This window comes from Microcaecilia unicolor, chromosome 1 (assembly GCF_901765095.1).
Source record: "Microcaecilia unicolor chromosome 1, aMicUni1.1, whole genome shotgun sequence".
Taxonomy (NCBI): Eukaryota; Metazoa; Chordata; class Amphibia; order Gymnophiona; family Siphonopidae; genus Microcaecilia; species Microcaecilia unicolor.
This window is the reverse complement of record NC_044031.1, coordinates 636780654-636852742: the sequence shown is the minus strand read 5'-3', so window position 1 is coordinate 636852742 and position 72089 is coordinate 636780654. Positions and strand designations below refer to the sequence as shown.

The window sequence follows — 72089 nt, the reverse complement described above, 5'->3', positions numbered from 1 at the left end:
GAGGAACTGAGTTTGATTCCCGTCACAGGCAGCTCCTTGTGACTCTGGGCAAGTCACTTAACCCTCCATTGCCTGCCGCATTGAGCCTGCCATGAGTGGGAAAGCGCGGGGTACAAATGTAACAAAAATAAAATAAATAAAAATAAATATATTGCAAACCATAACACCAGTTCCAATAACAGTACCTTTAAAAAGGCAGCAGTGAATATACACAACAGCAATATACATCCCATTGGAGAACCCAGACAAGTCAGACTCGTAGATCTCCATACAAACCACATTCTGCAGAGCAGAAACTCTCACCTGCTCTTTCACGTGCAGACCACAGACCCTCATCAATTACAGAATAAAGGACCAAAAATTAGAAATTTATTGATTTATTTTCTAAATTTTTATGCCACACTATCTCTGCAATTCTAAACAGATCACAATTCAACACACATTAATTGTAAAACATATTACAAAAACATAAAACATAAAGACCTTCCTTACCCTACCCCTACATCCCAGCGGCCTGGCATCAGATTTTCTGATCCATACTCCCCACCCATCCCCGTAGCTCAGCATCAGCCCTTCCCTTCTCTACCTTACCCCCATCCATCCCATAGCTAAGCATCAGCCCTATCCTACCACCCCACTCCTCCCTGTAGCCTAGCATCAGCCCTGTCCTGCTCCCTACCCACCCCATATGGAATTAAGTATAAAATACTTTTTTTTCATGCCCTGGGCAACAATGCAGAGCCCACCTCTGCACGCACCAGTCCACCCAGAGAAAACCGCCTACACTTTTTTTTTAACTTTAACCTAGGCATTGCAGAGACCATCTCCACCCAAAAACCCCGATAGAAAGACAACTTTTTAAAAATTAAGCTGGGCACTATTAAAATGTATTGTTGGGGCATTTCTGGGTGGGGATATGCTCCTCAATGCCTAAGGCAAAAGAGATATATTTAATGACTAAATACCCCTACCCCCAGAAGCCCACCACCAGACCAGACTCAAACCATCATTTTCATTACAAGAGTAATCAAAACGCTGGCTGATGTAAAAAAAAAAGTATTTCAAATTTTATTACCTGCAGTGCTGGGCAACTGCTTGCAGTAAAGTTGCAACTGCCACGTGGTGCAGAACACCCTGGCCCTTGTAGCTGACTCAGGCAGAATGTGTTGTGGCCCACCGTGGGGCACTACTGGGACGCTGGGGAATGCTACAGCACTAAGGCACAATGTAAGAGAGCTAAGAAGCTGCGCCTGCTGCTACACACCCAGGCAGCATCAGCCTTTCCATCTGGCAGTGACACTGTGGCCCAGGCCCGGGGGAGGGGAGGAAGAGCAGACAGTGCCGTATGGTCCCGACTCCCGACACCTGCAGCTGAGCATGCAGCTATTTTTCAGCCTGTTGAGAAGATGACGAGCCGCGAGAACGAGCCTGAGCGCGCCACGCAGGATGGAACATGAGTCATCAGCACGCAGGGGGCTGAGAAGGAAGAGGACATCACGCATGCTGCAGGTCACCATGAAGTCAAGAGCTGCAACCATGTTTATTCAGTGCCGAGTCGACTCACTGCCGTGCTGAGTCTGCCCAAAAGGTAGATGGGACTGGGTGATCAGCTGAGCGAGCCGTGACTCAACGAAGGTAGAAATGAATTAGTGAAAGGCTGCTGCTTTGGCTTTGCTCTGTGCGCTTTAATTCAACCGCGCTTAAAACTGGGTGGGCGAGCCTGAGCTGAGATTGGATGGCAGGCACGTAGCTATGCCCCTGCACTGACTAGTGGCACTTCATAGCTATTTCCCTAATTGTAGAGATACTAAAACTATAGGGGTTATATTCAACCAAAGGCAGTTAGTGTTTTCTTCAACGCTGATCACCTCTGCTGTTCTACCCCTATATTCATGAAAACAGGTTGTTTGTTGTTTAAATGCATACATGAGACACTGAAATAGTCAAATTTGGTCCCTGTACTCTTTAAATAGGACAGGACTATGAAGTGATGTGATAGGCTCCTCCTAAGCACCTGTCCCTGTTCCATGTTCATTGTGGTACTTTTCTTATTGGTTGGCCCTTGTTCCTGTAGCCCACCCCTTTTCTTTCTTTTAAGGGTTGAGATAGTGTCTGCAACATGGTTTTCTAAGAACTGTAAGCTGCCTTTGCTGTACCTGTTGCATACTTCCCTTTCAAGCTACTGTAAAATAACCCAGTTTCTACCAGTTTAAAAGTATTCACAGCATTTACTCTCTCAGCTTGGTGCTGAGATCTCCTGGTTCTGCTGGTATACAGGATGAGCTGGTAATGAATAGACTTCCAATTCTGAAAGGTAGAGACTCTTGCCCAGCACATCTAACTGTAAGTTATTTCCTTTTGACTGAATTTGCATTAAAGAAGATTTTGGTTCATGAGTTCTGAGCCTTCACATTATAAGTACATACTGGGACAGACCAAAGGTCCATCAAGCCCAGCATCCTGTTTCCAATGGCTTGGGGAAATGAAGAAGTGATATGGATCACTTTGAAAAGAGATGATGGAACCTATGTCCACATTGGTGTTGTCTACAGACATCCGACACAATTGGAGGAGCTCAATAAAGATCTGGTTACAGATATCCAAAAGTGTGTTCTATTTTTACTATATGCAAAGTAGTTTGTTTCGGTTTTTATCTTTTCATGTAGTGTTAAACATGTTTTATGTATTCATTCCTATTGCTTTGCATATACATGCCTTTTTAAACTTTTTTTATGCAATGCTAAACATATTCTATTCATTCATATTGGCTTGCATATATTTGTTATTTATTTCTATTGCTTTTCAGATATATGATATTGTTGCATGTCATGGTTTACATATTTTATATTGTATTATCTTTTAGTTATTATTTTTTGCTTTTCTTTATTTGTATTCTGTTTACTATTTTGTAGCCCCTGATCCAGCCCTTTTGGGCAAACATGGCCTGTGTCAGGCATTTGTTTGAGACTCTACAATAAAGAATATTTTGGACTGTTTACTGATCTGCTTGGTTTATTTCCACATTGAAGTTTGTGGATCATTTGCCTTGTTGCTTTCTGGGACCTAAAAGTCCATAAGCCATTATTAAGATTGACTCGGGAAAATCCACTGCTTATTTCTTGGATAAGCAGCATAAAATCTATTTTACTGTTCTGGGATCTTGCCAGGTACTTGTAATCTGGATTGGCCACTGTTGGAAACAGGATACTGGGCTTGATGGACATTTGGTCGGTCCCAGTATGGCAACACTTATGTTCATATGTTATTGTTGTTACATTTGTACCCCGTGCTTTCCCACTCATGGCAGGCTCAATGCGGCTTACATATTGTATACAGGTACTTATTTGTACCTGGGGCAATGGAGGGTTAAGTGACTTGCCCAGAGTCACAAGAAGCTGCCTGTGCCTGAAGTGGGAATTGAACTCAGTTCCTCAGTTCCCCAAGACCAAAGTCCACCACCCTAACCACTGGGCCACTCAATATGTTTTGTGACCCCCTTTTCTAACCACCCACAACCCAACAACAAAGAACTCATCCCACAACCCACCCTATAATCCCCATAACAATAACCAAGGGTGGGGCATGGTGGGAAACAAATTACCACAGCCCACTACCACACTCCTACCCTCAGTCATGTTATCTGACCACGGTTAAATCCATGGTCCGTCCTTACTCCAGGAACTTCCAACACTACTGCTTGGAACAAAGAGTGAAACATTCTTGCTGAAGAGCAATGCACCAACATGTTTATAAGATAATCTGGTTCCAATCTATGTGTTACCTTGAAGACCCATATGTTAATCTTAAGCAGAATATGAAATGATGCTAAACTGAATACAGTAAAACAAAACAGCATAGAGAGGGTTCAAAGTACAGAACAATGACAAATAACAAAAAGAAGCAACAAGAGCCTTCAAAACTGGGACACAGTTCTTTAATCTTATGACTTGAACATCAATCTTCCATAAATGACCCAACACGGGCCGTGTTTCAGCGCACAGCACCTGCATCAGGGGTCAAATGTGTTGTAACATCTATATGAAGCATAGGAGCTTTCTCCCATGCAAATGCGTTTGGAACAAAGATGGTCTCTTTGCGCTTTAATTAGTGTCCCAATTTTGCTAAACTGAATACAGCAGCCATGTTGCCAGGGGCCTTTTACAGGAAGGGCCAGAGTCAGTAAATGGTACCCAAATTTGGGCGCCAGGAAAAATCCGCACTAAGCACTATTCTATAAAGGATACTCCAGCCTGAGTGACTTTTATAAAATAACAATTTTGCATGGATCTCATGCCTAACTTTGGGGGCAAGGACTTATGCCTGGTGAAACCTGGTGTAAATCTTAGCATGCAAGTTGGGGGCACAACCCTAGTATACTGTAATACTGCACCCATATTTTTTAAAAGCCCTGACCCATCCCTATCTTTCCAATGGCCATTTCTCTTTTTAAAGTTACGCCCAAGATGATTTTGGCGTGTAGTTTTATAGAATAGCACGCAGGCAGATGAACACGCAAACTCTAATGAGTGCAAATTAACATAAATAATTGGCACTAATTGCATTGTTAATTGGGCACTAATTATTTTTCTCACAGATCTGGGATTTGACTCCAAATTTGGACAACTGCTATAGAATCAAAGGGAAAATAATTTTGGACAAAGACTATTGGCCTTTTCATATCAAGAGATCCTCTGTGTCTATCAGATATCTTGATATGAAAAGATGATCTCTTTTTCTGCTCCATTTTTTTTCACAATATACTAGTTAAAACTGAGCGTAAGTTGGAAGAACTTTACTCATCCCTTTGGGTTTTGGTCTCCAGTAGAAACATATCCAGTCCTTCAGTGTTCTCTGACACTTTTAGATGAAAGAAACTCTCAAGAGTCTCACAACATCATTATAAAGCTTAGCATGATCCAAGCAAACGTACAAGGCAAGAACAAAGATATATTTTTCCTTCATGTTTTATACCATAAATTTTCTTTTTATTAAGTACACTAGCAGAAATATTAACAATCTGGATCTAGTGTTAAATGTTTTAAAAAACATTGGAACATTCTGATATCACATCTCCATGGCTGGTGCTTCTCAAGTTGGTGAGTAAAACTTCATATTATTCTCACAAATGCTTGCACAGAGCAGAGGAGGAGTTTAGTACCTGGAGCAGCACAGTGGTAATCAGGGTTCAAATCCCATTTCTCCTCCTGATGTTCCTTGTGATCTTGGGCAACTCATATCACTCTCCATCACTTCAGCTACAAACTTAGATGGTGAACTTGGTGAGGCTACAGAGGAACTACTTTGCTTGAAAGGCAACTTGTGGTGATCTCATGCTTGAGAAAGCATGAAATGAAACCCAAAGTCCTATCTTAGCATACATTCTCTACTCTTAACACTTCTAAAATTACCTGCATTTCATACCATTGGTGCTATATGCTGAGTTAGATTAGAAGTAGAATAGAAAAAAAGAAAACAAATTTCGACACTCTCCACAAAATCTTCTCGGATTTTCAGTTCTGAGTACATACATTTTCAGATATTTGTAATTTAATTTACAGTTTGGCAAAATTGTAGCTTTTATCAAATTGATATCAAGAACTATATAAAAAGAGGGCTGTGTTTGCCCTATGAGTCTGAATTTATTCAAAGTATCTGTAAAGTCTTGAGTTGTGGTATTCTGATTGTAAAAACAGCCTTATGAATACTTCATCTCTTACAAGAAATATTCTTTGAAATACCTAATAGTTTTTTAGCCAAGGTTGAAGATGCAACAGCGATATTTCAATCAGTCAATGTTGTTAGGACCACATTAACCTCTGCAGAAATTCACTATCTCTAAATGTTGTAGAGGGTTTTCAGTTCTGCATGTTTTTCCTTTCCATCCTGGCTAATATTTGATTTAGATGCCAGTTTTTTTTTTTTTTTAAATATCTAGATATTGTGTGTCAGTGTTTGGATACCATTCAGTGCTGAATATCTGGGTATCATCTGACCACTGGTTGTTATATGGGTACTGGTAATATTCAGACTGGTACCTGGATACCAGACTAGAAAGAGATAGGACAGGGTTTATGCTGTCAACTTTATCTGAATGGTTACCCGGTTAACAGATTGAATATTACTGCTACCTGGCTAACATAAACCTCTATACAGACTCCATCCTGGACACCCCCCCCCCCCCCCCCCGAACTACCTGGACAGTGTTGGGGAGACCATAAAAGATTTTCAGTATCATTAAATCAGATAATGATGTTCAAAATCAAGCTATTGCCCCTGTGAACAGGACATCCAGATAGGAATGGCTCTAGAGAATATTATAAGAAATAGGACTGAACAGCCCCTCTAGTCTGTCTATTTTCCTTCCTCTTGCATTACCACAGATTCCTATTTGATATCTGAATTTCCTTCACTTCTTCAAAAGTTGAGATCATTTCACATAATCCCAGAGATCTTGGACCTTCATATTGTTCTGACTTTCATCTCAACTGACTCACATTCACTTTAGGCTGTCCTGTAGCTCAGATCTTTTCAACTGTACTCTACAGAGACATTTATTCTTATTCTGTATTTGTGTATTTGAAAGTCCCTTCCTAAATCAGACCACATTATTCCTTCCAAAATATCATCTTCTCAATTCTGACCATATATGGACACTCTCATTAACCTGCCGCCCAGGAATTCCCGAAGATCAGCCCACTCGTACTTTAATCTCCACTACCCGGCTCCCATATAAGACCATCTATGGTTCCTCTTTCCCTTATCTCAGCACTCAATTGTGGAACGGGCTGCCTCGAGAGGTCAGATTCACTCCAGATCACCCGACCTTTAAGAAACAACTCAAGACCTTCCTTTTTGGCAGAGCAAATGCTGCGAGCCCTTCTGGTGCCACGCTCTTTTAACCCACGGCTTTCTCTGTGATAATTTATCACCGCCCCTTTCTTTCTTTTCCTCTTCAGTTATTTCTTCTCCCTCTTGTGACCTTGTATTTTGTACTATTGTTTGCTTATTAACTATTGTACACCACATTGAGCCTGCCCTTGGGCGGGAATACTGTGGGATATAAATGTCAAAAATAAATAAAATAAAATAACAATTATTTTGAATTCAAATAACATTCCTTAATGTTTTAGCATGTTGTACAATACTATTAATAGAAATCAAGATTATTTCCAATCTCAGGACCCACCCAATTCAAACATATTCCCAAGCTGACAATGAACCATTACTTCCTCCTTCAAAAAAAAAAACTTTTTTGTGCCAGTTATGCATTGTTTCAAGTTAATAGAGTATCATAAGAATGTCAAATCATTAGAGGATTTCAGACACATTTAATGTATTTTATTCACCTTTACCAAAAGTGAATAAAGTGGACTTCCAAATGTACACGCAAATGCAAATTATTTCCTGCCACTCCCAGTTTTTTTAATTGGGTTCTGTTCACTAATAATGAGCATTTTTAGGGCTTCTTTTACAAAGCTGCGCTATGGATTCCTGAATGGCAAATGAGAAGAAGCCTATCGAAATTGAATGGGCTTCCTCTCATTTGCCACACAGGAACCACTAGCATGGCTTTGTAAGAGAAGCCCTTAATGAGTATGGCTGACACTTATATTAGGTCATAATTTTTGAAGTCTAATTTTTTTATTGTTATTTTTTGAAAAAATAAATTGAGTCATCAATATATAATTCAATAGAAATATGCATACATGAGGAATACAGAGTAAAGCATGAGTAAAACTGAGGCACATTATTCATATTACATTATATTTGGGCTTATGTCCCACTACCATATTTCAGTTCTAAGTAGGTTACAGATATCTAGAGGAAAAAAAAAGAGCCAGAATGTTCTGGGAATTACTATGACCACTTTATGGTCAACAGAACCTAAATATAATATATATTTCTTAAATAAGAAAGTTATCTTCTTTCTAAACAAAAGATATGTTTGTGAAAAGGAAAGCATACTAGCAATACCTTTCCATAATCTAGTTGCTTGAATAGCCAAAAATTTATCAGAGCGCTAGTCTCTTTTTACCCTTAACTGAGGGGAAAGTGAAAAATTAGCAGCACCGTGTCTCCTAATTTTAAAGAAAGTTGCAAATCAAAAATGGGTTGAGAAATAACTAGGAATCTGCCCTTGTAATATTTTAAAAAGAAAACAAGTTAGTTTTCCAAAAAAAAAAAGAAAAGAAACCCTCTTGCTTGAAAGGGCAGCCAACAAAATTTAATATAGAAGAGTGAGACCCAATCAAATGTTGATAGCCCAAAAATTAGTCGTATTTCCGTATGTTGTATCGTTGGAAGCCTTTTCAATAAACGTTTTGTGCAACTTTTATAAACCAAATTACAGTAATCAAGGGATGTCAATAGCAATGCATGATCTACCCCTATTCTGCAAGCCTGGGGTTAGAGACTGAAGACAACCAGAGGCAGAGGGTGACTGGGGATCACAGAAAAAGGTATAATTAACTGGAAAATGAAGATAATAATGCCTCTATGCAGGCATTGGTATGTCTTCACCTGCAAAACTTTATACAACTCTAAAGACTATATTTCAGAAGGGAATAGGTATACTAGAGGCCAACTAGATAAAGGAAACTAAAAACAGTGTGGGTCTGCAACACTGAACATATCAGATGAAAATGAAAGACCTGAATAGGTACAAATTAAAGGAGAGGAGAGATGGGGGATCATGATAGAGACATTTAAATATGAATACTATGTTAATGTACTGGAAGCCAACCTCTTGCAACAGAAAAATAATTGTAAGGGTCACATGATGACGTTTCAAGGGGGTTGACCCAGGAACCTTGTTGCAGCAGATGTGGTAGATGCCAGGATTATCCTCCATGGGAAAGTGAGAAACACAAAAATGGTAATGGGATTCAAAAAATGGGATATACACAAAAGATCTATGGCAACAAGGTTATGAAAATGAATGCTGTAGGTACAAGTGATTTCATCACTGTACTTCCAAAAAGCCATCCAATTAATCTGCATATAGTGGCAGTTACAACCCCAAAAACAGCACTGGCACTATGCAGTAATTCTAGGAAGCTTGGAGTTCAGCAGTGGAATAAATATATTATACTTCCAATCTTATTTACAAGATGGGTAAACCCAAAACTTCAACAAGTAAAAGAAAGCTATATTTTAAAATGTCTAGATGTTGACTTAAGTGTCAGTAGCAAAATTAGAGATTGCAAGACTTTTATCTGGGAAGTTATCAATGTGGGCAATCATGAAGAAAGTTTATTTTACCACTAACTCATGCTATTTTAGCACAGGTTTCATTTAATGCAATGAGACCTAGTTACTAATAACCTGGGTTAACAGTAAAATAACATGTCTTAATGGTAGCCAATGTTGATAACTTTCCCCCTTAGCTGCCTACCAGAAAAGTTATGAAGACCATTAGAGAAGTACATATAGGGTGGATATGGCTTTGTAGGTAAGAATATAGAAAGCTGAATAAGAGAGTTATAGAGAGGTTAGGCCACAGATGAGACCTCATTGGTTCATCTATACAAGTGCAGAACTGGGCAGACTGGATGGGCTATTCACCATGTTATTATGTTACTATGTAATGTAATACCAATTATAACATGCGTTACTGTTACATAGGATGAACAGTATATATTTCAAGTAGTATTCCACACCTAAATCTAAGCGTGTTCTATAATAACATACTTACCTTAATTGGCTTAGCAATTCAATCAGCATTGCTAACATCACTTAATAAGCAATAATGAGCACTAATTGGCAATAATTAGAATTTACACACATAAATGGATAAGCATATGCTGTATCTCACTGTGCCTAAATTCTAAAGCCCACATCCAAAAAGGGGTATGGTTATGGGCAGGGAAATGGGCATTTTTGTGGGCATTCCAAAATTTACATGAGTTATAGAATATGGTCCAGTCTGCATAAATCTACACACAGGGATTTACACCATGTTTTCGTTGGTATAAATGGATACATGTAGTTTTAGGAGCTGGGATATCAACTAAGCATATTCTATACACCGTGCCTATATCTTATAGAATTTGCTTAGGTGAAAATGATTTTCACGTGAATCTCCCCCTTAATCTTTAATGTAAAGAAGTGCAGAGGGATGCATTTGGTGTGCAAAATGTAAATGAGTTCTATGACATGTAGCTAAAAGGCGTATGTGCTTATCAGATCTCTGGGTCACAGTTTCTGCTGACTTCAAGGTGGCAAAACAGTGTGATAAGGCAGTGGCTGAAGACAGAAGAATACTGAGCTGCATTGAGAATACTGGGCTTCCACCTTTGAGGCACAAGTGAAATGCAGCATGGAACCTTACAGCCTGTGCATACTCTGGGTTACTAGTTTGCCAGTTCTATCCCCTCTAACACAGAAGATTGATGTTGGGGGTATGAAACTGGCTGATGCTGAGTGCAGGTAACAGCTCTAAAGTCCTGCATTGGCTTTTTCTTTCACAGCTGCAGCAGAAGTGGGAAACATGATGACCATGACAGCAGCAGTGGTGATAGCACAGAAAAGGGAAATGAGAGCAGTGGTGGATTAAAGGGATAGGGAACAGAAGGACAAGTGAAATGGGGGTAGGGGAATGCTAAAGTGATGCTGAACAAGGAGGAGAGAAGATGATGGATGTGAGCAGAGAGGAGGCAAGTGGATTCTGGATATGAAAGATAGAGAGAGAGAGAGAGAGAGAGGGATGCAAAAATGATGGATTAATAAAGAGATGGGGAGATGCTAGTCATGGGTGAAGGCTAAAGGAAGAAAGGGGGAGATTCCAGACAAGAGTGGAGGTTAAGGGAAAAGATTGAGTAGATGCTATACATGCATGAATGAATGGGAAAATAAGGGGAGATGCTGAACACAGATGAGCGGAAAGAAAGGAAGGGATGAGTTATTGGACATAAGTGGAGAGGGAGATGCTAGACAGGGATGAAGGGGAAGGAGAGAGATGAAAGACACTGATCATGGTTAGAGAGGAAAGAAAGAATGGGAGATGGTGGGCATGAGTATAGGGGGAGATGCTGAAAATGAATGGAGAGAAAGAAAAGGGAGAGAAGGGAGATGCTGGGCATGAATCCAGAGAAAGGAAAGACAAAGGGAGAAGATACTAGGTATGAGAGGAGGGGGAAGGAGAGTCCAAGTAATTCAATGTGCATTTTCCCAATAGGTGTACTGATGTTTTAGGGCTCACCACAATATTTACAGTACTTCCATTTCCTAGGTAGGCTCTATTAGTTTTGGATGTTGATGATATTATGGAATGATAGATTTGTTCTGTAGGTCTAGAGTGACTTTTATTGAGTTTTGCATCACTTCACAAAATGCCTGGTACTAGAGAGGGTTTTTGTTGCTGTTATAGAAATGACACAAAATCAGGTGTTTATTTTGTATGAGAGTTCTATGATGAAGTATACTTGTCCTGCTCTGCACTCACAGTTATGCAATGAAAGCAGAGGGAAGTTCAATAAGTCGGTGGCCCAATATAGACATGACAAAAGGGCGTGCTTAGTGCCAATTCTATAACAGCAGTTAGGCATACTGGGCGATTATAGAATACTAGTGTAAAGTCACTTTGGTTTGCTGAAATTTAGGCATGCCCACTTGAGATAGATCAATGGCTGGCATAAGTTGGCACAGCTGATAGTATTTAAGTTGCTTGGTGAGAAACCTATTGACCGGCTCATGCTACGTGATTTAAGAGCACAATGTTTTGTTGAGTATATTCAGCATTTCCAAAGTTTTAATGTTTTGTGTGTTCTGCCAGTGGTAACAGGGGTTGTGACTACTGTAAGGGTGAGGCCATAGGCGCCCCGTATAAGAGGCTTGGGGAGGCTAAGCCTCCCCAGCCCAGCTGTGAACTTCCCCGCGGCCACGCCTACAAGACTCGACGAAATCTTCTGTTGAGTAGCGCAGCGGCAGCCAGGAACGAGACCTGCCGTCACTACTCTCCACCCACAGCCAGCATAACATAAGAAAAAAAGAAGCGCGGGGCCACAGCAGCCTTCAGACATGCGCTGTTGGCTCTGCCAGTCTCTGCCCCGTGACGTCAATTTCCCGTTCCGGGGTCAGAGGACCGGCAGAGCCGACAGCGCATGTCTGAAAGCTGCTGTGGTCCCGCGCTTCTTTTTTTCTTCTGTAAGCGCTGCTGTTAAGAGGCCCAGGCAGGAGGGAGAGAAGAGAATGTGGCCACTGGCTGGAAACGGTAGGAGGAGAGAGAGGGAGAGCCAGGGGGCATGGACAAGAGCAGTGGAGAGCCAGAGAGCGATAGGGAGAGAAAGAGGGGCCGTGGAAAAGAGCAGGGGAGAGCCAGGGACATGGAAAAAAGCAGGGGAGAGCCAGAAAGATATAGGGAGAGAAAGAGGTGCCATGGAAAAGAGCAGGGGAGAGCCAGGGACATGGAAAAAAAGCAGGAGAGAGCCAGAAAGAGATGGGGAGAGAAAGAGGGGCCATGGAAAAGAGCAGAGGAGAGCCAGGGACATGGAAAAAAAGCAGGGGAGAGCCAGAAAGAGATGGGGAGAGAAAGAGGGGCCATGGAAAAGAGCAGAGGAGAGCCAGGGACATGGAAAAAAGCAGGGGAGAGCCAGAAAAAGATGGGGAGAGAAAGAGGGGACATGGGCAGGAGAGAGAGAGAGAAGCTGCTGGGGAGAAACTGGAGGAGACCCTAGCTGTCAGACTAAGAAATGCTGGCTGGATGAAAGGAGGGAGAAAGAGAAAAAATGCTGGAAGGAGGGGGCAGAATGAGGGAAGACGCTGGTAGGGAGGGACAGAGGAAAGACACTGGAAGGATGGGGTGAGAGAGGACATGCTGAATGGAAAAGGGTCAAGAGAGAGAACTGTCTAGAAGGAAGGGGAGATAGAGGGAGACAATGGATGGAAGGATTGGGAGAGGATAATGGGTGGAAGAATGGAGAGACAAAGAGGGATGACACTGGATGGAAGGGTAGGAGAGAAAGAAGGAAGGTGCTGGACAAGGATGGAGGGAAGGGAAGTATATGCACATGGATGGAGGGGAGTGAGGAGAAATGCAGGATATAGATGGAGGGTAAACTGTTGAATTTAAGAGCTGGATCGGGATACTGAAGGATAGGGACAGGGCTACAGATGGTAGACAGGACGCATAAGGACACAGGAGGATGGTGGACGTGGTGAGAGAAAAAATATCAAATAGAAAGAAGACCCTGCATAAAACAGAAGACACTGGGACCAAAGCGAATAGAAAAACTAAATGATCAGACAACAAAGGTAGAAAAAAGTATTTTATTCAGAATTTATTAACTGGAATATGTCAGCTTTTGGAAATGTGCATCTGTGATGTTTTGCATGTAAGTTTCAATTTTTCTAGTATTGCTGCATACTGAGTCTGACTTCTTGAGGTAACTTTCCAGTTCAGTATTTTGCCTTCTTATCTGTTGTGTCATGTGTTTTTCATGTGATCAAGGTGCAGTATTCTGCTAGCGTGTAGTATTTTCAGCCCTTTTTGGTGTTTTTTTTTTGTTTCACTAGGTGGTGCACTGGTGTTTTAGAGCCTGGTGTAATTACAGTGCTGCCTTTCCATGCATAAGGTTGTAGCTTGTCCTGTCCTTGGAATTAGTACTGTTATGGTTTGGTAAGGCTATGAGTGTGTTTTTGCACAAGTTTGTGTATAGTGTTTTGCAGTGGAGAGATTGTGTATTGGCCTTACTGAAGTGGCACCAAATCATCAGAAAGGGTTTTAGAGCCTAAATCATGACACACTACCTCTTGAAGGATCTACATAAAAGGAGCTCATTGTGAACACTTTCCACCCTAAAAGGGTGTTTTGTGGCTCTACATGAGAATTGTGATATTATGATCCCTTGTTTCATATTGTTGATGGTCTGCTTTTTCCGTATGGGTGGTATATTGGTTTATTAGGGTCTGCCCAGTGTTATGGTACAGTAAGGTTTATGAGTGTGTTTTTGCACAAATTTGTGCATAGTGTTTTGCAGTTGAGCAATTGTGGTTAGTACATGCTTTGAGCAACCACTTTATTCTTTGACATATGATACATATTTAATATCTAAATTTAATAAAAGGTATTAATTGTGACTTATTTTTTACTTATTTTTTTCTATGTTGTCAGACAATTATGGATGTAAGCCCCACCCCTGGCCCCACCCCCTAACCCCGCCCCCTTTAGCCTCCCCAAACAGTTGGGTGAGGCTACATTGGGGGGGGGGGGGCAAAGCCATGGATAGTCACCCCTCCCTCTAAGTTTAACCCTTTATGAATACCAGCACCTTTCTTTCTGAGAAAAGAAAAGAAAAAACATTGGTTCTGTTCTGAAGACCAAATCTCAATAAGCATATAAAGAAGCTGAGGTGATCCAGAGAAAAACAACTAAAATGGTATGGGATCTACACTGGAAAAAAAATGAGATGATGCTTTCAGAACTAAATTGATATATCCTGGAGGAGAGGAGATTGAGGAAATAATTACAGAAATGTTTAAATGCTTGAAATATATTAATGCAAAAGAAACAAACCCCTTTGCAAAAGAAAGGGAGCAGTAGAACAAGGGGATAGGGTACAAAGCTGCAAGGAGGAATATTATAAGCAGAATCAAGAAATATTTGTTCAGGAAAAGTGTGGTGAATGTCTGGAATGCCCTCTCAGAAGAGGTGATGGAAACATATCCAATAATGGGATTCCAAAATATGATGGATGAACACAGAGAACACTTTAATGGCAAGAAGGATAGATACAAAGCACAGCACCTCAGTTAAGGACAGCAGTGAAATAATTTTCACTTCCAAGAAGAGATGATGGTGATAATGGGGGGAGGGGGGAGGGGGAGGAGGGTGGCCTGCATGGAGCAGTAGGTAAGCACAAATCAGTGTACTGGGCAGACTGGATTGGCCAGTTTGGTCTGTAACTGCTATCAAGTATCAAGGGGGAAGGGTAATGGTTTTTGATAATATATGCAGGTATTTTCTCTATCCTTACTACAATGGGTCCCTAGTGGGCTATCAGTCTTAGGTAGCTTTTGTACCTGAGGCAATAGAGGGTTAAGGGACCTTTTTACAAAGGTGCAACAAGCACACTGCGGGGTTGCCATGTGCCAGTTTGGCAGTACTGCCAAACAACCAAAGGAGCCATGCGGTAGTTCCTACATGCTCTTTTGTTTAAATTTCATGCTGGGGCTTACCCAGCATTAATCAGGCAGTGCTGTATGCTGCCCCGTAACTGCCGGTTTAGTGCAGGACCCTTTACCACCTCAGAAATATGTGGTGGTTTGGGCTCCCCCAGGAAATGGCTGCGCAGGAAGTGATTTAGTTTACTGTATGGCCATTTCCTTTTTAAAAAAATCCTTTTACCTGCTGTGTTAAAAGGGAGCCTCAGTAAGTGGCAAATCCACCTGCCAACATCACCGCAGGGGTTCTTTTACCGCAGCTTGGTAAATGGATCTTTAAGTGACTTCCTCAGAGTCACAAGGAGTTGAAATGGGAAATGATCCCAGTTCCCTAGGTTCTCAGCCCACTGCACTAACCATTAAGTTACTCTGTTATGTTACTATAGAATCCTTGGTTTTTAAACTATTCTTCAAAGTTTTCCAAAAGACAAAACTCTTTGACAGGTTTCAAAAGGCAGTCAAACAACCAAAATTAATTCATCTCTTGTTTAAACTAAATATCTACTGGTTTCGGGTAAGTTATACTAGTTCTTTGGATATGTATATACTGTCTATTTTAAAAAATGTTATATTTTATCCTAACTAGGAAGCCTTACAAAAGAAGAATAAGATTCAGAATTTTTCTTGGAAGAGGACATTCAATCCCCCTATGGACATCAGGAATTATTCCTCAGTGACTGAGTTCATTCTGTTAGGACTCACTGATGATCCAGAGCTACAGATTCTGCTGTTTATACTGTTTTTATTGGTTTATATTATAACAATATTGGGCAATATTGGCATGCTTGTGGTCATTACTACAGATCCTCAACTTCAGACTGCCATGTACTTCTTCCTCAGACATTTGTCCTTTGTAGATCTCTGTTACTCAACAGTTATTGTCCCTCAAACACTAATCAATTTCCTGTCAGAAAGAAAAGCCATTTCATTTCTAGGTTGTGCAGCTCAAATGTTTTTCTTTGGTGGAACTGCAGGCTCCGAAGCATTGATTCTTGCAGTCATGTCTTATGATCGCTATGTTGCCATATGCAACCCATTGCTTTATACCACTGCAATGACAAACAATATTTGTATTCGATTTGTAGCTGGTGCTTATTTTTATGGCTTCCTCGATGCCCTCATACAAACAGCCAGTACCTTCAGTCTGTCCTTCTGCAGATCCAATGAGATTACTCATTTCTTCTGTGACATTCCACCTCTCTTAAAGCTCTCCTGCTCCGACACTTCAGTGAATGAAATCTTATTGTTCATTTTTGCAGGCAGTATTCAGGTTGGCTCTGTGCTGGTCATCCTGATTTCCTATGCTTTCATCCTCTGCTCCATCCTGAGGATGCACTCTGCTGCAGGCAGGCACAAGGCTTTCAATACCTGTGCCTCCCACTTTGTCTGTGTGACCTTGTTCTATGGCACCGTGATTTTTATGTACATGCGACCCAGTTCAAAGTACTCAATGGACCAGGACAGAGTGGCATCTGTATTTTACACGGTTATCATCCCCATGCTAAACCCCTTGATCTACAGTTTGAGAAATAAGGATGTGAAAGCAGCTCTGAGAAAAGCCATAAGGAGAACATTTGATACCTCATATTAATTTTGTCACAATAACTTTTGTAATCACAGATCATGTGAGGATCATATTATTTCTTAGTATTATAGGGGTTCTTTTACCTTGCTGCGGTAAAAAGGGCCCTGCGCTAGCGGCAGGAGCCATTTTTGCTGTGTGCTGCGGCTCTTTTAACACAGCGGGGATAAAGACTGTAAATAGCATGAGCATTCGGTAAGATTGCTCTTAGCATGGGGTCATACAAGGGACAGCACTTAAGTGGCAATAAGGGCTTCTGAGCTATCTTGATGGTAACCAAGTAGCATGCGGTGCTGCCTGATTACTATCAGATTAGCACTGCTTGAAAAAATTGAGCTCTATTTTTCCCAGCATAGAAAATGGCATCTGCTGGCTCTAAAACTACTGCCAGCGCCCGTTTTGGACCAGTGGTAGTTCTAGATTAGCACGCGGCAAGCCTGAATTTTAGACCTCAATGGTCTCTTTATTGATATTATTGTTGAGAAGGAAAAGGCCTCAAAGAGCTCTAGGATAATTCATATCTACAGAGCTGACCAGATCAATACAATCCTCTCTTCATCATCGGCCATAAAAAACCTTCTGGAATAGGGTGAGGTGATATCCAACACTTTCATTTAGGTACTAATTACCATCTACAAAATTACCTCCACCCACAAGAACCATATCTTCATAATGTTCTCAGGCTCGGCTATCAATAGGTGAGCCTAGATAAACGGAAGGACACTTATCTTTAGTAGTGCCGGTTAGCTTCTTCTGTGTCTGTATATTAAATCTGTACAGCTGATACGCTGCTCTTTTTATCTGCAGTCTTCACCCTTCTGCCCCAAGCCGACAATGGTCAGCATTTCGCGCTGCTGCTTCAGGGTCTTGGTGGCGGGGTTACTACTCTACACTGCCTTGGAGCAAACACAGTTTCATGCTGTACGGAGCCATTTAGTCTATCCTGAGGTTTTGGGATTATTGTAGTTATCTATATTCTAGCGATTTCCTAATCCCAAACCCAATTGAACATTTTAGTGGATCCTATAATTTACTAAGCATAATTTGAGTCTCCCAGACTGTAAAGGGATTAGATATTTTATCTTTCACTTAAATTATACATGGAGAAAACAGGCATTTTGGAGTAAGTCTATATATTATGATATGTTAGGTGCCAATTAGATGCCTATCTTTTCACATGAAAACAGTAGCTAAGAGTAGTTAAGCACCAAAATGGGAGTGAAACAGCATCTAGGTGTGAACGTACACATAGGCACTATTATATAAATGAGAGTCCGATTCATTGACTGGCACTGGAAAAAAATTGGCACTCAGTGCTGTTCTCTAAAGAATGCTTCTGGTTGAGCATCCTTTATGGAAAAGTCCATAGCGCTGATTCCTGCACCCAACTTTGGGGGTGAGGATATACACCTGCTGAAACCTGGTGTAAATACTGGGGCATCCCTAGAGGGTCTTTTACAAAGGCACGCTAACGTTTCAGCCCGCGCTGATTAGCGAGCACTAAATGCTAGAGACGCCCATTGGAATATATGAGTCTCTAGCATTTAGCGCATGCTTAATTTTAGCGTGCCCTAAAAATGATAGTGCACCTTTGAAAAAGGGAACCTCAGTGTTCTAAAACACTACACCCAATTTTTTAGAATGCTCATGCCCCTCCTATAGCCACACACCTTTTGGGTTGTGCTTTATGGTATTTGGGTTCCCAGAGTTATAGAATAGTGTGCAGATGGATACTTACACAACTCCTTCTATCTTTTGGTTCTCCCCACTACTACTAATCATTTCTATAGCACTACTAGACCTATTCATCACTGTACACATTATATACAGGTACTTTCTCTGTCCCTAGAGGGATCACAATCTAAGTTTTTGTACCTGGGGCAATGGAAGGTTAAGTGACTTGCCCAAGGTCAGAATGGGCTGCAGTAGGAATTGAACCCAGGTTGCCAGGATCAAAGCCTACTGTACTAAACACTAGGCCACTCCTCAACTCCCCAGTTCCAGATCTGCTCAACTTGAATCTACTAGACGATCTGCTGCCTGATGGTCAACAGTGGGTTGAGATCCTTGGGAACCAGGTTGGATTCGCTTTGCAGCTCTGAGTGACCCTGTACAAGTCACTTAGCCCTCTTTTGCCCCAGGTAAAATATATAACTTAGATTGTGAACCCATTAGGGACAATGAAAAGTACCTGCAATAGAAATTATAAATCTCAGGGACCACTTGACATCACATCTCCATGGCCACTGCTTCCCAGGTTGGTGAGTAGTAAAGCTCTGTATTATCTTCACAAATGCTTGCAGAGAACAGTTTAGTGGTTATAGCAACAGAGGGAGAACCAGGGAAGCCTGGGTTCAGATCCCTCCTGACTCTCCTTGTGATCTTGAGCAACTCACATCACCCTTCATTCCTTCAGCTACAAATTTAGATGAGCTCAGTGAGGCTATGAAAGAGCTATTTTGCTTGAAATCAAGTTCAAAGTCAGATAGGAGCCACCTTAGCATTAACTGCACTTCGTAACATTGAAGCTATCTGCTGAGTCACAAAATTTACTCATATGCTCAGATGAGAGTAGATACATTTTCAGATACTTACATTTTTATTTACAGCTTGGCAAAAAGTGTGGCTTTTATCAATTTAATATTAAGACATACATAAAGACAGAGCTACTTGGCTTAGTCTGCCCCATGTCTCTCTGAATTTATTCAATACTACCACACTACTTTATCTTAAAATAAAAATAAAATTCTTTTTCCTACCTTTGTTGTCTGGCCACATGCTTTTTTTCAATTGTATTAGTTCCAGACTCTGATTTCTACTTTCCTGGTCTTCTCTTAACTCTATTGCCAGAATTTCCTGTTCGTTTGTGATTTTATCTCCTCCTTCTCCTTTCAGCTCCTTATTTTCTGCCTCTGTCCACCTTTAATTCTTCCTTAGTATCCAATCTTCAATTTCCTTCTTTTGAAAGTGCCTAAGTACAGCTTGCCCCTCTAGCCTCTCCATTCCTTCTAGCACTGCCATTCTCTTTCCTCCACACTTCCATCATCTGTCTCTCTCTCCTCCCCACTTCTATCCAGCATTTCCCCCTCTCTCTCATCCCCACTTCCATTGTCTGCTCCTCTCTCCCCATCCAGAATTTCTCCTCTCACTCTTTCCCACTTTAATCCAGCATTTCCCCTCTCTCTCTCATCCCCACTTCCATTGTCTACCTGTACTTCCCCCATCCAGAATTTTCCCTCTCTCACCTTCCTACTTCCATCCAGCATTTCCCCTCTCTCCTCTCCACTTCAATTGTCTGCCTCTCTCAACTTCCCACTTTCATCTAGCATTTGCCCTCTCTCTCCTCCAAACTTCCTTCCAGCATCTCCCCCTCTCTTTCACCCCATCCTTCCTTCTAGCATCCCCTTTTCTTCCTCCTTCCAGCCAGCATCTCCCCTCTTTATCTCCCCCTTTCATCCAATGTCTCCCCTCTTTCTCTCCCCATCTTTCTATTCATCATCTTTCTACCCCATCATCTGTCCATCATTAGTCCTCCCTCCTCCTTCCATTGTCTCCTGCAGCCACTGCTGCTTCTCCCAATGAGCAACAGCAGTCAAAGCACTTACTAATCATGGCCGCTTTAACCACCTATGAGTCCTGGGTAATCTTTTGTAGATGCCCCCCCAGTCCAGCAGCGTAGCCAGTGGTGTGCTGGAGCAGGCTCTCACAGGCTCGTGAGAGCCATTTGTTAAGTTTTTTAGAATTTTGGGAGCCGGTTGTTAAAGTAGGCCTCCCCATGGCTACTTTAACAATTGACTTCCAAAATGTGGGCTTGGGCCCCCTCCTGAATTCTCTTTTACTTTGCTGGCAGTGATACTGGCCCCACCAGCCAAGTAAATAGACTGCTGCTGCTCCCTGCTCCTTGTTTCCGACTCTAAGCATCAGGCTGGGACTTTTCATGCAAGCGCAAGAAGGTTCCATCATGCTGCTCAGAGCCAGAAACAAGCAGCAGAGAATGGTGGCAGTCCATTTATTGGCTGGTGGGGCTCGGCAAAGGTATGCCTAGCGTGCCTGCACAAGGGAGGGGAGAGAGAGGCATGTATCCCCCCCCCCCCCAAATTTCAGGGCCGGTTATGCCCGGAGAGAGAGCCTGTTGTTAAAATTTTACCAGCACACCCCTGAGCGTAGCTTTCTTATACTGCTGCCCCCCCTAAATAAAAGAGCAGCACAAGTGTGCAGAGCCATGGCTCTGTCCCTCAGAAAGGGAAAGGGAATAGGACTTATATACTGCCTTTCTGTGATTTTTCCAACTACATTCAAAGCAGTTTACTTATTATATACAGGTATTTATTTGTACCTGGGACAATGGAGGGTTAAGTGACTTTCCCAAAGTCAGAAGGAGCTACAGTGGGAATTGAACCCAGTTCCCTAGGATCAGAGTCTACTGCACTAACCACTAGGCTACACCTCCAGAGGAAGCCCATCTCAGATGGGGGCCACATAGGACAGCCATCAGCTGTGTGCCCTAAACAGCAGCTCCACACCTTTATATCACTTTTTGTTTTGCTGAAAAGTGGGGGTGGAGGGAAAGGAAGTCACTGGGCCAGGGAAGAGGAAGTAAGGAAGGAAGGAAGGAAGATGCTGGACCACATTGCATAGATGCCTATAGTGGCCAATCCCAAAGAGTGAGAATGAAGGTCAGTGAGCAAGTTTTTCTCATGATTCATTTGGGATATAAATTTGGCACAAAGGTGAAGGGCTGCTGGCTACTTTTATTGAAAAGTAAATCTGACATGTCAATCTAAAAATAGATTTTTGTGTCATGAGTGAAATGTTACATATTTTAAATTCAATTATTTCAAAGAAAGAACCAACACTAAACCACACACATATCTACGGAAACAATTCAACAGTAAACCCCTCAAGAGGCAGTGTCTCATAATTTAAACATGATCAGATACAATTCTGCTATATTGACAACCACCTCAACACACATCAGATTTCCACAAAATCTTATAACACACTAAAACCATATGAAAGTTTTGATATCCCCTTAGTAGGGTCAACACACAAACCCCTCCACTGTAAAACACTATGCACAAACTTGTGCAAAACCTACATTTAGTACCTTACCATACCATAACATCACTAACTCCCAGCACTCAAAGAGCATCAACCTTATCTGTGCTATGGATCTCTATACAGAAACTACATACTAGCAGAATACTACTCCTTGGTAACACACACAAAACACAAATAGACCCTTAACAAATATGAAACAAGGGACCACAGATCAGACAGTTGAAGCAAAAGACTTAACTGGAACTTCAGGAAGTCAGACTCGCATTCAGCAAACAGAAATAGAAACTGAAATGCAAGATATCAAAGATGTGCATTTCCAAAGTTTGACATGTTTCAATTAATACATTCAAAATAAAATACTTTTTTTTTTACCTTTGTTGTCTGAGCATTTTACTTTTTCTATTACTTGGTACAGCGCTGCGTACGTCTAGTAGCGCTATAGAAATGATAAGTAGTACCAGTGCCTCTCTTCTGCTTTCCTCTGTTTTTTCCAGTCTTTGTAGGATCTCTGTCCATTTGATATTTCTTCTCTGTGTCCATTATCTATCTTCTCTCAGCATCCCTATTTGTCTTGTCCAGCATTTCCCTTTTGTGTCTTCAGTATCATCATTCCACCTCTTTTCCAGTATCACCCTTCTGTGTTCCCATCGCCCCCCCCCCCCTTTTCTATCATCACCCCTCTGGGTGTCTCTCTGCTCTATGTCCCTATCTCATCTCTTTTCCAGCACCTCCAGCTGTGTTGCTGTCCCTATCCTTCCCCCATGTTCACCATCTGCCCTCCTAGTGTCCTTATTTCCCTTCCCTTTTTCAGCATTGCTCCTCCGTGTCTCTATCTCACCTCCCCTTTTTCAGCATTGCCCTCCTCTGTGTACCTATTCTCCCTTTTTCAGCATTGCCCCATGTCCCTACCACCCCTTCCCTTTTTCATCATTTCCCCTCTGTGTGTTCCAATCTACCTCTCTTTCAACATTGACCCCTCTGTGTCCCTATCCCCCTCCACTTTTTCAGTATTACCCCCTCTGTGTGCCTATCTACCTTCCTTTCAGCATGCCCCCATGTCCCTATCTATATAAGAACATAAGAATAGCCATACTGGGGCAGACCAATTGTCCATCTAGCCCAGTATCCTGTTTCAAACAGTGGCCAAGCTTCACCAACTCCACCTCCTGGATCCATCCCCGGTACACCTCAGTTCTGCAGATGTGGTAACAACAAACCACCTTCCCTCTGGCAGCAGGAGACAACTTAATAAAACATCATCTCCTGCTGCTAAAGGACCCGTCTTACAAGAAGAGCTGTGAGATTTTGCAGTTCATATTGCTGCTGCTGTGGAATAGAAGGCTGCAAAGTGAGAATTCTTGGCTACCAAGCAGTAGCCTGGGAGACAACCCTTTAAACAGGAGACTTGGAAGATCTATTCTTGTGTGAGACTGTTCTGCCTGCTTCCAGTGAAACTAGCAGTACAGACTAATGGATAGAGGCCAGCCAATGGAAACACTGTAGAGGCAGAGCACGAGCAGGCATCTCTAGTCACAGAAACGGAAGAAGTGACCTATGGAAGTTCCATTTTTTAGCTTTGTCCCTCTCTGTGTTAATATCTACCCACCTTCAGCATTGCCCCCCTGGTGTCCCTATCACCCTTCCCTTTCAGTATTACCCTCCTATGTGTCCCTATCTATCCCCTTTCAGCACTGCTCATCTGCATCTGTATCTCACCCCCTTTTTGCAACATTGTTCCCCTCTGTGTGCCTAACTCCTCTTCCCCTTTTCAGCATTGACTGCCTTTGTGTGCATATCTACCCTACTTTACCATTGCCCCCTCTGGATTCCTATCTACACCTCTTTCAGCATCGCCCCATCTATCTATCTATCTATCTATCTATCTATCTATCTATCTATCTATCTATCTATCTATCCTCTTTCAGCATTGCCTCCCTCTGTGTGCATGTCTACCCCCTTCAGCATGCTCTTCTGTTTCCCCATCTATTCCATTTCACCTTTGCCCTCAGTGTCCGTATCTACCCCCCTTTCAGCATTGCCCTCTCTGTGTCCCTCTCTTCCCCTCTTTCAGCATTGCCCTCTGCATCCTTATCCTTATAATTTCTGCCTGCCCCCTCTCTTCTCTGTGTCACTGTTAATCCCTATTATTCCCCTCTCTTCCCTGTTCCCGCAACCAGCATCCTTTCACTCCCCTACCCCATTGTATGGCATCTTTCCCTCCTCTGTGCCATGGTCCTTCCTCCTGGTATGGCATCTTTCCATTCTCTGAAACTCCCCTGTATGGCATCTTTCCCTCCTCTGTGACCTGACCCCCCCCCCAATATGGCATCTTTTCCTCCGCTGTGACCCACCCCCCCAGTATGGTGCCATTCCCTCCACTGTGCCATGCCCCCCTCCCGGTATGGCATCTTTTCCCTCCTCTGTGACCACCCCTCCCCCAGTATGGCATCTTTCCCTCTTCTGTGACCCCCTCCCCAGTATGGCATGTTTCCCTTCTCTGTGACTCCCCTCCCAGTATGGTATCTTTCCCTCCTCTTTGACTCTCACCCCCCAAGTATGGCATCTTTCCTTCTTCTGTGCCCCCTCCCCCAATATGACATATTTAATTTTCCTCTACTCTGGTCCCTCACTATTTCTTGCTCTTTGTCTTTCTTCCCCTGCTTCCCAGTGAGTGCTGCAGCTTGCCTGCTCCCTTCCTCTCAGTCTCCTCTTCCCTGCAACCCTTTGTTCTTTTTTTTTTTTACTTAGCAAATGCAGCGGCAGCAATTAAGACAGGCTGCTGGCATCGGGGCTTTCCCTCTGTGAATCCACCTATGCAGAAACAGGAAGTTGAAAAAAAGTAGGCGGGACTCACAGAGGAAAGGCCCCAATATCGGCAGCCTGTCTTAATTGCTGTTGCTACTGTTTCCTGTGCATTGCAGAGTCTCTAAAAGAAAGTACGAAGGGTCACAGGGACGAGGGGAGTGAGAGGAAGGGAGTGGCCAGCTGCAGGACTGCTACTGCTTGTTTTGCCTGCCGCTGCTGCTCATTGGGAGAAGCAGCAGTGGCAGATGCCGGAGATGAGATGAGCAGGCAAGGAAAACAAATGTGCCAGTACCTCACTGCCCACCCATGTCCTCTCCAGTCCTACTCACTACTGCAACACCCTATTCACCCCCGTCCCTCACCACCTCACTATCCCTCTTGTCCCCCTCCCCCTTCCTAGCTCTCAACCTTCAATACTTCCTTCCTGCCATTAACCCATCCCCATTCCTCGTAAGTGCATCCTGTCTTCGTCACCTTTGTCACCCTACCTCCCCCACCCTCCTCCGCACTCTCTTGCTCCTCCTCCTACTATCCGCAGGAGACATCAATCCCAATCCAGGTCCCCCCCACCTGTCCTCATCTTATCCATGCAAACAATTCCGGGATGTCTCCAATCTCATCTCTATTCCCCTCCTCTCCCCCCCTTCCCTCCCCTTCTCATATGCCCTATGGAATGTCCGATTGGTCTGCAACAAACTTCCCTTCATCCACGATCTCTTCATCTCCCGCTCCCTTCAACTGCTCGCCCTAACTGAAACCTGGCTCTCCCCTGATGACTCTGCCTCAGTCGCGGCCTTATGCCATGGAGGTTATCTCTTCTCCCACACTACCTGCCCAGCTGGCCGCGGTGGAGGCGTCGGGTTACTACTCTCTCCCTCCTGTAGTTTCCAACCCCTCCTCCTACCGCAATCCCACTGCTTCTCATCCTTTGAAGGCCACGCCATCCGTCTATTCTACCCGTTGCCATTCAGAGTGGCAGTCATTTACCGCCCCCCTGATAAATCTCTCTCTCTTCCTTCCTCACAGACTTCAATGCCTGGCTTTCTGTCTTTCTTCATCCTTCATCTCCGTCCCTCATTCTCGGTGACTTTAACATACACGCTGATGATCCATCCGACCCTCACGCTTCTCAGTTCCTCACTCTAACATCTTCCTTCAACCTTCAGCTGTGCTCCACCACCCCTACTCACAAAAATGGCCATTGTCTCGACCTCGTCCTCTCCTCTTCCGGCTCACCCTCCAATTTCCACGCCTCAGCTCTTCCTCTCTCTGATCATCACCTGATCACCTTCACACTTCTTCACCCCCCCTCAGCCCCGCCCAACATTAACCACCACCTCCAGGAATCTCCAGGCTATTGACCCTCCCACCTTATCCTCTAGTATTTCTAATCTCCTCCCCTCCATCATGTCCTCTGAGTCTGTTGACAAGGCTGTGTCCGCTTACAATGCCACCCTCTCCTCCGCTCTGGACACCCTCGCACCATTCATCTCCCATCCCACAAGGCATACTAATCCCCAGCCCTGGTTGACCCCTTGCATCCGTTACCTTCGGTCCTGTGCCCAATCTGCTGAACGCCTCTGGAGGAAATCTCGCACCTATTCAGATTTCCTTCATTACAAATTCATACTATCCTCCTTCCAGTCCTCCCTATTCCTTGCCAAACAGGACTACTACACCCAATTGACCAATTCTCTCAGCTCCAACCCTCGTCGTCTCATCGCCACCCTTAACTCTCTCCTCAAAGTGCCCTCCGCTCCCACCCCCCCCCCCCTCACTCTCTCCTCAATCACTGGCTGACTACTTCCATGACAAGGTGCAAAAGATCAACCTTGAGTTCACTACCAAGCCACCTCCTCCCCTTCACCCTTCAGCCCTCTCCCTCAACCAACCAACCCTGGCCTCTTTCTCCTCCTTTCCTGATATCACCAGGAGGAAACCGCCCGCCTTCTTTCCTCCTCGAAATGCACCACTTGTTCCTCTGATCCCATCCCCACCAACTTACTTAACACCATCTCTCATACTGTCACCCCCCCATCTGTCATATCCTCAACCTCTCTCTTTCCACTGCAACTGTCCCTGACACCTTCAAGCACGCCGTAGTCACACCTCTCCTCAAAAAACCATCACTTGACCCTACCTGTCCCTCCAACTACCGCCCCATCTCCCTCCTACCCTTCCTCTCCAAAATACTTGAGCATGCCGTTCACAGCCGCTGCCTTGATTTTCTTTCCTCCCAGGCCATCCTCAATCCGCTTCAATCCGGTTTTCGCCCCCTACACTCAACAGAAACAGCACTCTCTAAAGTCTGCAATGACCTGTTCCTTGCCAAATCCAGAGGCCACTACTCCATCCTCATTCTCCTCGATCTTTCTGCCGCTTTTGACACTGTCAATCACGATTTACTTCTCGCCACACTGGCCTCATTTGGGTTCCAGGGCTCTGTCCTCTCCTGGTTCTCCTCCTATCTCTCCCACCGCACCTTCAGAGTACACTCTCATGCATCTTCCTCCACCTCCATCCCACTCTCTGTTGGAGTTCCCCAGGGATATGTCCTTGGACCCCTTCTTTTTTCAATCTACACCTCTTCCCTTGGCTCACTGATCTCATCTCATGGTTTCCAGTATCATCTCTACGCTGATGACACCCAGCTGTATCTCTCCACACCAGACATCACCACGGAGACCCAGGCCAAGGTATCGGCCTGCTTATCTGACATTGTTGCATGGATGTCCAACCGCCACCTGAAACTGAACATGGCCAAGACTGAGCTTATCGTCTTTCCAGCAAAACCCACTTCTCCTCTTCCTCTGCTTTCGATCTCAGTTGACAACACCCTCATCATCCCCGTCTCATCCGCCCGTAACCTCGGATTCATCTTCGACTCCTCCCTCTCCTTCTCTGCGCATATCCAGCAGACAGCCAAGACCTGTCGCTTCTTCCTCTTCAACATCAGCAAAATTCACCCTTTCCTCTCTGAGCACACCACCCGAACACTTGTCCACTCTCTCATTACCTCTCGCCTTGATTACTGCAACCTACTCCTCACTGGTCTCCCACTTAACCTTCTATCCCCCCTTCAATCCGTTCAGAACTCTGCTGCACGTCTTATATTCCGCCTGAACCGATATGCTCATATCACCCCTCTCCTCAAGTCACTTCACTGGCTTCTGATCAGATACCGCATACAGTTCAAGCTTCTCCTTCTTACTTACAAATGCACTCAGTCTGCAGCCCCTCACTACCTCTATACCCTCATCTCCCCTTACGTTCCCGCCCGAAACCTCCGTTCACAGGACAAATCCCTCCTCTCAGTACCCTTCTCCACCACCGCCAACTCCAGGCTCCGCCCATTCTGCCTCGCCTCACCCTATACTTGGAATAAACTTCCTGAGCCCTTATGTCAAGCCTCCTCCCTACCCATCTTCAAATCCTTACTCAAAGTCCACCTCTTCAATGTTGCTTTCGGCACCTAACCTTTATACCTTTCAGGAAATCTAGACTGCCCCATTTTGACGACCCCTACTCGACTGACTGTACATGTGTCCTTTAGATTGTAAGCTCTCTGAGAAGGGACTGTCCTTCTATGTTAAATTGTACAGCGCTGCGTAACCCTAGTAACGCTTTAGAAATGTTAAATAGTAGTAGTAGTAGTAGTACCTGTACCAGTGTGTCCAGGCACAAAAAAAGTCCTGCATTCCAGACTATGTGCAGGTGCCAGCACTAAATATACAAATATATGTAAAATATAAGAAATGATCTACAATAATTAGAATGGTCTAATGTTTTGGCAGTTAAAATTTATTGTGAAGAAGTGAAGAGTGACAAGGTTGTGACACAAGTCAGAAGGATGCCAGGATGCAGAGAAAGGTATAACCAGCAGAAGAAAGACTTTGTTAAAGTCCCTGTACAAGTCATTGGTGAGGCCTCATTTGGAGTATTATGCAAAGTTTTGGAGGTCATATCTCTCTAAGGACATTAAAAGACCTATTGAAGCAATTCGGAAGGTGACAAAATGTGGTATGAGGTTTGCACCAAAAGACGAATGAGAAGAAACCTGAATATATGTAGTATACTCTAGAGGAAAAAAACGGAAAAGAGAGATATGATACAGACCCTTGAAAGATATTAAATATACAAATCATCTTTTTCAAAAATAGGGAAAATGTAGAAATAGGAAACGAATTGAGGTTACAGGGTGCTAGACTTAAGAATAACATCAGGAAATATTTTTCACGGAGAGGGTGATAGATGCCTGGAATACCCTGCTGAGGAAGGTGGTGGGAACAAAAACAGTGACTGAATTCAAAAATGTGTGGGATTAACACTGGGGATTCTTAAATAGAAAAAGGATGGTAATGAAAAAACTTCAATGATCTTCACACATCAAACAGGGCTTAGAAGGGTACAAGTTGCGCTGAGCAGCAAGTACAACTCTACACACTTAGGCAGACTGGAAGGTCTTTCTTATGCATTATTCTTTGTTATTTATCCTATTCTGTTTATTGTAAGCCACATTGAACTCAAACTTGTTTGGGATAATGTGGTATATAAGTATCACAAATAAAATAAATAAATAAATAAATAAATAAATAAAATATTACAGCACTATGCAAAACAAAATAAAATAATGACAAATTAAAATTTCTACTCTGTTCATGGTCGAAGTAGTCTAATACAAATTCAGTGTCATTGACATGTTTCCCTAAAAAGGCCAGGCCTTAACCTTCTTTCAAAACTTACAATCATCAGAAAGGTTGTTCAATTAATTTGGTAAGATGTTCCAGAGTATGGACTCCACAAAGAGGAAAGCCCTGTACCTGGCAGATTCTAGATGAACACGCTTAACATTGGCACTTGCACACTTCTTGTTCTCGCCCACTCATAAAACAATAATAAAAAAACCCTTTGACCTATATAATTAGAACAAATCTTGACTGCAGCTTTTATTAACAAGTAACATCTAGTTAAATAACACATTTGCCATCTTAACATATTCTGCCCATTCCAGTATTGTCTTCAATTGCCACACTGGGACAGGCCAAAGGTCCATCAAGCCCAGCATCCTATTTCCAACAGTGGCCAATCCAGGTCACAAATACCTGGCAAGATCTCAAAAAAATTTAATACATTGTATACTTCTTATCCCAGAAATAAGCAGTGGATTTTCCCCGTCATTTTAATAATGGTCTATGGACCTTTCTTTTAGGAAGCCACCTAAACCCCGCTAAGCTAACCGCCTTTACCATGTTCTCTGGCAACAAATTCCAGAGTTTAATTACATGTTGAGTGAAGAAAAGGTTTCTCTGATTCATTTTAAATTTACTACTTTGCAGCTTCATCGCATGCCCCCTAGTCCTAGTATTTTTGGAACAAGTAAACAAACGATTCACGTCTACCTGTTCCACTCCACTCATTATTTTATAGACCTCTATCATATCTCCCCTCAGCCTTCTTTTCTCCAAGCTGAAGAGCCCTAGCTGCTTCAGTCTTTCCTCATAGGGAAGTCATCTCCTTTATCATTTCCGTCGCTCTTCTCTGTACCTTTTTTAATTCCACTATATCTTTTTTGAGATGCAACGACCAGAATTGAACACAATATTCAAGGTGTTGAACTAGCTACCCTTTCTGAAGCCCATACATGTCCAAATTGTTCATTGTTTGGAACACAGTTCAAGAGGCCCAGCAAAGTGAAATGCCTTCCGGGCTACCAGGAGTACCAGCAAATACTGACTATAATGAGAGAAGAAACTAAGGAGTCTAACACTGATGTTGTTATCCACCTAGGAACAATAATGCCCCATCTACAGTGCAGAGTGCTTTCAGGAGATGGGGAAGGGGTTAAAACCTTTGGTAAAACAGTAGCTTTTTCTGAAGCACTACCTACTTTTGGAAAAGGAGAGAAAAGTTTACAAAATACTGCGAATCTCAATAGGTGGCTGAAAGCCTGGTGTCATCAAGAAGGTTTTAGTTACAAAGGAGGGTGGGCAATATATGGAAAAAACAAAAGACTATATTGTAACAATGGGTTGCATCTTACTGAGACAGGGAAAAAATCCATAGTGAAAAATTTAGACAATACGGTTCTAGGCATTTAAACTAGAAGGTGGGAATGGCATATGGAGGCAGGTCACTTCCAGCGGTCACCCCCAGCTAAAGACAAGGTGTGACAGTAGTAAACAAACCAATCAAAATAACAATCTTAGCAAATCACTTCTCAGGGCCGTGCCAAGGGTCTCTGGTGCCCCCCTGCAGACTATCAGTTGGCGCCCCCCCCCCCCCCCCCCCCCGGTTTGGCACAAGATGCAAAGGAAATAGGAGCTGAAAGATGGAGTGCATCTTTGTGGGATTGCTGAACAAATAAAGGGTTTACAACCACTTAGCTTTATGTTTCACTTTGCACTTGCCAACATTAAATCTCATCTGCTATTAGGATTCCCAGTCTTCCAACTTCCTAAGGTCTTCCTGCAATTTTTTACAATACGCATGCATTTTAACAGATTTGAATTGTTTTGTGCCATCTGCAAATTTAATTTCCTCACTCATCATTCCCATTTGCAGATCAGTACAATATAGCACCGGTCCCTTTACAGATCTAGAATAACACAGCTTTAGAATTTCAACATGACATTTAAATGAACTTTAGTTGGTGCCAGTCAAGTTAGTATTGAGGTGTAAAAGTACCTACATTCAATCTACATATAATAAATATAAAGAGCCTGATTATAACAGGGTGCCTATGTGGAAAGTTAAAAAAAAAGGCTCATATTTTATTTCAATTTTCTAAAAGCCAGTTTCTTATACATCTGCACACAGCTACTGAAAACAGATCTTTTCAAGAAGGCATACCATAATCATCCATCTTAAACACGAAATAACAACACTACACAGGATCTATCCCTCCCCATCTTCAAATCCTTGCTTAAAGCCCACCTCTTCAATGTCGCTTTGGCTTTCGGCACCTAACCATTGGACTAACCAGGAAACCCAGATTGCCCCAATTTGATTGACTGCATTCTTGTCCTTTAGATTGTAAGCTCCTTTGAGCAGGGACTGTCCTTCTTTGTTAACTTGTACAGCGCTGCGTAACCCTAGTAGCACTTTAGAAATGTTAAATAGTAGTAGTAGTACTATACAAAACTGAAAGCCTATCACGTGATTGATTACCCTCCTTGCTACCCCAACACACAGAAATTTCCTTGCCTTGTTTTTCCTATCTTCCTCTTTGCCTTTCTGTTCCATCAGCTCTTATTTTCCTTTCCTGCCCTTAATCTCCCCTCTTTCGTTCCTCCCTGATTCTAGCTTGTTCTCTCCCCCCCCCCTCCCCGAAATGTCCTCCTTGCCTTGTCTTTCTATTCTTCCCCAGCTGGCCTGGTTGGTTCCAGTTCCCCCAACCTGCAGCCTCAAATGTAACTTTCTTTATCCCCCCCCCCCCCCCCCCCAACACACAGAAATTTCCTTGCCTTGTTTTTCCTATCTTCCTCTTTGCCTTTCTGTTCCATCAGCTCTTATTTTCCTTTCCTGCCCTCCCTGATTCTAGCTAGCTTATTCTCTCCCCCCCCCCCCCCCCCCCCCCCCACAGACATTTCCTCCTTGACTTGTCTTTCTTTTCTTCCCCAGCTGGCCTGGTTGGTTCCAGTTCCCCCAACCTGCAGCCTCAAATGTAACTTTTTCTTTATTGATAAGTGTAAGCCAGCCAGCCTTAATGAAAAGTTAACAAGGCGAAACCATCCTTACCAATACCAATGATGTCCTTGTCCACCAGTCTGACTCCCTCTCAAAAAACAAAATTAATGCGGACTTGCGGAGTGCTGCGGGAGCAGACAGCAGCAGCAGCAGCAGCTGATCATCTAATGATCCAAGCAGCGGCGCCGGCTTTCCTCTCCCCTCTCACAGTCACAGCACTACTCCAAGTTCCAACGCGTCGTCGTCGCCAACACCCATCCTTCCTTCGGAGTCGGACTGCCTGCTAGGCTCCAGGCATGATGATGTCACGCCGTGCGTCACGCTGGGGCGGTGCTAAGCCTAAACAGATGAACGAGCGCAGCGAACGGGAAGGCAGCAGCCAGAGCCAGAAGCGCATGCGCATATAGGCGCCAACGCGAGCGAGGTTTGTATTTTTTAATTTTATTAGACACAACACTGACTCGGCCGGCAGTGGGGCTGGCGGCGGCGCCCTTGAAGGTGAGGTGCCCCCCCTGCCGTGCTTACCCCGCTTACCGGATTAGCACGGCCCTGTCACTTCTTACCAACACAGCAGGAAGTGAGACTAAACAGAATATGAGAAGTATCAAAAGGGTGCAGGCATTTCAGAGAAAAGAGAAGTCATAAAAACCTCATAAACAAGATAACATGGTTTAACAACCTAAGGGGAATAATATAAGGGGAATAGATCCTGGGAAAAAGAGAACTATATGGACCTCTGTGGAAAGTACCCAGTAAAAGTGGAAAATAACTTGCAGAAGTAAATAAATTGTTAGCTTGTCTATTTTAGTATATAAACAGCGTGATCAGAGTATTACTTTGGAGAGATAGTTTCAGATAGTACTTATGTATAGCAGAGCTGTTCTCCCATGAGAAACTATTAATTATATCTGTATTTGGTAAGTAATAAAAATAGCTTTTCTCATACATGGCCTTGGTCTTTTATCACTCCAAATTGTAGGTGGTTGGTATATAATAATTTGGGGAGATTTGGGGTGGTGGTAAGAAGACCTAAAAACATTTGTGACCCCAACGTGATTGGGGGACCCCTTAAGGGTCAAGGCACTTGGGTTCAAAACCTGGAACGCTGACCTGACGCTGAAGGGGCAAAATAAAATAAATGAATCCAAGTTTTGAGTTTTTATACTTGGATAGAGTCGGATAGAACCGTGATCTGGGACGCTTGGCAAGGTCATCCGACCACAGTACGAGTAATCCCCAGGTTCAAGCTGCAGGATTCCTTTGTAGCTACAATCAGTATAAGAGGTCTCCAGGTTCAAGCTGCAGGATTCCTGGACGCCACATTCTTTTTCATATAAGGGCCCCCAGGTTCAAGCTGCAGGATTCCTGGATTCCCGTTAGTCCTCATTAGGATGAAGAGTGGTAAGTTGAATATTTCTTTTTCTTATATTTTTCATAGCATTGAGTGTAGAATGGCCACACCTCTTGAGATAGTAATTACATACTTTCCACTAGAAAAGAAGTCCCTCACTAAGATTTGCAATAAATGGTATAAATGGAACAAAAAACAAACCGATTTTTGTTGGCCTGTGCACGGATATTTTGATCTGCCTACTTTAAAGGCATTAATTGATTATAGCGAAAAACATAAGAAGGGTAAATCTCTTGTTAAACACCTACTAGCCATAAATAAATGGATTCTGGTTGGAGAAAAATGGAAAAAAGAAAAAAAATTAGAATCTAAATCTTTACCCGATTCCACACGATTAATAAATGGATCCTGATCGGAGATAAGGAGTATTCATATTTCACAACAATTTGTAATTAAATAATTGCTATGCTATCAGGGAAATATATTTTTATGTAACTTGAATTCTGTTCAAATCTCATTCTTTGAATTTTCTTTGTTCCTAACCATGCTTCCTTTTTCTGCTCTGACTCCTTGGATTGCTAAAGCTACAGTGCTTTATAAAAAGAAAGGGACATAGGATTGCTAGAGAAGGTTCTTGGTGACTACAAGAAACTTCTCTACATCCTTGTTTTTTAAATGTTTGATTTCAAGGCTCTAAAGCACTGTAACTAGGGATATATTTAATTTTAGTTGTAGGCAGTGTCTTTCTTTTAAACACATTTTTCTTTTCCTTCTTGGAGGGAATATTACTGAGTGCATAGATGAATTGTTTCCTTTGTTATGGACTGAATGGCTTGGTCTAAATAAATTATATGTGTCTCTGTTTGTCATGTTTACTTAGCAACATTCCTTTGTTTTCAGTTCAATACTAGAAACTGTACTTCTATTTGAGAGCACTATTTGAACAGGTTTTTCCAGTTTTATCTCTTGTTATATTCTCTGCGTGAGCATTCCAGCACTACTGATAAGGATTAAATTACCTTTTGTCCTTAGCCCAAAGCAATTAACTGAACACATCTGCTGACCTGGCACTACTTTTACATCATAAAAAAACAGTTTCCCAAGTTTGCCCTACAGTTTTATTTCTATTGTCTTAAATCTAATATTTATTAGATACAATTTTATTTCAGTGTTTTCTTTTGTGTATATGATTTCTAGATAACAATTTGGTTTTCCTGCTAAGAATTCTACAATGTTATTTTCAGGATATTTAAAGTATTGGGAGTGTTGGGTCCACATTCCAGTATGAAAATTTATGGTATTTTTCCCTGCTTCTTTTGAGATACTATGAATGAAACATGTACATGTGTGTCCAAAATGACATAGCTAGATCAGTTGAATATAAAGAAATATTTTTTCTTTTTTTTAATTAATTCAATGCACTCCACCGAGATTTCTGATCAGCTGCAGTGATACTGAATCTCAATGGAGCATTTAAACAGTACTATTGTACATTCCCCCCCTACTTATGGAGTAGCTGTCTCATATTAATTCATGCACATAAGAAGTACTTCTAGCCATAGGACACTGTTTTGGTAATTTACCATACATACCTGTATATAACACCATGTTTATTTAAATGTTATAGGTTATGCCCAGTACTGAATTTCAATAGCATTATCTGATTTAGAATCTCTTAATTCTTTGTCTTTTATTTGTTAGTCTGTCTTTATGTTACCCCTTAAATACAATCAGTAAATATAAAAAGTTTCTCTCCTGAATACAAATTAGTTGTGTTTGCAATATAACAAAATATTTCTTTTCTGCATTCCATAGTAGATATGTTAACTACTTATATTTTGTCTTTTATCGACATTTTTAATGCATTAGTTACAGCTAAAGTGTAATGTTTTCACATTCAGTACAGAATTAGGGTCTCTTTTTCTTTAAGAATAAACCTTCGAGATTACTTTTACTTGGAAGATATCTTTGCCCCATCTTGATTGTACAGACATATGTGCTTTATTTCTTGCCTGATCTATGTGAATCTTTGTAAAGGTCAGTCAAGGAGACAGCTTTTGTCTGCCTCATTAGGATTTTTCTTTTTTAAAGCAGATTTTGTTGCACTGTATTCAAACCTTGACATGTTTTCATACATGGATAAATTTTACATTAACTGTGAGATTTACTGTAAGGTTCCTGCCTGTATTTTTCTGTTATATCTACATACTTTAACATTTTAAACTTTGTGATGCAGTTTTATTGTTCCCATTCTATTCTATTCCTCCCTAATATCCATGAGCAATCAGCTGTATTTTGCAAGTGAGATTCATCAACACAGGATTTAACACAGTCCTGCTACATTTTTGTCTCCTGATTTACTCAATCTGTTTAGTTCATCACTCTTATGATAAATATATACATATCTGTGTCACTGTACCTCAGGTAACTGAGATGCCAGAGAAATTGCCCCAAAGGAAAAGTAAATCTAGATGAATGTTTAGATTAAGAAGAAGTTAAGATATTTTGTGTACCTTGAATGAAAATGTTTTATACTGCCCCAGAACAAAGACAGTGTCTTTCTAGGCGACTGCCTAGTTTGCCCCTAATTACGGTTGATGTGTCCCACGAAGTGCATTTGTAGATAACTCATGATGAAAATACATGGCCAGCTTTAATAACTCAGCATGATGATGATATAGCTTGTGGTTATTTATCTGGCACCTTCACCCCAGTTGAATTAGGATTTGTATTGTGTGAAAAAGGACTAGTAGCTGCTGCTACTGCTGTTTTAAAATTGTATAGCTATATACCTCATCTGCCAGTAGTTATTCATAGCTCACATGGTGTTAAGTATCTTTTGAATAAACATATTAGTCACATGACTCCTTCATGATTGCATAAATATCAAGTGGTACTACTTAGTATTGTCCACCGGATACAACCCCTTGCTTCAATGGATTTGCAACGTTTGGATCCTTGGTTACTGTTAATGAAAGGACTGGTTTATTTCCTCATCAGTGTACTGCTCAGCTACCCTTGTTGCCCACTTCCTTAAGCATCCAATTTGATATTTTGCATGCGGGACCGGTTTGGTTTATGGATGGATCCCATCAAAATGGCAATGTAGGCTTTGCTGCGGTACATTACACTGCTAATGAAATACCTATTGAAATTGTACAGTATAGACTTCTGAACACTTATACTGCCCAGACTGCTGAATTAGCTGCTGTATTATATGCATTACAGTCTTAAGGCATTACAAAAGGATGCATCTACTATAGTCACAGACTCTAGCTATGTATTTTCCTCACTTCATTCACATATCCAAAAATGGAATCAGAGAGGTATGATTTCCTCTATGGGTCACCCTTTGAGTCATATTACCTTGTGGAATAAAGTTTTTGAAGCGTTACAAGCACGCCATAAGAAAAAGTTACGTACAGCCATTAAATGGATTAAAACTCTTCATGAGACTGTGTTCTCTTATGAAATTAATGGTAACCATATGGCAAATGATTTAGCTAAAGAAGTTACAGAAACTCCTTCTAGTTCCTTTGTTGATAGCATTGAAGACATAATTATGTTTGTTGATACTTCCAAAACCCGATTTCTTTCATTTGGAAGCAGATGTGTGGTGGTACTGCAGGACCAGAACTCTGTACCCAACGTTGCCCTCTAACTGTTGAGGACAATGTGCTCTTTTTCAGTTAGTAATTCCAATCACCATAGCTTCCCAACACCATGATAAATTAGTCCCCTCTATAAGAAAACGGGAAGTTCCTGGTTCCTTTGATGACAAAGGTATAGCAGCTCAATTGGATGCCATAAGTCTGATGGCATGGGAAAACTGCATGGTTCTCGATATGATATTGGCAAAAGAAGGAGGAGTTTGGGTCATGCTTGGAAGACATTGCTGCACTTTTATTCCCAACAATACGGCTCCTGATGGGACTATAACCAAAGCTTTGAAAGGACTAACCACTTTGGCTGATGAACTTGCTGAGAATTCAGGGGTAGATACCACCTGGACTGGGTGGATAGACGGTATCTTTGGAAAATAGAAAAACTTCATACTTTCTGGTTTGACCACCTTGATAATTGTCATTGCTGTATTTGTGCTTCTTGGCTGTTGTGTGATACCTTGTATTAGAAGCCTAGTGCAATGGCTTATCAAAACTGCTTTAAGTAAAAGAGAGCCTACAGGACAATATGTCTTTTATGAAAAGGTATATGCCAATATGGAGATTGAGGATGTAGAGACCAATGTTTGAAACTTTTTGTTGTGCTTTCCACTGATAAGGTTATCTTTCTCTTTTGTGGGAGTCATCATCGGGGTGGACCTAAAGTTGATAGTAAATTTAAGGCCAAGGGGAGAGTAGAAAGGGATAACATGTGAGTCACTAATGATCACTTTGTCTTGTTTCCTGAGGTCCTAGGCTCCCTAAGCCTAACATGCATCTAAAAGAACTTATTGCTCCCCTCTGGAATGGATGGGACTACAGCAAAGGTTCAAAACAAGTGAAGCCCTTATTCTCGAAGGCCTTCAAGGGGGGATATGTAGAATATGGGCACAGCCATGAGCCTTAAGACCAGGGCCTAAAAGAATAAACAGTCTAATACAATTAGGTTATCTTGGAGGGGGCGTGACAAGATGGCGGCCTAAGCGTTTCGGGACTGGCCACGGTGAATTTACTGAGAGCCTTGTTTTTCTTTTTTATCTATTTCTTTATTGAAAATGCCACATACCAAAAGGAAGGGGATAGTAAAGAGCCAGATGCCAACGGCTCGAACTTCCTCCCCATTTCAGCAAACACTGGACCGGTTCACAACGCCCTTCCCTGTAGTGAAGGCGAGCGATGCCGATTTGGGAGCCGTTGGAGGAGCTCCGGCTCCCTCGGATTTCGAAACATCACTTTCGCCGCCTGATAATCGACCTCCGCATCCAGCGGTTATGGGGCAGAGAGAGGAGGAAGAGCCTGCTACGGAAGCCGTTTCAGACCAAACCTCGTTTGGCGCTAACTCTCCCCTGCACGCTGAGGTAACAACTTTGGAGGGGAACCCTCCGGCGGAGATAAACCTACAGGCGATATGGAGAATGCTGCAGGATTTAAACCAGACAATAATAAAATCTGCTCGAGATACTTCCCAACTCGTAAGTAAAATTGACTTTTTGACTAACTCCTTAGAAAAAACTAAACAAGAAGCGACGTTACAAACTGAGGTATTTCAGCAGGAAGTAAAATCATTAAAATCAGTGACTGAATCCTTAGTAACGGATAAAATGGTGATACATAGGAAAATTGAGCAATTTGAAAATTTTAATAGAAGGCTTAATCTTAGGATATTAAATTTTCCTTGGACTCAGGAACTGAGTGCTACTGAGCTCTTTAAGAAATATTTAAAAGAAATTCTACTGTACCCGGACTCAGCTATACCTCCTTTAAATAGAGTATATTATTTACCAAGTCCTCTACCAGCTGAGCCGGGAGATAGTAGCAAGAAAAATAATTTGAATAAACATTTGAACCTTCAAGCACCGCTGGATATTTCATTAATTTTGGAGACATCTACATCTGATATTGAGCAACGTAGAACTTTATTAATATTGTTTGTTTTTGAACAGGACTTGAACGTTGTATTGAAGTTATACTTTAAAAATGCTTTGAAAATATTTTGTGGTCAAAGAGTGTGGATATACCCGGATGTCTGTAAAACAACTCAAGATAGGAGGAAGAAATTTTTATTGTACAGAGAAGAAACCCGAGCTATGGGGGCAACATATTTATTGGCCTACCCATGTAAATGTCTGGTTAAATATTTGGGAGTAAAATATACCTTTTTTGAACCGGAACATCTTAAAGCATTCTTGGAGATGAAAAAACTAGCCAATAAACCTGTAGAGTAATCGATATCATTTAAATATTAAAGTAATGGGGGTAGAAAGCCAGGCCATATATCGTATGTTCTTTTTCTTTTTGTTTAAGATCTCCTATTGTTTAAATCACTCCCCCCTTAGGGCAGTATTGTGGTCTAATTAAATGTATAGCTTGCTCTTTTCTTATTGAAAGTATTGTAAGTTTAATGTTATAATTACCTTTGTTTTTGAACAAGCTGTGCAGTGTATTACATATTGCATGTTCCGCATGTAAAAAATTTAAAATGATAAATAAAGAAAAAAAAAAAAGAATAAACAGTTAATCAGCCTGTATGACTTTAAAAACTTATGAGATGCTGAAGACACCCTTTGTTCTGGGAAAAGAGAAGTACCAAAAGGGTGCAGGCATTTCAGAGAAAAGAGAAGTCATAAAAACCTCATAAACAAGATAACATGGTTTAACAACCTAAGGGGAATGACATAAGGGGAATAGATCTTGGGAAAAAGAGAACTGTATAGACCTCTGTGGAAAGTACCCAGTAAAAGTGGAAAATAACTCGCAGAAGTAAATGAATTGTTAGCTTGTCTGTTTTATATATGAGCAGCTTGATCAGAGTATTACTTTGGAGAGATAGTTTCAGATAGTACTTATGTACAGCAGAGCTGTTCTCCCATGAAAAACTATTAATTGTATCTGTATTTGGTAAGTAATAAAAATTGCTTTTCTCATACGTGGTTTTGGCCTTTTATCACTCCAAATTGTAGGTGGTTGGTATATAATAATTTGGGGAGATTTGGGGTGGTGGTAAAAAGACCTAAAAACAGATAGAGAATGATGTGGGGACAAAGTTTGTCCCCATTGCTGCCTCGTCCCCGCAAGCTCTGTCCCCATCCCCATTCACGGTAATGGTAACCGTATCATCCTCCACTTAAAAGTACAGGTTTTGAGTTCAGTTTGTTTTTAAATAAAAAGAAATAGTTCAGACAAGCACTTTAATTTTTGCTGCAGCAATTTGTATTCATCATCAGTTAGCTGTCATTGTATTTTGAAATTATTTTTGCATTTTGTATAACACATACACATTTAGAATTTATTCCTCAATATAACTGTTTCTACTTGCTGATGAAACTATTTCAACACACTAACATAAAAATTATTTAACTCCAGGAGGCTTTTTAAGACTAATGAGGAAGCTTGCCTAGCATTCATTTTGGAAATTACACCAGTGAGTGATGAGCATCTGAAGTCTTTTTCTCCGTTAAATCATAAAATTAAGAATTTATTTCTCAGAAATCATTGATTTTTGCTGTTTTAACACATTTCCCTTTCCAGGAAGCCTGGTGTCTCTACCCCCACCCAACATAAAATGCTGTCCCCAGTGACCTGGTTACCCTCCTTCAAATTTCAGATTTTGTACCCAAGTAGCCTAATGCTACTTCCACCCTGCCTTCTACAAACATCTTGATCAACAAGATGCAGGGTGCAAAGTTTCCAAACCCCTTCCTTCTGGAGGCCTTCAGAAATGAGGGTGTGCCTCTCCCTCAAGCCTGAAACTTCTCTTTTGAATATCTCTGAAGGAGTAAGGGACTTGGGGAAGGAGGAGAGCTGTATGTCAAAGCCCTACTGAGCAGCACATGAGGAGTGTATAGCCTGATGTACAGCTGCTCTCATTTCATCAGCTTGTGATCAGCATTAAGCCAGGGCTGCAGCTGTGGGGGTAGGGGTAAGGAAGATGTGGGTGCATGGAACAGCAAACACTTTTCTCCCTTCCCTTCCTCCTCGCCATGAGTGTCACTTACATTTTCCTGCAGCGATTCATAGTCACAGGCCTACTCCATGGCCTTCCTTCTGCCACATCCTGCTCTCTTTCCCTACTCCTCCCCCTGCCTGGGTCACTGTTTGCTATTGGATTCCATCAGCTGTGTGGGATTCATGATGTAAGTGTGATCTACATCGCCTAGCAGACCACATCCAAGGGATCCAGGGTCCCAGGCAGCGACAGAACGTTGGAGGTGAGAATTATTATATAGGATGATTTTGCATGGATCTCATGCTTAACTTTGGGGGTGTGGACTTATGCCTAGTGAAACCTGGCATAAATCTCTGTATGGAAGTTGGGTACAAGCCCGGTATTCTACAATACTACACTCAAATTTTTTAAATGCCCCTGATCCACCCCTATCTTTCCAATGGCCCCTTTTTAAGTTGTGTCCAAGATGGTTTTGGCATGCAGTTTTATAGAATAGTGCATAAGCAGATGCACATGCAAACCCTAATTGGAATTAATTGCATTGATAACTGAGCACTAATTATTTTTCTCACAGATCTGGGATTTGACCTTAAATTTGGACAGCCAAATTTGGGCAAATGTTATTGAATCCGAGGGAAAAAATTTTCAGACAAAGACTATTGGCTTTTTCATACCAAGAGATCCTCTGTGCCTCTCAGATGGTTTCTTCAATTCTGTTCCATTTTTTTTTCACATAATATACTACTTAAAAATGGGCTTAAGTTGGATGAACTTTACTCATTCCTTTGAGTATTGGTCTCCAGTAGAAACTTACCCAGTCCTTCAGTATTCTCTGCCACTTTTAGGTGAGAGAAGCTCTCAAGAGTCTCACAACATCATTATAAAGCTTAGCATGATCCAAGCAAACATACAAGGCAAGATCAAATATATATATTTCCCTCATGCTTTATTCCATTAAATGTTCTTATTATTAAGTATAATAGCAGAAATATTAATAATGTGGATCTAGTGTTAAATGTTTTAAAAAACATTCTAGCACTCTCACATTACATCTCCATGGTCACTGCTTCTCAGGTTGGTGAGTAAAACTTCATATTATTCTCACAAATGATTGCACAGAGCAGAGGAGTAGTCTAGTACCTGATTTTCATTGTGATCTTGGACAACTTACATCACTCTCCATCGCTTCAGCTACAAACTTAGATGATGAACTCGGTGAGGCTAAGGAGGAGCTATTTTGCTTGAAAGGCAACTTGTGGTGTTCTCATGCTTGAGAAAGCAAAAAATGAAACCCCAAAATCCTTTCTTAGCATGCATTCTGTACTCTTAACACTTCTAAAATTACCTGCCTTTCATAACATTGGCGCTATCTGCTGAGACAAACTAAAAGTAGAATAGAAAAAAAGAAAACAAGTTTCAACACTCTCCACAAAATCTACTTGGATCTTCAGTTGTGAGTACATACATTTTCAGATTCTTATATTTTAATTTACAGTTTGGCAAAAATTGTATCTTTTATCAAGTTGATATCAAGAACTATATAAAGATAGGGCTGTGTCTGCCCTATGAGTCTGAATTTATTCGAAGTATCTGTAAAGTCGAATTGTGGTGTTCAGATTTTAAGAACAGCCTTACAAGTACTTCATATGTCTTATAAGACATATTCTTTGCAATATCTAATAGTTTTTTTTAGTCAAGGTTGAAATTACTACAGTAATATTTCAATCAGTCAATATTGTTAACCTCTGCAAAAATTCACTAGCTCTAAATGTAGCAGGAGGGTTTTCAGTTACGTTTGTTTTTCCCTTTCATCCTGGCTAATATTTGATTTAGATGCCAGGTTTGTTTGTTTTTTTAATACCCAGATATTATGCATCAGTGTTTGGATACCATTGAGTGCTGAATATCTGAGTATTATCTGACCACTGGTTGTTATCTGGGTACTGGTAATATTCACACTGGTACCTGGATACCTGTGTGGAAAGAGAAGGGACAGGTTTTATGGTGTCCTAAGTTGATCTGATTAGTTACCCAATTAGCAGACTGAATATCACTAACTGGTTAACATAAACCTCTACACAGACTCCGTCTTGGACCAGCCTAAAACTATTTGGACAGTGCTAGGGAGATTGGAAGAGATTTTCAGTATCATTAAATCAGATAATGATGTTGAAAAATCAAGGTATTCCCCCAGTGAACAGGACATCCAGACGGGAATGGCTCTATAGAATATTATAGCAAATAGGACAGAACAGCCCCTCTAGTCTGCCTATTTTCCTTCTTCTTGCATTAAGATCATTTCATATAATTCAGCATTCCTGAATCTTCTTATTGTTCTGACTTTCACTACCTCAACTGACTCACATTCACTTTAGGCTCTCCTGTAGCTCAGATCTTTTCAACTGTACTCTGCAGAGAAATATATTCTTACTATGTATTTGTACATTAGAAAGTCCCTTCCTAAATGTCAGACACCTCATTATTCCTTCCAAACTATCATATCATTCCTGATCATATTTACAATTTCTCAATTATTTTGAATTCAAATAACATTCCTTAATGTGTTAGCATATTGTCTAATACTATTAATAGAAATCATGATTAGTTCCAATCTCAGTTTCTTCATACATACTCTCAAGCTGACAGTGAACCATTAATTTCTACTTGAAAAATCAAACACTTTTTCTGATAGTTATGCATTGTTCAAGTTAACATTAGAAAATCTGAGATACATTTAATGTATTTTATTCACCTTTACCATCTCCTCCCTATTCACTAAAGTGAACTTCCAAATGAACTCACAAATGCAAGTTATTTGCTGCCACTCCCAGTTTTTCTAGTTGGGTTCTGTTCACTAATAATGAGCATTTTTATGTGAAAATGCAGTAGCCTACTTAGGGCTTCTTTTACAAAGCCGTGCTATGGATTCCTGCATGGCAAATGAGAAGAAGCCTGTAGATATTGAATGGGCTTCCTCTCATTTGCCGCACTGGAACTGCTAGCGCGGCTTTGTAAAAGAAGCTCTCAAAGAGTATGGCTGACACTGATATTAGGTCAATTTCTAAAGTCTAAATTTTTCATTGTTATATTTTGAACAAAATAAATTGAGTCATACATACATGAGGAATACAGAGTTTAAAGCATGAGTAAAACTGAGGCAAATTATCCGTATTACATTATATTTAGGCTTATGTCCCGCTACCATATTTCATTTCTAAGTGGATTATAGAATATCTAGAGGAACAAAAGAGCCAGAACAGTGCTCTGGGAATTACAATGACAACTTTATAGTCAATAGAACCTAAATATACATTTTTTTAAATAAGAAAGTTATCTTCTTTCTAAACAAAAGATATATTTATGAAAATGAAAACATAACAGCAATATCTTTCCATAATCTAGTTGCTTGAATGGCCAAAGATTTATCAAAGAGCGCTAGTCTTTTTTTACCCTTAACTGAGGGGAAAGTGAAAAATTAGCAACACCATCCAGCTTATAATTGAAAAAGAAAAACGCCTATATTGCGACCCAAATCGGGAGATAGACGTTTATCTCACAAAAACGAATAAAGCGGTATAATCGAAAGCCGAATTTGGACGTTTTCAACTGCACTCCGTCACGGATGCGGACAAAGTTGATGGGGGTGTGTCAAAGGCGTGGTGAAGGCGGAACTGGGGCGTGGTTATCGGCCGATCAGAGATAGGCGCCTTTCGCCGATAATGGAAAAAAAATATGCGTTTTTAGCGAGAATTTAGGGCACTTTTCCTGGACCCTGTTTTTCCACGAATAGGGCCCCAAAAAGTGCCCTAATTGACCAGATGACCGCTGGAGGGAGTCGGGGATGACCTCCCCTGACTCCCCCAGTGGTCACAAACCCCCTCCCACCACAAACATATGCCGTTTCACAACTTTTTATGTTCACCCTCAAATGTCATACCCACCTCCCTGGCAGCAGTATGCAGGTCACTGGAGCAGTTATTAGGGGGTGCAGTGGACGTCAGGCAGGTAGACCCAGGCCCATCCCCCCCCACCTGTTACACTTGTGCTGGTAAATGGGAGCCCTCCACACCGCCCCCCAAACCCACTGTACCCACATGTAGGTGCCCCCCTTCACCCCTTAGGGCTATAGTAATGGTGTAGACTTGTGGGCGGTGGGTTTTGAGGGGGATTTGGGGGGCTCAACACCCAAGGGAAGGGTGCTATGCACCTGGGAGCTCTTTTACCTTTTTTTTGGTTTTTGTAAAAGTGCCCCCTAGGGTGCCCGGTTGGTGTCCTGGCATTTGAGGGGGACCAGTGCACTATGAATCCTGGCCCCTCCCACGAACAAATGCCTTGGATTTATTCATTTTTGAGCTGGGCGCTTTCATTTTCCATTATCATTGAAAAACAAAAACGCCCAGCTCACAAATTGTCGAATAAAACATGGACGTCTATTTTTTTCGAAAATACGGTTCGGTCCGCCCCTTCACGGACCCATTCTCGGAGATAAACGCCCATGGAGATAGACGTTTTCGTTCGATTATGCCCCTCCATGTCTCCTAATTCTAAAGGAAGTTGCAAAACAAAAATGGGCTGAGAAATAACTAGGAATCTGCCCTTGTAATATTTTCAAAAGAAAACAAACTAGTTAAAAAAAATACTCTTGCTTCAAAGGGCAGCCAATGTCAATATAGAAGAGAGAGACCCTGTCAAATTTTGATAGCCTCAAAATTAGCCTTATTGCCGTATTTTGTATCATTGGAAGTCTTTTCAATAAACGTTTTGTGCAACCTTTATAAACCAAATTACAGTAATCAAGGGATGACAATAGCAATGCATGATCAACCCCTATTCTGCAAGCCTGGGGTTAATGACTGAAGACAACCAGAGGCAGAGGGTGACTGGGGATCACAGAAAAAGGTATAATTAACTGGAAAATGAAGATAGTAATGCGTCTATGCAGGCATTGGTATGTCTTCACCTGCAAAACTTTATACAATTCTAAAGACTGTATTTCAGAAGGGTATAGATATACTAGAGGCCGACTAGATAAAAGAATCTAAAAACAGTGTGGGTCTGCAACACTAAACATATCAGATGAAAATGAAAGACCTGAATATGTACAAATTAAAGGAGAGGAGAGATGGGGGATCATGATAGAGATATTTAAATATGAATACTGTGTTAATATGCTGGAAGCCAACCTCTTGCAATGGAAAAAAAAACCCTGTATGGGCCACATAATGAAGCTTCAAAGTGGTTGACCTGGGAATCTTGTTGCAACAGATGTGCTAGATGCTAGGAATGTCCTCCATGAGAAAGTGAGGAACACAAAAATGGTAATAGGATTAAAAACAAACAAACATGGGATATACACAGAATATCCATGACAACAAGGTTATGAAAATGAATGCTGCAGGTACAAGTGATTTCATCTCTGTTCTTCCAAGAAGCCATCCAATTAATCTGCCTATAGTGGCAGTTACAACCCCAAAACATCACTGGCACTATTTAGTGCTTCTAGGAAGTTTTGAGTTCAACAGAGGAATAAATATATTAGACTTCCAAGCTTATTTACAAGATGGGTAAACCCAAAACTTCAACAAGTAAAAGAGGGTTATACTATAAAATGTCTAGGTGTTGACTTAAGTGTTAGTAGCAAAATTAGAGATTGCAAGACTTTTGGGAAGTTATCAATGTGGGCAATCATGAACTCATGCTATTTTAACACAGGTCTCATTTAATATAATGAGAGCTAGTTACTAATAACCTAGGTTAACAGTAAAATAACATGTCTTAATGGTAGCCCATGTTGATAACTTTCCCCCTCAGCTGCCTACCAGAAAGAGTTACGGAGACAATTAGAGAAGGACGTTTCAGGTGGATATGGTGTTGTAGGTATGAGTATAGAAAGCTGGATAAGAGAGTTATAGAGAGGTTAGGCCACAGATGAGACCTCATTGGTTCATCTATACAAGTGAGAACTGGGCATACTGGATGGGCTATTCACCATTTTATTATGTTACCACGTAATGTAATGCCAATTATAACATGCGTTACTGTTACATAGGATGAACAGTATATATTTCTTCATCAAGTAAAAAAAAAATCCTTACTTCTGCTTCACCCTCCCTCCACTCTCACAGGAACAGACTATCTAACAAAACAGAAAGAGTGGTATAAAATTACACTTTCCCAAAGCTACACAATAATAATAATAATATTGGACATCATGAGGTAGATGTGCCCGTGCTGCCACACGCAATGAAAGATATAGACTTGCAGGCCTAATTTATGTATGTTTTCCGTGTAGTTTCTGTATAAGTATCCCTTTGAAAATCCACATATAATTCTAAATGCGGGTTATGGTGCTGGTTATTTTAGAAGCCCTCTTCTTAACTTACATATGTAAATACCAATATTTTCACATTTATCTTGGATATATGTAGTAAACCTGTTTTTAGAAAACTGGGATTTACAATACAGGTGGAGGAGTGGCCTAGTGGTTAGATCACTTCTCTTGACATCCAGAGGTGGCCTGTTCAAATCTCACTGCTGCTCTTTGTGATCTTGTGCAAGTCACTTAATCCTCCATTGCCTTAGGTACAAACTTAGATTGTGAGCTCTCCTGGGACAGAGAAATATCCAGAGTACCTGAATGTAACTACCTTGAGCTGCTACTGAAAAGGTGTGAGCAAAATCTAAATAAAATGAAATTTAAAAAAAAACTACATGCAGAGGGCAGGAAAGCAGGGTTTGGGCAGAACAAAAACCTTCCATGTTTTTTCCACATTTCAGAGCCCCTTATTCATCCACACACATGTGAATGACTAAGGGGCTCATTTTCAAAGCACTTAGAATTACAAAGTTCCATAGTGCCTTGAAAATACACCTCCACACATATTAACACCAGGATTTATACCTAGGCATTTATATGTAGGCAGAAACTGTAACCTGACTGCTCTGTTCTGTTTTCACTTTTTATCTGCAGTAATGCACATTATGGTTATGATATCTAAATTCTGCAGCTGCTCATCTCTCCCTTTAGTCTTTTGTTTAAGATGTATTAAATGGAAATTACTATGCTGCTTTAGGACTTAAGTCACATTATTTTCCCCTTAACGTGACTTAAAGGGCCCTAACACAGACTGAGTTGTTTTACCGTGGTGATATTCAGGTTGCAGCGGATTACATAGTAATGAGATGCAAAATGTTCAAATGCAGATAAATAAGTACCCGATAAGTGCTGTACAGTGCAATTTACATTCTGGACTTAAAATCATGGTTATATTACCATCCTAGAAGCATCAAACATAGAGACAACTTTTCCAAAATGATTTGGGGTGCTCAACACAGCACACGTTTTATAAGGAGCCCCCTAGTTTCAGGCATCGGGAAGACACGTAAAACTCACCTCATATAGAATACAAACTAGCAGAAAAGCATTCACCATTTTTCGATGCCATGTACTTTCCCCAACAGGCAAGTTCATAAGTAGAGATTGAGCAGATCATGGAAATACTCATGTAAATGACAGTATTCTATAATTTACATATGTTCTGGCTTATTTGCAGTATAATTAGTACTGGCTAACATCTAGGCATGAGCATTTATACCAGCCTGGGGGTGATGTAACTGATCACCTTTTAAATGTAGAGGCATTTTCTGCAACTTACACTAATTTTCTGTGAAAAAGAAGTAGTCACCTACTTTCCTTTATAGAATAGCCTTGACATAGGTGCCTGCTTACACCCTTATGTTAGGCACTACACGTTACAGAATTTCCCCTTATCTCATAATTTAGAAGGATATGGGTTGGGGCATGACTACAGCAATACCCAGCCACATAGATCACACACTCAAAAAGATATCCTTGAGCTGAGTCAGGAATCTATTAGTAGAGCAGTACTAGAAGCAAGAAAGGAAGCCAGGGCTCAGTAACTGCTGCTCCAAGAGGGAAGCCAAACCAAGAAACACATATAGTTTGGAGGCAGTGTGCCCCTTGTCCTTTTCCAAATTCCACCCTTCTCTCCTGTCACCTCTTCCTGCTGCTGCCGTGTACAATGAGCCATTTGGTCCATTCCCACTGTCTCCTAGGGATATAACGGGGGAGGGGGGTGGGGAGTGAGATTGTTTTTTTTTTCTTTTTTTTGTGAAAGAAAAATTATGTTCCTCTACATTCCTCTTTCAATGTGGAACTTGACTATAGGTCCTCTCCCTTACACTTTTGCCACATAGGAGCAAATCTTGAGATTTTTCACATCATGACATCACATAACCCACAACTCTCTCATACTCCCCCCACGTCCTTCCAATATAATAACATATTTATCCTATTGACCATAGGGCTGGAGAAGAACAGCTAAATACTAGCTACTCCCCACCCCTGACCCAGCATAATGACACTTTTGCTCCATTCCTACTGTCTCCCAGAGATGTAATGGAGGGAAGGGGGTGATTGTTTTATTTTTGTGAAAATATGAAATGATGTTCCCATTCATTCCTTTTTCAATGTGGACTATAGGTCCTCTCCCTTACACTGTTGTCACATAGGAGCAAATTTTGAGATTTTTCAGACCATGACATCACATAACCCACAATTCTCTCCTACTCCCCCCAAATCCCTCCAATATAATAACATATTTATCCTATTGACCATAGGGCTGGAGAAGAACAGCTAAATGCCAGCTACTCCCCACCCTTGACCCAGCCCAGCTAGCACTAAAATATTTATTAAATGTAAACTATTTTCAACCTTTGTGTCTGTAGTTTTCCATCCTTTGTCTCTGCTCATTCTTGGCCTTCTCTTGTTTTTTCTCTGCCTTCACATTCCTTCCTTTTTATGAATTTCCTTCCAATCTTCTTCTCATTTCTTTCATTTCTCTTTCCCTTATGTGTTTGTCGCTCTATAGCCTGTCTCTCTGTCTTCTCTCATCTCACTTCCTTCTAGTCTCACCCCCTCTCATGCCACTTCTTACTCTTTTCCCCACTTTCATGTCTCTTCTCTCCATCACAATCTCTTCTCGCCTTTCTTTCAGTCCCTCTTTCCACAATCCCACACAGTTACTCTTCATCTCTTTCAGCTCCTCATCCCTCTACAACTTGTGTTCCCTCTGTCTGCTATTCTTCCTCTCTCCTTGATTGTCTCCTTCTCCCATCACAACCCATGGTCCCTCCCTAATTTCCTCTCACCCTCACAGCCTGTTTCTACTCTTCTCTCAGATCCACTCCCAGTCCCTATCCCTGTCTCCCAGCCCAGCAGTATTCTGTCTCCCAGCCATTAATCCCTTTCAGTCCCTTTCACCCCTTTCTAGCACCCTCCATTGCCCTCCAACAGCTCCATTCCCAGCCTCTCAGTCAGATCTTTTCTGCATTTTCTACCCCATCCCTGCAGAATTATCTCCTCCTTCCAATAATTCATTTCAGTTCCCTTCAACCCTTCCCAGCCCTCTCTATTCCTCTTTTCATAGCTCCATTCCCAGCCTATGTACCCATCACCCAGCCTCTCTTACTCTTACAGCTGCTTTCTTCCATCTCCATCTCTTCACAGCAATATTTTCCTTCCCAGCCAGTAACTCCTTTCAATCCCCTTCTCTCTTCCTAGCCCCTTGATATCCTTCCTAGCTCCTGAATTCTTTTCCCCACAGCTCTACTCCCAGTCTCTGGCCCCTTAACCAGTTTTTCTTCCCATTTCAGATGCATTCTGCCACCTCCAGTTCTTCACTGCAACATTCTGTCTCCCAACCAGCAATCCCTTTTCAATCTCCTTCATCTCTTCCTATCCCCTTTCTTTCTTGTTTAGTGCTAAGTTTGTTTAGCTCCCTCTTTGGTTCTTTAGCATCAGCCTCTTTTTTTTGGAGAACATGTGGAGTCATGATTTACTTACTTTGGAAGTAGTTTTACAAAGACATTCCTTTGTACATGTGGCCACATATGTGCATAAATCATGACCTCTTACCAAAACACTGACTAGCACAAAGTAGAAGTCATGACATGATGGCGTGTACTTTGCTGGTGGCCATGTACAGGGATGGATTTTGGGCAATGTTAGCATATATGCTGTAGATTATAAAAAAAACAATATACATACATATGAGCATAAAGTAAAGGCATTTGCATATATCAGCTCTTGAGATGGTATAAGTGATTGTGTCTACATTCAAGAAATGTTCTGCCACATAATGCATGTGAAAAAACCAGTTTAATAGTTAAGCAGATAATTTTATAAAGGATTTTTCACATGTAAAGGCCTTTTTACATGCAACAATGGGTTTTTATAACTTTACCCCAGGAATTATGTACAATATATTAAAGTATATGTATAACATACTTTTATATCAGCCATTTTTTTGGAAAGCCAGGGGTGGAGCTTTGGAGGAGCATAGGTAAAATCACAATTTATGTTCATTGCTTATATGATACATGAGTATGTGTATACTTCATGTCAGAACATTTATACCTGCACCCACTTAGGAAATAATGTCCACAGTTTCAGTCTAGGCATTATTTATCCTACTTTGCCACTAGTATTTTGTACAGAAACCTAAGCATCAAAGTGTCTTTATAAAATCAGCTTGAAATAACTTGGTCTTCACAAAAGGTAGCATTTACCCCCCCCCCCCCCCCCCCCCCGGAAGATGTTCAATTATGCATTTTTACAGAAGCCTTCTTCTTCAAGTATGTTTGTCACTCAACTAACCCAATTGATAGTGGAGTCAGGAGTGATGTGCAAAGCCTCAAGACTACCAGGTAGACATGTGAGTAGACATGTGTTGACAACGTATCATTGTCTGGTTGACCCTACAGAAACAGTGTGGATCACCTTAAGTCACAGTGCCATTTGTGGAATGAGCTCCAGCTCCAGCCCAATTGTAATTGGTTTAGCCATATCCAAAACTGACATGCAATGCAATGCGGAAACCAATTTGTTGATTTTCCAGATCTTGTAACAAAGTAATCGCCTGGAAATGGCACAAAGTAATCGCCTGGAAATGGCAAAAGAATGGATTACCCCAAGGATCAGTCATTTAAACTGATTACATGTGCCTTGGCTTGCAAGCATATAGCTTCAAGGACTTGGATAATGGTCTAAAAGCCAATGCACGGTGGTGTTAATCATTCTCCTACTGCTCCAACTCCCTTCTTTAGGGTTATCAGATACAGTCTTAGCTTTGTTCGTCTCTTTAATTCAAAATCATTCTTTCACAGTAACACTCATGGATACCACTTCTTCATCTTTTTCTCTAGGGTGTTGGGTTCCTCAGGGTACTATTTTATCCCCTCTGTTGTTCAATATTTTCTTGAGTCACTTGTCTACCCTTATTCAGACATTCAATGTTTCTCTGTATATCTATGCAGATGACAACTTGCTGGCAGATACCATACTGACAGTGTGAACACTAACCTTCAGCCTCTACAATTCTGTATTCAAGCCTTTGCTGAGTGGATTAATGCCAATCAATTGGTCCTCAATACAGAGAAAACTGTCATATGTTATTATACTCATTCTCTTTGGTGTCCCTCAGCCACCTGTGAGCACCTTCAAATATCTAGGAGTTATTATTGACTCGCTTCTCACCTTCAGAGAACAACTCTCTGCTGTGCTAAGATCTCTTCTTTTGGTATTGCATAAGCTGTATACTTTCAGCCCTTTTCTTACCTGAGAAACACTTCACACTTTCTACCATGCTTTTATTACCTCACGCATGGACTACTGTAACATAATCTATGCAGGACTTCCCAGTCAGTTTTAAAATGATTACAGTCACTTCAAAACACAGCAGCACAATTTTTATGTAATGTCAAACATCATAATCATGTCACTGGCTTCTGGTATCTTATAAGATACCATTCAAAGTAACTTTCAGGGTACTGAGAGAGGGGATCCCAGGCAATATTTCTAATCTTACTATACCCTATGTTCCTGCCCAGCTGTTACATTCATTCAATGATCATCATCTGATTCATCCTCCCGTATCTAGAGCCCACTGGGAGTCCACCCAGTCTAGTGCTTTTTTTTCTTTTTGGCTCCTGCACTGTGGAATAGTTTACTCCAGGTGCTGCAAATTGAGCTTTCTTACAGTAACTTTAAAGTTGGCCTAAAAATGTATCTATTTTCAATGGCAGTTAATGCCTTACAGTTGTTGGAAAGTTTATGATTGGCAATTTCTTCTTCTTTTTCCTCAGTTTGTCTCTTTTCCCTGACCCTGTTATGAATGCTGAGCTGTTACCTCAGGGTGCATTGAGGCATCTCGCTGTAATCTGGGAATGTGCATGCATAAATGTTTTTTTTTAACACTGGCAGTGAGCAGAGGCAGGTCGGACTGACAGAAACAGAACTAAGCCTTGCAGGGCTTCGTTCTGTTTCTGTGAGTCTGACGTCCTGCACGTTGTATGTGCAGGACATCAGACAGACTCAGAAACCAAACGAAGCAAGAAGACTTCGGCTGGCGGTGGTTGGGGTCCCCCGCCAGCAAAGGTAGGTGACGTCATGGCGACAGCGGGCGGGCCACAGTTGTTGGAGGTGGTTCTGGCGGCGGCGGGGGGGTGTCGGCAATGGCGGGCAGCGTCGGCAATGGCATTGGGGGGGTTGGCGGCGGCGGCAGGGGAGGGGCTAAAATGTGCCCCCTCACCTCGGCTCTGGACCCCCCCTAACGGTGAAGTCCAGATACGACCCTGGTTGGGCTTATTTGTTTTTTTATTTGTGAATAAAAAGATTTCAAGCATATATTCTTGAATCCGATCTGCTTCTGTTCACCTTCATTTTGGAGTTTGCAGATCATTTGTCCTGTTGTTTCCTTGGACCTTTATATAATGATTGGAGTTCCTTTGCATGATTGATCTTGATTGCATTAATCTATTTCATTTAATGTACCCCACTTTGATGGTTGTCCTTAAGTGGGTTATCAAATAATATAACCTTGAACCTTAGCACTGGTGCAGGTCTTGGGACAGAGAATGGGCATGGTCTGTGCTAATTGGTTAGCATGTGGGCATTGCTGAGCACTAACTGATTAGCAAAGGTTTAGCATGAGGCCCTGGTGGTAGGGGCTCACACGCTAATGGCCATTCAGCAACCTTAACTTAAATGTATAGTGGTGGTATGATAACTATATAAAAATCACCTAAGCCCTTTTCATGATTTACATATGTAAATACTGGCAAGTGAAGTTATACAGATACAGGGATCACATGGCTCCAGATGTTAAGAAATAGATGCTGGAGACAGAAATGATCTAAATAAACTAATGAACTGGTCAAATGGTTGGCAATTACTGCCCGATTCTATATATCATGCCTAGCATTCCACTCGTAAATCTAAGCATATTCTATAACAACACGCAGAATTGGCTTTACAAACTTAATTGGCTTACAAGCCGATCAGCGTTGTTAACAGCACTTAACAAGCAATAATGAACACTAATCTATTTAGCCGGTGCTGTTCGATTATGCCCCTCCAAATCTCAATAAGCATATAAAGAAGCTGGGGTGATCCAGAGAAAAACAACTAAAATGGTATAGGATCTACACTGGAAAAAAAATGAGATGATGCTTTCAGAACTAAATTGATATATCCTGGAAGAGAGGCGGAATTGAGGAGATAATTATAGAAATGTTGAAATACTTTAAAGATATTAATGCAAAAGACACAATCCCTTTGCAAAAGAAAGGAAACAGTAGAACAAGGGGAGATTTCAAGCAGCATCAAGAAATATTTATTCAGGGAACGTGTGGTGAATGCCTGGAATGCCCGCTCAGAAGAGTTGGTAGAACCATAACCAGTAATGGGATTCCAAAATATGATGGATTAACACAGAGAATACCTTAAAGGCAAGAAGATAGATACCAAGCATAGCAACTCATTTAAGATCAGCAGTGAAATAATTTATATTTCCAAGGAGAGATGGTGGTGGTAATGAGGGTGGCAGGGCAGGGGGGAGGGTAGCCTACATGGAACAGTTGGTACGCACAAATCAATGTACTTGGCAGACTGGATTTGTCAGTTTGGTATCTATCTGTCATCAAGTATTAAGGGGAAGGGTTACTGTTTTTGATAATCTATGCAGGTATTTTCGCTATCCCTACTAAGATGGGTCCCTAGTGGGCTATCAGTCTTAGGTAGATTTTGTACCTGAAGCAATAGAGGGTTAAGGGACCCTTTTACAAAGGTGCGACAAGCCCACTGTGGGGTTGCTGTGAGCCAGTTTGGAAGTACTGCCGGATTACAACAGGAGCCAGGCGGTAGTGCCTACACTCACCGCATACCATTTCTGGCACGCTTTTTTTTGTCACACTTAGCACTGGGGGCTAAATGCCTCAGAAATAGGTGGTGGTTTGGGCTCCCTGAGAAATGGCTAGGCAGGAAGTGGTTTAGCTTACTGCACAGTCATTTCCTAAACAAAAAATCCTTTACCCGCTGTGGTAAAAGGGGCCTCAGTGTGTGGCAAACCCACCCACCAACACCACCGCAGGATCTCTGAGTGACTTGCTCAGAGTTGCAAGGAGTTGCAGTGGGAAATGAACCCAGTTCCTTAGGTTCTCAGCCCACTGCACTAACTATTAGGATACACTGTTATGTTACTACAGAATCTTTGTTTTTTAAAAATCCTTTTTCAAACTTTTTCCAAAAAAACAAAACTCTGACTGGTTTTAAAAGGTAGTCAAACAACCAGAATTAAATAATCTCTTCTTCATGCTAAACATCTACTGGGTTCATTTAAGTTATACTAGTTCTTTGGATATGTATGTACTGTGTATTTTAAAATTTTTATATTTTATCCTAACTAGGAAACCTTACTAAAGAAGAATAAGGTTCAGAATTTTTCTTGGAAGAGGACATTGAATCCCCCTATGGACAACAGGAGCCATTCCTCAGTGACTGAGTTTATTCTCTTAGGACTCACCGATGATCCAGATCTACAGATTCTGCTGTTTATACTGTTTTTATTGGTTTATATTATAACAATATTGGGCAACATCGGCATGTTTGTGGTCATTACTACAGATCCTCAGCTTCAGACTGCCATGTACTTCTTCCTCAGACATTTATCCTTTGTAGATCTCTGTTACTCAACAGTTATTGTCCCTCAAACACTAATCAATTTCCTGTCAGAAAGAAAAGCCATTTCATTCCTTGGTTGTGCAGCTCAAATGTTTTTCTTTGTTGGAACTGCAGGTGCAGAAGCATTGATTCTTGCAGTCATGTGTTATGATCGCTATATTGCCATATGCAACCCATTGCTTTATACCACTGTAATGACAAACAATATTTGTATTCGATTTGTAGCTGGTGCCTATTTTGGTGGCTTCCTCGATTCCCTCATACAAACAGCCAGTACCTTCAGTCTGTCCTTCTGCAGATCCAATAAGATTACTCATTTCTTCTGTGACATTCCACCCCTCTTAAAGCTCTCCTGCTCCGACACTTCAGTCAATGAAATCTTATTGTTCTTTTTTGCAGGCAGTATTCAGGTTGGAACTCTGCTGGTCATCCTGATTTCCTATGCTTTCATCCTCTGCTCCATCCTGAGGATGCCCTCTGCCACAGGCAGGCACAAGGCTTTCAATACCTGTGGCTCCCACTTTCTCTGTGTGACCTTGTTCTATGGCACCGTGATTTATATGTACATGCGGCCCAGTTCAAAGTACGCAATGGACCAGGACAGAGTAGCATCTGTATTTTATACGGTTATAATCCCCATGCTAAACCCCCTGATCTACAGTCTGAGAAATAAGGATGTGAAAGCAGCTCTGAGAAAAGCCATAAGGAGAACATTTGATACCTTGCATTAGTTTTGTCAGGATAACTTTTGTAATCACAGATTATGTAAGGATCATATTATTTCTTAATATTATAGGGGTCCTTTTAACCATTCTGCGCTAGCAGCGGGGGCCATTTTTGCCATGCACTGCGGTCCTTTTTACCGCAGCGGAGAAAAATTCTGAAAATAGCCATGACCATACAGTAAGATTGCTCTTACAATGTGGCCATGTGAGGGGGAGCACTTACCACCACCCATAGAGATGGCAGTAAGTGCTCCTACGCTAACTCAGCGGTATCCAGGTAGCGTGTGGTGCTGCCTGAGTTCTTCTGGATTAGCATCATGCAAAAATATCAAGCACTATTTTCCCCAGCACGGGAAATGGCAAGCACTAGGGCTGGAACTACTGCTGACACCCATGTTTGGCTGGTGGTAGTTCCAGATTAGCGTGTTTTAAGCATGTGTTGGGCTTACCGCCGCTTTGTAAAGGGGCCCCATAATTTACACTGTATCCCAGACTGCAAATGGATTAAATATTTTATCTTTCATAAAAGATAAACAATACAAACAATAATTTCTTCTTCTGGAGAATTTACAATTGCATATCTAATACATTGAAACTAAAAAAAAAACCCCATCTTTCTCATCATGTGCGTATCTAAAACATTAATTACAGTTGCATATGTAATACATTGAAACTAAAAAACATCTTTGCTTTACCCAAATCTTTAAAATCAACTCAGAACTATTTAAATTTCAGAAAATTATTGAAGACCATCCTGTTCAAGGAGGCTTACTTCCCAGACTCAACTTAATATTACTTCTTCCTGGATTCAGCAATATTCATGGACCCTATTACCTTGTATTATCCTTATTATTCTTTGTTGTTTATATGATACATATATGCCTATTATCCTATTATTACTTTGTTTAGTTATGCTTTTTTGAACTGTAGCCTACCCTATGGTTCTGTGTAAGCCACATTGAGCCTACAACTAGTGGGAAAATGTGGGGTATAAATGTTTTAAATAAATAAATAAGTACATAAGTAATGCCACACTGGGAAAAGACCAAGGGTCCATCGAGCCCAGCATCATGTCCACGACAGCGGCCAATCCAGGCCAAGGGCACCTGGCGAGCTTCCCAAATGTACAAACATTCTATACATGTTATTCCTGGAATTGTGGATTTTTCCCAAGTCCATTTAGTAGCGGTTTATGGACTTGTCCTTTAGGAAACCGTCCAACCCCTTTTTAAACTCTGCTAAGCTAACCGCCTTCACCACTTTCTCTGGCAACGAATTCCAGAATTTAATTATGCGTTGGGTGAAGAACTTTTTCTCCGATTTGTTTTAAATCTACTACACTGTAGTTTCATCGCATGCCCCCTAGTCCTAGTATTTTTGAAAAGCGTGAACAGACGTTTCAGATCCACCTGTTCCACTCCACTCATTATTTTATATACCTATAAATATAAATAAATATAAAATTAAACTACTACTACTACTACTTATCATTTCTATTAAACATGGAGAAAGCAGGAATTTTGGAGTAATTCTATATATTATGCCATAATAAGTTAGGTGCCAACTAGAGTCACTGAAGACCGATCTGTTCAAAAAGGCATACACTACTGATCCAACTTAAGTAACTGAACTCAGCAACACAACAAAGCCATAACCTACAATGAACAATATATCATTCTTCTTCTCTTGATTCTCTAATGTTCTGTAACAACATCACTCTGTATTTGTTTCATCACTGGAGGTGGCTAACACCTCATGGTACTATGTAAGCCACATTGAGCTTGCAAAGAGGTGGGAAAATGTGAGGTACAAATGCAACAAATAAATAAATAAAGTCCTATCTTTTAGCGTGAAAACAGTAGCGAAGAGTTGTTAAGCACCAAAATGGGAGTGAAACTGCATTTAGTTATGAAAGCGCACATAGACACAATTATGTCAATGAGGTCTGATTTATTAACTGGCATTGGAAAAAATTGTCACTCAGTGCTATTCTCTAAAGAACACTCATGGCTGAGAGTCCTTTATAGAACGGTGCACAGCACTGATCGGGGGTCATGACGTACACCTGCTGAAATCTGGTGTAAATCCTCGGACATCCCCAGTGTTATGCTATGTTATGTGATTCTTATATTCCGTGGTTCAAAAGAGATTCTAAGTGGATTGCAAACAATAAGTCCTTCTTCTGGAGAATTTACAATTGTATATCTAATACATTGAAACTAAAAAAAAAAACATCTTTCTGATCATGTGCATATCTAAAACATTAATTACAGCTGCATATCTAATACATTGAAACTAAAAAACATCTTTCTCATCAAACAAAAAAGACAGCGCTTTCCTGAAGGAATAATATTATGTTATTTTCTGGATTCCTAAAGGCAATCTGTTCCAAAGTCTAACTCCATGATGTAAAAAAGCGTTCTAGAACACCACACCCAATTTTTCAGAATGCTCATGCCCCTCCCATGACTACACCCACTTTTGGGTTGTGCTTTATGAGATTGGGCACCCGGTGTTATAGAGAAGTACACAGACAGAAGCTCACACAACTCCTAATTGATGCCAATAAACAGCAGTAACTGACTGTTAGTATCCAATTATTGTTTCTTCATGATTCATTAATCAGTTAGGTTACATATGCATCTCAGTATTGCACTCATATTTGAGTGGCTTTTATAGAATCCAGGAGTGAGTGACTGTCAGGGGCATTTTCAAAAGAGAAGGGCACCCATCTTCCGACACAAATCGGGAGATGGATGTCCTTCTCTCAGGGTCGCCCAAATTGGCATAATCGAAAGCCAATTTTGGGCGACCTCAACTGCAGTCCATCGCGTGGGCTACCAAAGTTCACGGGGGCATGTTGGAGGCATAGCGAAGGCGGGACTGGGGTGTGCTTAAGAGCTGGGTGTCCTCAGCCAATAATGGAAAAAAGAAGGGCGTCCCTGACGAGCATTTGGTCAACTTTACTTGGCCCATTTTTTTTCATGACCAAGCCTCAAAAAGGTGCCCAAACTGACCAGATAACCACTGGAGGGAATCGGGAATGACCTCCCCTTACTCCCCCAGTGGTCACCAACCCCCTCCCACCATAAAAAACTTTTTTTTTATTTTTTTGCCAGCTTCAAATGTCATATCCAGCTCCATGACAGCAGTATGCAGGTCCCTGGAGCAGTTTTAGTGGGTGCAGTGCACTTCAGGCAGGCGGACCCAGGCCCATCACCCCCTACCTGTTACACTTGTGCTGGTAAATGTGAGCCCTTCAAAACCCACCTGAAACCCACTGTACCCTCATGTAGGTGCCCCTTCACCCCTTAGGGCTATGGTAGTGGTGTACAGTTGTGGGGAGTGGTTGTTTTTTTTTGGGGGGGGGGGGGTTGGGGGGGCTCAGCACTGAAGGTAAGGGAGCTATGCACTTGGGAGCAATTTGTGAAGTCCACTGCAGTGCCCCCTTGGTGCCCGGTTGGTGTCCTGGCATGTGAGGGGGACCAGTGCACTACGAATGCTGGCTCCTCCCTTGACCACATGCCTTGGATTTGGTCGTTTTTGAGATGGGCGTCCTCGGTTTCCATTATCGCCGAAAACCGGGGACGACCATCTCTAAGGTCAACCATCTCAACATTTAGGTCAACCATCTCTAAGGTCGACCTAAATGTTGAGATTTGGGCGTCCTCGACCGTATTATCGAAACAAAAGATGGGTGCCCATCTTGTTTCGATAATACGGGTTTCCCCACCCTTCACCGGGATATCCTTAGAAATGGGCGCCCTTAGAGATGGTCATATCCGTTCAATTATGCCCCTCCACGTGTTCATCAGGGAGGGGCAATCAATAAATGACTATGGTTTGGTTCTCCCCGGTCCTAGATCTGCTCAACTTGAATTTCCTAGATGATCTGCCTATTTTTTTTTTACTTTTTTTTTTTTTGGAATAGGCTCCCCTTATCACTTTGTAATAACACTTCTTTCAAAAAGTTTAAAAGTGAATTAAAAGCTTGGATCTTTTCTCAGACCTATGAGGATGGTACCTTAAGGTCAAATTACAGTTCAGCTCTTCTCTTTTATATGCTGCTTTGGCTCTAGTCCTTTGCCCTATTCCTTCTTTTCTGTATGATTGATATGTTTTCATAACATAACATAACATAACATTTACTTGTGAAAATGGCGCCCGTACAGGTCGGGTCCACACGACCTCCAGTCTCGAGGGCAGAGTGGTGATTGATCCCCAACTGGGACGAATCGCACCCACCCAGTGGTGTGCTGGAGCCGGCTCGCACCGGCTCGCAAGAGCCGGTTGTTACATTTTGTACCGACTTGCGAGCCGGTTGTTTCCCACTGCGAGCCGGCTCTCCTCCCTCCCGCCCGCCCGATCTGGTCCCTCACCTGACTCTTCTAATTCTTCGGCGGGGCAGGCAGTCTTGCCTGCCCGCTACCAGCGCTGACTCTCCCCTGCCGGTTTGCACTTTAAAAATGGCTGCCGAGACTTCCAGAGGCAGCCTCGCGAGACTTCTACTGAAGTCTCGGCGGCCATTTTGAAGCGCGAACCGGCAGGGGAGAGTCAGCGCTGGTAGCGGGCAGGCAAGACTGCCTGCCCCGCCGAAGAATTAGAAGAGTCAGGTCGGTGAGGCACGGATCCGGAGGGAGGGAGGGAGGAGAAGTCGCCGGTGAGCAACGCGGGAGGGGTGGCAGGGGAGAGAAGGGAGTCCCTGGGCATGGGTGGATGGAGGGCAGGGGAGAGGAGGGTCACTGCTGGACATGGGTGGATGGAGGGCAGGGGAGAGAAGGGTTGCTGGCCATGGGTGGATGGAGGGCAGGGGAGAGAAGGGTCGCTGGCCATGGGTTGATGGAGGGCAGGGGAAAGAAGGGTCACTGCTGGGCATGGGTGCAGGGCAGGGGAGAGGAGGGGAGAGAGAAGAAATGCTGGACATGGATGGAGGGGAGAGAAGAGTGAGGAAGGAGATGAGATGAGGGAAAAGGAAGAGAGGAGAAAAACTGCACATGGATGAAAAAAATAGGCAGAAGCTGCGGACCCGAAATGAAGAAGAAAGGAGAAATGGAAAGAAATAAATGGAAAGAAAGCCCTGGAAACGGAGTTAAGAGGACAGATAGCAGCAGAATCGGATACTGGGCCAGCATGATCAGAATAACAGTCACCAGACAACAAAGGTAGAAAAAAATCATTTTATTTTCATTATAGTGTTTGGAGTATGTTCACTTTGAGAATCAGGTGCTCAACATTAAAAGATTATATTTATTTATTTAATTATTTATGGCATTTTATCCCACATTAAACATGAATTAGATTGGAACCTGGGATCATTTAAATTTTTTTTCCTGGATAATGCATTGCCACCCCCCCCCCCCCCCCAGGCTCTCTCCCCGGCTATAGTCAGCTCTGCAATTTGGGGGGGGTGCAGAGGGGGACCGGGGAGAGAGCCTGTTGTTAAACATTTACCAGCACACCACTGCACCCACCTGTCAAGGCTGCAAATCTGAGGGCGAGACTGGCGCTATGAAAGGAGAGTCCTGGTGAAACAGCGGACAGCTTGCCGTGAGACTCAGAATCCACGTGGATCTGCCGGTGCTGGCCGAGCATCAACTCGACCCCCGCCCACCAGACGAGAGACCAGATGCCCCGGAAGATGTAGGACGCCCAAGGTGAACTAGGCCGAGCCGCACATGAAAGCGATCCACGACCACCAAGCAACCGTTGCAGTTCGGAGCGGAGTCGCGAGGGTCCACCTACCAACCAAAACCAGCCTTGGGAATCAGGACACCCGAGAGAGCTGATTAGGTCCAGGCAGAAAAAGGCCGACGAATGGCCTGTTAGCCACCCTGGAGTGGAGACTGCACGGGTCCACCTGGAGCTGCTCCTTCACCGGCCCGGCCTCACCTGACAATAAAGAATGACAACGTGGCCACAGAAGCTCACAGGTTTGCTTGCTGTGTTTTGAGTGAATGGAATGACGACTGCGCAGGAGGAGTGGAAACAGAGACTAACCCAATGTTTCAATCACATAAATTGGACTAGATAGGCTCGCTTTCACTCCAATCTATTACACCTCCTTGGTTTAACCCCTTGTAGACTCGCTACGGAAAGAGGGAATAGAGAATCGCAGCGCTGGGTTATGACTGGTGACCGTTGCAGTGTACTGAAAGCAGCAGCATCCGTCAATACAAAAAAGCGTTCCAGTCCTAAGGTCGTATCTGACCCAGAAAATCCCGAGGATCCCGCAGATCTGGCTTTTACACCATCCCCCTAGTATACGACCCAGAGATAAGGATCGAGCCCAGCATCCAAGTGCAGCGACGACCCGAGCTGCTAAAAGACGCGACTCTTGCTAAACACCTCGACTCCTCCTTTTGCCACTGAAGCAACACATACACTTCAAGAAACCCAGCATACAATCCAACAGCTGCCAGGACCGCCACCTGCCAGACAACCAGCCTACAACTCTACCCCAACCAATAGCACAATGCCCTTGTGCCTCCCTGCCTCCAACCACTGAACAGCGCCCGGAGCAACAGAGCTCTGCGCCCAGGACATCACTCCCGAGCATCTAATTGTGAGTAACCTACCATCCCAAACTGACACCAAAATGAACACAATCAAAATACTCCTAATAATCTACTCCTTCTCACTGATCCACCTAACACTATCCATCCCACTTACAGAAAATAATATCATACCCATCCTACAAAATCACCGAAGGCTGATCAACACATTTCACCAAACTGACACCCATCAAATTACACACACACCACCCAATGAACGACAACTACTAAAAATCCACACATCACCAAATCTAGCAGCCTCATACCAAAATATCCAAGTGGGCTACATTAACACTAGGTCCATAGTTAACAAAACAACAGTAATATCAGATTGGATCATCTTAGAAAACCTTGATCTTATCTTCATCAACAAAACATGGATTCACGATCAAAAGGATCCCATAATCCTTGAACTATGCCCTCCAGGTTACAAAATCACTCACTGGACCAGAACAGAAAAGAGAGGAGGAGGCATAGCAATAATCTACTGAACCCAATTCACCACCAAAACCATCGCCAAAACCATAACACCCCAACTAGAAATTGCATCATTCAGAATCCATAACAAATCCCTGATCGATCATCTGAACTGTGTCCTATTTTACAGACCGCCCGGAAACTGGAACGAAAGCCAGCCTATTTTCACGGACTTCATCTCGAACACTTGTGTAAACAGCTCCAATACATTAATACTAGGCAATATAAACCTTCACTTAGAAGACCCCAACTCCACCAAGACACGTGAATGCAAAGACTTCCTAACGTCCTGGGATCTCAAATGGCCTCACTTGCAAGCTACCCACATCAAGGGACACACACTAGACCTATCACACAAACTGTCCACAGATCATAACCTATTAATAACAGACATCAAATGGTCAGAAACACCTTGGACCGACCACTACAAACTAAACCTATCCCTAGACTGGCAGAATAAAGGTCTAAACCATACACCAGCACACACAACCTACACCATGAGAGGGCAAATAGATCCACAGGTATTCTGGCAACTGATATGACAACGAATGGAAAGCACGTACAGACTCCATACACTACCTCAACCACTGAGAGGACAGATGCAGAAGCGTACTAAACGAAATAGCACCCTTAAAGACAAGAATATCAAGAAGACAAAACTCGATACCATGGTTCAATGACGAATTTCAAAAACTCAAAACACAATCCAGGAAACTTGAACGAGCATGGAAAAAAACAAAAGATGAACATACTACACTCAATGCTTGGAAACAAGGACACAGAAAATACAAATACGCAATAAGACAAACCAAAAGGTCCTATTACAAAACTAAAATAGGACCACATTACAAAGATATGAAGAAACTATTTCAACTCGTAAATGAGTTACTAGACACCACCCCTATCACCACAACCAACACAGACATCCCACCCACAGACAAACTTGCTAAATACTTTAAGGAAAAAATAATAAAATTACGCAGCACATTTCCTCAGCACAACACTGACATCGAAAACTTCTTCAATGACCTGGACCAAATTCCTGGTGGATGCCCAGCTGACCGCTTCTGGTCAACATTTACTCTCTTCACCACTGAATCAGTTACAAAAATGACTCATAGGTTTGCCAGCACCCACTGCAAACTGGACATATGTCCCAGTCATCTACTCAAATCCGCCCCTGACCGCTTCATAGCAGACCTCACATCCCACCTAAACTTCATGCTATAACAAGGTATCTTCCCCGAGGAATATGGGAACATCCTATTCACCCCAATACCAAAAGATGCCAAGAAAAATGCAAACGACCTAACCAATTACCGCCCAGTTGCGTCTATACCACTAGTAGTCAAACTGATGGAGAGCTTGGTGACCAAACAGCTTACGGAATACATGGACAAGTTCTCAATACTACACGACTCACATTCAGGGTTCTGCCCCCACCACAGAACCGAAACTGTCCTAGTCACACTCCTTGCTAAATTCAAGCAAGGAATAGCCACAGGTAAAGTATACTTTTCCTCCAATTCGACATGTCGAGCGCATTCGACATGGTAAACCACAATATACTACTAAGACTCCTTGGCCACTTCGGGATTGATGGAAACGTACTTAACTGGATAAAGGGTTTTCTAACCACCAGAACTTACCGAGTAAAATCAAACTCAAACATATCATCACTGTGGAAAACTACCTGTGGAGTACCTCAAGGATCACCATTATCACCATTACTCTTTAACATGATGATGATCCCACTGGCAAAGTCCCTATCCAACCAAGGCCTCAACCCGTTCATCTATGCAGACGACGTCACAATCTACATTCCCTTCAGTCATGACTTGATAGAAATAACCAATAAAATCAATGACGGCCTGAACATCATGAACTCCTGGGCAAATTCATTCCAACTGAAACTGAACACTGAAAAAAACACACTGCCTCATCCTCTCATCTCAACATAACAAGTACAAACCCACAAACATAAACACCCTAGAACACACCCTCCCAACCTCAGACAGCTTAAAAATACTTGGCGTCACAATTGACCGCAACCTTACCCTTGAGAACCAAGTAAACTCCGTAATAAAGAAATTTTCTATTCAATGTGAAAACTTAAACGAATAAAACCTTTCTTTCCGAGGGAAATCTTTTGAAACCTAATACAATCAATGGTCCTAAGCCATGCAGATTACTGCAATTCAATCTATGCGGGATGTAAAGAACAACTCGCAAAAAAACTCCAGACCACCCAAAACACAGCTGCCAGGCTGATATTTGGAATATCACGCTTCAAAAGTGCTAAACCCCTCCGAGAAAAGCTGCACTGGCTCCCAATCAAAGAACGTATCATATTCAAAATCTGCACCTTTGTCCACAAAATTATCTACGGTGTAGTCCCAGGATACATGACAGACCTCATAAATCTACCAAACAGAAACAGAATCGGATCATCATAATCATACCTAAACTTACATTACCCAAATTGCAAAGGACTTAAATACAAAACAACTTACGCATCCAGCTTCTCCTACATAAGCGCACAACTATGGAATGGACTCCCAAAAGCTGTAAAAACAATCCATGACCATCTTAACTAAAAACCAACCTCTTCAAAAAGGCTTACCCCACCGATCCAACGTAAATCTCCACACCCAGCAACACAGCACAACTAATGATCGTACAGGACGATATACAATCTTCATTCCCTTCGACCTTCACGGTTGCCTGACACACACCTACTTCATTCGACCACAATACAACCTTGTATTTGTTATCAACCGACTGGCGAATGCCTTTACGGTATTATGTAAGCCACATTGAGCCTGCAAATAGGTGGGGAAATGTGGGGTACAAATGTAACAAATAAATAAATTTATTCTTATAGCCCGCAATACCTTGTGGTTCGATGCGGGTTACAAAAGAAAAAGAAACTGAAGAATTCAGGAAATGAAATATTATACAAATAGCAAAATGTACCTATAACAATCAATACTTATTAAAACTCTGAAATAAATGCATCTTTAACAAATGTCTAAAATGAATGTAACCTTAAGTTTGCGTTATTAAAAGAGAAATATCACCAGTTGGAGCAGTATAATAAGAGTAATAATACTATGAACTATAAACCAGGGAGCAGCAATGGTGGGTAAAGGATATTCCCACTATTCATGAACGTGCTTTATTGAATTCCTCAATTCACATGCACAAACTGCTGCATTTAGGTGCCAAAATTTACAGCAGCCATAGACATGGCATAAGTGGTTGAGTCTAAAGTTAGGTGTGAAATTGTATATTTATGCTGGTATTCTATGGCAGATTCAGCATGGAAATATGCCAATACAGGATATTAGCTTAGCACCCATGTTATAGATAAGCCAGTTATAGATAACTTAGGGGGACAACTGAGAGGGTAACAACTGTACAACAGGCATGGACGCTGTTCAAAAATACCATCCTGGAGGTCCAGGCCAAACATATTCCACTAATTAGAAAAGAAAGACGGAACTCCAAAAGACAGCCGGCCTGGTTGAAAAGTGAGGTGAAGGAAGCTATTAGGGCTAAAAGAAATGCCTTCAAAATATGGAAGAAGGAACCGTCTGAAAATAACAAGAAGCAGCATAAGGAGTGTCAAAGCAAATGCGAGGCACAGATAAAGAAGGCCAAGAGGGATTACGAAAAAGGATAGCATTAGAGGCAAAAAAACATAGTAAAATTTTTTTTCAGTATATTAAAAGCAGGAAGCCGGCAAAAGAATCGGTTGGGCCGCTGGATGACCGAGGGGTAAAAGGAGTGATCAAGGAAGACAAAGACGTAGCAGAGAGATTGAACGAATTCTTTGCTTCGGTCTTCACCGAGGAAGATTTGGGTGGGATACCGGTGTCGGAAATGATATTTCAAGCAGACGAGTCGGAAAAACTTACTGACTTCACGGTAAACCTGGAGGACATAATGGGGCAGTTTGGCAAACTGAAGAGTAGCAAATCCCTGGACTGGTTGGTATTCATCCTAGAGTACTGATAGAACTGAAAAATGAGCTTGCGGAGCTACTGCTAGTGATATGCAATTTATCCTTAAAATCGAGCGTGGTACCGGAAGATTGGAGGGTGGCCAATGTAACGCCGATTTTTAAAAAAGGTTCCAGGGGAGATCCAGGAAATTATAGACCGGTGAGTCTGACGTCGATGCCGGGGAAAATGGTAGAGGCTATTATTAAAAACAAAATTACAGAGCACATCCGAGGACATGGATTACTGAGACCAAGCCAGCACGGCTTTTGTGTGGGGAAATCTTGCCTGACCAAATTACTTCAATTCTTTGAAGGAGTAAACAAACATGTGGACAAAGGGGAGCCGGTTGATATTGTGTATCTGGATTTTCAAAAGGCGTTTGACAAGGTAACTCATGAAAGGCTACAGAGGAAATTGGAGGGTCATGGGATAGGAGGAAAAGTCCTATTGTGGATTAAAAACTGGTTGAAGGATAAGAAACAGAGAGTGGGGTTAAATGGGCAGTATTCACAATGGCGAAGGGTAGTTAGTGGGGTTCCTCAGGGGTCTGTGCTAGGACCGCTGCTTTTTAATATATTTATAAATGATTTAGAGATGGGAGTAACTAGCGAGGTAATTAAATTTGCTGATGACACAAAGTTATTCAAAGTCGTTAACTCGCGACAGGATTGTGAAAAATTACAGAAGGACCTTACGAGACTGGGAGACTGGTCGGCTAAATGGCAGATGACGTTTAAGGTGAGCAAGTACAAGGTGATGCATGTGGGAAAAAAGAACCCGAATTATAGTTACGTCATGCAAGGTTCCACGTTAGGAGTTAAGGACCAAGAAAGGGATCTGGGAGTCATCATCGATGATACACTGAAACCTTCTGCTCAGTGTGCTGCTGCGGCTTGGAGAGCGAATAGAATGTTGGGTATTATTAGGAAAGGTATGCCCAGCACTATCCTCGCCTCCCAACTACCAGTCCCGCCTCCCACCACCAGCTGTGGCACAGACCTACTACTACTACTTAACATTTCTAAAGCGCTACTAGGGTTACCCGGCGCTGTACAATTTAACATGGAAGGACAGTCCCTGCTCGAAGAGCTTACAATCTAAAAGACAAATGTACAGTTAATCTGATAGGTCAGACAGATTGGGGCAACCTATATGTTCGAAAGGTTAGGTTCTGAATGCAGCATTAAAGAGGTGAGCTTTAAGCAAGGATTTGAAGATGGGTGGGGAGGGGGCTTGGAGTAGGGATTGGGGAAGTTTGTTCCAGGCATAGGGTGAGGCAAGGCAAAATGAGCGGAGCCTGGAGTTGGCAGTGGTGGAGAAGGGTACTGAGAGGAGGGATTTGTCATGTGAGCGGAGGATACGGGCAGGAACGTAGGGGGAGATGAGGGTAGAGAGGTAGTGAGGAGCAGCAGATTGAGTGCATTTGTAAGTAAGGAGGAGAAGCTTGAATTGTATGCGGTATCTGATCGGAAGCCAGTGAAGTGACTTGAGGAGAGGGGTGATATGAGTATATTGGTTCTGGCGGAATATAAGACGTGCGGCAGAGTTCTGAATGGATTGAAGGGGGGATAGATGGCTGAGTGGGAGGCCAGTGAGGAGTAAGTTGCAGTAGTCGAGGAGAGAGGTAATGAGAGCGTGGATGAGAGTTCGGGTGGTGTACTCAGTGAGGAAAGGGCGAATTTTGTTGATGTTGAAAAGGAAGAAGCGACAGGTTTTTGCAGTTTGCTGGATATGCGCAGAGAAGGAGAGGGAGGAGTTGAAGATGACTCCGAGGTTGCGGGCGGATGAGACAGGGAGGATGAGGGTGTTATCAACTGAGATAGAGAGTGGAGGAAGAGGAGAAGTGGGTTTAGGTGGAAAGACGAGGAGCTCGGTCTTGGACATGTTCAGCTTCAGGTGGCGGTTGGACATCCAGGCAGCAATGTCAGATAAGCAGGCCGATACCTTGGCCTGGGTCTCTGTGGTGATGTCTGGTGTGGAGAGATAGAGCTGGGTGTCATCAGCGTAGAGATGATACTGGAAGCCATGAGATGAGATCAGTGAGCCTAGGCAAGAGGTGTAGATAGAGAAGAGAAGGGAGTCCAAGGACAAATCCTGGGGAACTCCAACAGATAGCGGGATGGGAGTGGAGGAAGATCCATGAGAGTGTACCCTGAATGTGCGGTGGGAGAGATAGGAGGAGGAGAACCAGGAGAGGACAGAGCCCTGGAACCCAAATGAGGCCAGTGTGGCGAAAAGTAAATCGTGATTGACAGTGTCAAAAGCGGCGGAAAGATCGAGGAGAATGAGGATGGAGTAGTGGCCTTTGGATTTGGCCAGGAGCAGGTCATTGCAGACTTTAGAGAGTGCTGTTTCTGTCGAGTGGAGAGGGCGGAAGCCGGACTGGAGTGGGTCGAGGATGGCATGAGAGGAGAGAAAATCAAGACAGCGGCTGTGAACGGCGCGCTCAAGTATTTTGGAGAGGAAGGGTAGGAGAGAGATGGGGCGATAGTTGGAGGGGCAGGTAGGGTCAAGTGATGGTTTTTTGAGGAGAGGTGTGACTACGGCGTGCTTGAAGGTGTCAGGGACAGTTGCAGTGGGGAGAGAGAGAGGTTAAGGATGCGACAGATGGAGGGGTTGACAGTATTGGCGATGGTGTTAAGTAGGTTGGTGGGGATGGGATCAGAGGAGCAGGTGGTGCATTTCGAGGAGGAAAGAAGGCGGGAGGTTTCATCCTCGGTGATCTCAGGAAAGGAGGAGAAGGAGGCCTGGGTTGGTTGGTTGAGGGAGAGGGTTAATGGGTGAAGGGGGTGGGGGTGGGGGGTGATGGCTTGGTGGTGAACTCAAGGTTGATCTTTTGCACCTTGTCGTGGAAGTAGTCAGCCAGTGATTGAGGAGAGAGTGAGGGGGGACTGGGAGTGGGGGGGCACCTTGAGGAGAGAGTTAAGGGTGGCGAAGAGACGATGAGGGTTGGAGCTGAGAGAATCGGTCAATTGGGTGTAATAGTCCTGTTTTGCAAGGAATAGGGAGGAGTGGAAGGAGGATAGCATGAATTTATAGTGAAGGAAGTCTGAATGAGTACGAGATTTCTTCCAGAGGCGTTCAGCAGATCGTGCGCAGGAGCGAAGGTAACGGATGCAAGGGGACAGCCAAGGCTGCGGATTAGTACGCTTTGTGGGACGGGAGGTGGATGGTGCGAGGGTATCCAGAGCAGAAGAGAGAGCAGCATTGTAAGCGGAGACCGCTTTGTCGACAGTCTCGGAGGACATGATGGATGGGAGGAGATTAGAGATACTAGCGGATAAGGTGGGGGGGGGGGGGGGTCAATGGCCTGGAGATTCCTGGAGGTGGTGGTTAAGGTTGGGCGGGGCAGGGGGGTGAAGAAGTGTATATGTGATCAGGTGGTGATCGGAGAGAGGAAGAGCTGAAGCTTGGAAATCGGAGGGTGAGCCGGATGAAGAGAGGATGAGTATAAGTCTGCCCAGCACTATCCCTGCCTCCCAACTACCAGTCCCACCTCCCACCACCAGCTCTGGCACAGACCGTATAAGTCTGCCCAGCACTATCCCTGACTCCCAGCCACCAGCCCTGCCTCCCACCACCGGCTCTGGCACAGACCCTATAAGTCTGCCCAGCACTATCCCCGCCTCCCAACCACCAGCCCCAGCACAGACCGTAGAAGTCTGCCCAGCACTATCCCCGCCTCCCAACCACCAGCCCCGGCACAGACCGTACAAGTCTGCCCAGCACTAGCCCCGCCTCCCAACCACCAGCCCCGGCACAGACCGTACAAGTCTGCCCAGCACTAGCCCCGCCTCCCAACCACCAGCTCTGCCACCCATTCTAGGCTAAGCTGCTGAGGATCCTTTCCTTCTGAACAGGATTCCTTTATGTTTATCCCACATATGTTTGAATTCTGTTACCGTTTTCATCTCCACCACCTCCCGCGGGAGGGCATTCCAAGCATCCACCACCCTATCCGTGAAAAAATACTTCCTGATATTCTTCTTGAGTCTGCCCCCCTTCAATCTCATTTCATGCCCTCTCGTTATACCGCC

The 72089-nt window shown here is 42.4% G+C and overlaps 2 protein-coding genes across 2 annotated transcripts; both read left to right on the top strand.

Moving 5' to 3' along the window:
• Positions 1–13031: 13031 nt before the first annotated feature.
• On the top strand, positions 13032–16750 carry LOC115460757 (olfactory receptor 1019-like). The gene is made up of 2 exons (XM_030190506.1): positions 13032–13051; positions 15820–16750. Exons 1-2 carry the CDS (start codon positions 13032–13034, stop codon positions 16748–16750), a joined length of 951 nt encoding a protein of 316 aa, XP_030046366.1.
• A 29845-nt stretch (positions 16751–46595) lies between these two features.
• Positions 46596–57023, top strand: LOC115460746 (olfactory receptor 1019-like). Its single transcript, XM_030190500.1, has 2 exons — positions 46596–46816; positions 56093–57023. Exons 1-2 carry the CDS (start codon positions 46596–46598, stop codon positions 57021–57023), a joined length of 1152 nt encoding a protein of 383 aa, XP_030046360.1.
• Positions 57024–72089: the final 15066 nt, after the last annotated feature.

Coding starts and splice junctions, on each gene's coding strand:
- LOC115460746 (XM_030190500.1), top strand. CDS start 46,596: ATGGGATATACACAGAATATCCATGACAACAAGGTTATGAAAATGAAT. Junction 46,817..56,092: donor CAAGCTTATTTACAAGATGG/GTAAACCCAAAA, acceptor TATGGACAACAG/GAGCCATTCCTCAGTGACTG.
- LOC115460757 (XM_030190506.1), top strand. CDS start 13,032: ATGCAGGATATAGATGGAGG. Junction 13,052..15,819: donor ATGCAGGATATAGATGGAGG/GTAAACTGTTGA, acceptor TATGGACATCAG/GAATTATTCCTCAGTGACTG.